The sequence below is a fragment of the Carcharodon carcharias genome, chromosome 32, assembly GCF_017639515.1.
Source record: "Carcharodon carcharias isolate sCarCar2 chromosome 32, sCarCar2.pri, whole genome shotgun sequence".
In the NCBI taxonomy this organism is placed as follows: Eukaryota; Metazoa; Chordata; class Chondrichthyes; order Lamniformes; family Lamnidae; genus Carcharodon; species Carcharodon carcharias.
Genome location: NC_054498.1, coordinates 11,688,000 through 11,760,088, shown reverse-complemented (window position 1 = coordinate 11,760,088; position 72,089 = coordinate 11,688,000). Strand labels below are relative to the sequence as shown.

The 72,089-nt window shown below is 44.0% G+C and overlaps 1 protein-coding gene across 2 annotated transcripts; it reads right to left on the bottom strand.

The window, feature by feature from the left end:
* Window positions 1–24,687: 24,687 nt before the first annotated feature.
* Window positions 24,688–63,725, bottom strand: fam219b (family with sequence similarity 219 member B). 2 transcript variants are annotated; one of them, XM_041178462.1, is made up of 6 exons: window positions 63,636–63,725; window positions 48,076–48,178; window positions 39,056–39,146; window positions 32,864–32,941; window positions 31,122–31,176; window positions 24,688–30,461 (listed from the first exon to the last, which is right to left on the bottom strand). In XM_041178462.1, exons 1-6 carry the CDS (start codon window positions 63,684–63,686, stop codon window positions 30,303–30,305), a joined length of 537 nt encoding a protein of 178 aa, XP_041034396.1. In that variant the 5' UTR covers window positions 63,687–63,725; the 3' UTR covers window positions 24,688–30,302. The 2 variants fall into 2 exon arrangements, with proteins under 2 accessions (XP_041034396.1, XP_041034397.1); XM_041178463.1 differs by having other exon boundaries at window positions 24,688–30,458.
* Window positions 63,726–72,089: the final 8,364 nt, after the last annotated feature.

The following is a 72,089-nucleotide window of genomic DNA, read 5'->3' as shown; positions in this document are numbered from 1 at the left end:
GAAGAGCAGGGTGAGTCCTCCCCCCACACACTCCCCCTGTGCCCTGGGCCGATATTTATCCTTCGGCCTACAGCCTTAACAGGTTATCTGGTCATTCTCACATTGCTGTTTACCAGGATCTTGCTGTGCCCATATTGAATGCTGTGTTCCTCTGTTCAGCTGAAAGCTTCAATAAACCTGAGGCTACTCAGAGTGATCTGAACAGCCAACACTTTCAGTCCCAGGTAACTGGGGCACCCCAGTTAACAATGGGTGACTTTTTCACACATAGAGGCCCTGCCTCAGTGCTGTTTTCACTAATTCCTGTTGAAATCTCAGAATTTCAAGCAAAGTATCAGAATTGAATTCAAGGAAAAGTGACTCCTGGAAGCTGGTTATTAATAACATACAAACTACATTTTCAAAGCTGAGGTGCATTATCTAAAAAAAATGACGCACACAAAAAAGATTGGACAATGCGAGAGTTTAGGTCAGGTGAGGGAACAAGAACTTGCATTTATGTAACACCTTTAACATATTGAAACATCCCAAGGTACTTCTGAGGGGCATTATAAAATTAAAATTTGAACACCGAGCCACATAAAGATATTAGGGCAGATAACCTTGGTAATAAGGGAAGGATTTTAAGCAGTGTCTTAATGGAAGACAGGGAGATGTGGAGAGTCAGAGAGATTTAGGGAGAAAATTCCAGAGCTCAAGTGAAAACATGGCCGGCAAAAGTGGTGCAATAAAATTCAGAGACGCTCGAAGGGCTAGAATTAGCGGAGGGCAGAGATCTCAGAGGGTTGTGAGGCTGGAGGAGATTGCAGAGTTAGGGAGGGGCGAGTCCATGGAGGGACTTGAAAACAAGAATGAGGATTTCAAAGTCAGATCATTTTGTAACAATTCTGAGTGCACTATGGAAAGATTCTGCCCTGATTTTCAGAGTCATTAACTGTAGCAAAGGGCCTTTGCCATCACCAGATCCATACTTGATGAAAGTCGCAGTACCGCCATCACTTTCCAATACACACTTATGACAGGTAAAGGCTCTGTAAACTAATCCCGTTATTCTACCTGTGCTAGCAACTCATTTCTGATAGATAAGATATCACACAGTTGATTAGGTTTTCTGTTGTAAAGTCTGATCCACTCTCATGCACAACCATCGGAAACCCGCCCAAAACATAAACAGATACTACACACTCTTACACAATATACACTTACACATATACACACACACACACACACACACAAACACACATATACATTTACAAACTTACACACACAAACATACACTTACACACACATGTACACACACATGCACAAACATATACACGCACATACTTACAGACATACATAAACATGATGCACACACATGTACATACATACACCCACACACACACATACACACCCCACATATCACAGCTGTCCATGGAAATTAAAATGGGAAGGGATGGAAAAAAGGCGGACAATTCACTGTCACCTGTTTTACATCAAACAAGCTCAAAACTTTGAAGATTCTTGGTGTCAACAGAATGACGTTGCAGGAGGAGGGGGTAAAGAGTGTGAGCTGCAGAGGTCAGTGCCTTTAGGAGGTTTAAGGGGGGATGGCTGCAAGGCACAATGACCATTCTTGTGGGGTGTTGGTTGCACCGTGGTAGGTTTTAACAAAGTCATCACTGTCTGAAGTAAGTTAACCGTAAATTTTTATTAACTACTAAAACTATTTACAAACATACAGTAAAGGGTACATGGGGGGAGCTGTCTCCATGCTTGGGTCTGCATGTGGCTCTGTCCAGCACCACACTAACCCTGAGTGCAGGCCATGTGCGGTCTTACATCACTGTGTAGGCGGTACTGTCTCATATTAATCCTGTATGTGCCAGACCCTTACACTACAACCATTGGCAAATAAAGACCAACAAAGAAGGGAAGAGCAATTGAAGTACTTTTGATGTGATTTCCGCAAACATAAACACAACAAGCTAAAAAACAGTTAGAAGATTTCACAGCACTTTGTTCACACGAAGTAACTTTCCTTTGTTTTATATCTCAAACCTGCCATTACTGTAGTAGATGCAGTTCCCAGGGTCAGAAGATTGAATACCCTATCAACAAAAACTTATCTCCTTTTGTATCATGAGACCTCTACTCACGCAATTAAGATTTACAGTTTCTCTGCAGGGTTTTGGAGGCTTTGTTGACGAATGGGCCCAGTTAAATCTTATGGTGCTGGATATTTGTTCTCTCTGTCTGGTTCCTATTTGTCTGCCCTGTGAGCTGCACAATAGGAAACCTGTGAGGAGCCAGTACCAGGGAGGCGTTGTCAGTGGACTCAGGTTCCAATTACAATAGAGATTTTAAAGGGGAGCTAGGTCAGTGCACGAGGGAGAAGGGAATGGAAGATTACACTGATAGGGTTAGCTGACTACTCCGTAGGAATTCTCCCGAGTCTCCACCTTCAGCTGGTGATTAGTGGAAAGCCACAGTGGTAACGCTATCCTGCCGGCCAACCTTTGCAGGATTTCTAGGTGACAATTCTTGATGAATCATACAGGACATGCAGCAGTTCATAAGAAGGTCCTGAGAGGGAAGATCCATTGCTAATAAACAATGGTTGAAAATCTTTGCAGTGAACACAGCTTCATCTACACTTGAAACTTTTGAGCTTGCTGTCAAGTCCTCAATTGTGTCTGGAATTAAATTCCCTTGTCTACTTTATTCTCCTTCACAATGATGGCATTTTATAACATAGGTCTTCACTTCCAAGCAACATTATATTGAATATTGCTGAAAAGGGGGACATGTTGCCAAAGTCTTTCACCATACAACCATCAGAGCAATTTGTACTACTGGGAAAAGGGTGCTGATTGTTTGGCAAGTCAACTCTGATTGGCCAAGGTGTTGCCATGGAAAAATCAACAGGGTACTATAGGCTCCTCCAGCTAATGGGTAGTTCGAAAAAGGTGCAAGGCTTGAACATATTCCTTTTGTTTGCTGAAAATGGGCCCCTGTGTATGAACGTAAGTCACTTCTAGCAAACATAAATGAGCCATGTTCCAAGCTTGACTGATCATCTTAGAATTGGTTGTTGATGCTCTCAGGATTATTTAGCAAGTGCTGTCCAGTCACAGAATCACATCTAACAGTGGACGTTTTGCTTTGCGTTTTGCAAGGAAGGGCTAGCTGAGCATGATCTGTACTCTGCATGTTACAAACAACTGAAGGAACATGCTGTTTGATTCAATTGACCATTCTTTGGGACATGATGCCTACATACCTGGTATTGCACCAGCAACTGAACATTATCACAACATCAACAGGTATCTATTTTTAAAAAAGGGCTGCAGATAGGGACAGCAAATTGAGATGTTTGGGTAATCCATCCTTCAATCATGCTAGGAGCCCAAATTGCTTGAAGTGATGGGGAATTAATTTTGTGCAGAAAATTTATAGATAGCTATACTTTCCAGTCACATAATTCTGCCATAGTTTCACTCAGGAGTTTTGTTTGCTCTCGATCAAATAGACTGTGTAAAAATAGACTCTGCTGCAAAGTAGCTGTTTTCCACATGTCATGCTCCGCCAGGAATTCATTGGCCGACGCAGTGGTGCCAATATTCACTCCGTTTAAAATAACGGGTTACCATTGACAAGAAATTAAGATTGATCAGAAAATCTGTAACCGCCTTTCCAGATTGCTCAGTTGGTGTTGGCAGTGTGTGACTGGGATGGCCTGTCCAGGAGACCACAGGTTCGTCCCCCAGTTCCGGCTGAGATAGCTGGTCTTAGCTGGGGCACCAGTCGAGTAGCACCGTCAGCCTCAATGTCTCAGGGCTAAGAATGGGAAAAGCATCAGCCAGACAGCATTCTTGCCCCACCAGAAAGTACATATGTTCACCCGTTGTCGAAGGCAACAACAGGCCTTGACCCTGATGACAAATGCCTAAGAAGGATGCTGTAATTCCAGAATCACATATAATTGAACTAAATATTGGGCAGTGATGCTGTTCTCTGGATCATAGGGGGACACAAGGTCTGCTAATGGGAGTAATTTGCAAGTCATATCCCCATTGAATTTGATATTGGTCAGTCCCCAGATCACAGGGGACATGAGGCCTATTAACAGCAGTGACCTGTTATGCCGAACCAGAGAAAATATTAAGTGCAAAGCCCACCAAATCGATAATAGCCTTCCAACATTCAACTTTGGTCTCACACAAGTGGAATGCCCACAGTGCCAGCAGGCAGCCAGTAATATCAGGTAAGACAGGAGAAGCCATGACAAAAACCTAACACCAAAAACCAAAAAAATACACTCCAATATGCTCAGCTACTATAATGTTCCCAGTTGCCAATGAGAGAGCTGAAGGGACTTAACGCATTGTGCAGGCCCAAGGAAAACTTTGTCAAATCTACCTCAATATCAATCTATCAACAATTACATTCTTTGCCATTTAAGTTAGCAATTGATTAGAATTGGCACGATACTACATGACATTGCAGAGCGGCAAAGGTGGAGGAGACTGTTAGCTTCTTTGCTGAGTTCCTTGCTGAATGAGATCCTGTCAGGCTGGTTGGGACAGGAATACAAATGGGAGCGGTGTAGGAAAATGTGCATTAATTACATTTTCTTTTAATCTTTAATGGGGAATAATATTTGCTAATAGGATTATTCACATGGTTGGACCTTCAGTAAGCTACAGGTAGGACACCTCACTCCTTCACCATGTCAAGAAATACCTTTCTATTTGTCCTGTCCGTCTAATTCAAAATTCACCCATTAGATGTCAGTAAGAAATAAAAGAACAAAATATTGCCAGTGTTGGTAACCTGAAATAACAACATTATTATTATAACTTCTAATTCAATGTTATTTCACTTTTGAGCATAAAATTATTAAAGCTGCTTATTATGCTTTGCAGTCTATCATTTTCAACTTTGCTTGGCTCCTGATAACTTTGTGACCCATGTTATACCCACCTTATTAGAACAGGCCAATGATAAAGCGATTAGCAGTGCTACCTTCATACAGACACAAAACATTTCATTATTTTATGGCTACAAGTCGAGTATTCTTTATTGCTGCATCCAAAAGCCGAACACCACCAAAGACCAAACTTCTTTTTGCGCAAGAAGTCTGTGAACTGAGCCAACACGAATCTCACCAACTTGACCTAACCTTTAGACTATAGCCTGTAATTCAACCTGTACACTATAGCTAGCCTAGGCTTAAGCTATTATAATGTAACTAGGCCTAGGCCCCAAGGGTTTTGGATTAAGGAAACTCAACCTGTAGAATCTCCTGTTGTCTTTATCAGTAACTCAGGGCAGGACTTTCCCAGTGAGATTTGGGACCCCCGAGTCCAAAGCCCATACTGTGTGGGGAGCTGTCGCTGATCTGTGAGATTCCCCGAATTGGCTAATTAGTGGTCAGAGCGAGGGCTTTCCATCCAATTAAGGATGTCAGGTGGGCCCTCGAAGTTGTAGGGCCCATAGTGTAGTACATTTTATGTGTTTTAATTTGCCTCAGAGCAATGTAGAGATAACACTAGTTCAAAGAATGCAGAAACTTAATTTATAGAATTTTATTTACAATGCTTTAAAATGTCTACTCCCATGCTTCTAGCTGAGCTTCTAGCAGCTTTTGTCTCTTTACTTTTCTCTGAGGCAACACCCAGGCTTAACCAATCAAGCATAATGAGCATGGATCAGTACCAGACTCACAGAATCAAACACAGAACAGTTGAACACTACAAAGAGGAGGCTTGCCAGCACTGAAGAGGCAGAAGTTTGCCTTTCTGATTAATAGAGAGAGGGCACCTCAAGATGGAGTCACTCCCTCCAACATTTTTAACTTATAAATTGAAAAATCTCGTCAGCAGCCGGCCAACCTCCAGGTAGTTGGCCTGTTCTCCGATGCCTCAAGGGAACCCAGAAAATTCCAGCCGGCTTCTGACAATAGGCCTTAATCGGCTTTCCATTATCATTGAGTGGGTAGCCACTGCTTGCTGAATGGTAGCCCTACCCTATCTGAGTCCAGCTTCGGCAAAATAGCCCGGGGTGGGATGGACCCAGCAAACTGGCATGCTGGCCGGCAGCGCAATATCCCACATATGCCTGCACGCCCCAGCTAGGCCTAAAAATCCTGCCCTTAGTATTTATATAGCAACCACAGGGATCCACGTGCACAACAGCATAAAACACCAACTCTAGTAGGATGGACAGGAAGAAACTGTTTCCCCTGGTGGGGGAACCAAGAGAGCAGGGACATAATCTTAAAATTAGATGCAGGTCATTTAGAAAGTAAATCAAGATGAACTTTGAGACCACACCCAAGTATTGTGTGCAGTTTTTGTCATTGGCAGCAGTTCAGAGAAGATTCACTCAGCTAAATCTTGGGTTGTCTTAAGAGGAAAGGTTGAGCAGGTTGGCCTATACTCACAGGGGTTTAGATGAATGAGAGGTGATTCTGTGTGGCTGGGGGTTGGGTTGACAGGACAGAAGCTGAGAGGACGTTTCCCCTCATGGGGGAGACTAGAACTCGGGGGCACAGTTTCAAAATAAGGGGTCTCCCATTTAAGATGGAGAGGAGGAGGAATTTCTTCTCTCAGATGGTCATTAGAGTTAGGAATTCTCTTCCCCAGTGAGCAGTGGAGGCTGGGTCATTCAATATATTCAGAGCTGAGTTAGGCAAATTTTTGATCGACAAAGGAGCCAAGGGTTATGGGGGACAGGCAGGAAAGTGGAGTTAAGGTCACAACAGATCAGCCACGATCTTACTAAATGGTGGAGCAGGCTCGAGGAGCTGAATGGCCTCCTCCAGCTCCTATTTCTTATGTTCTTATGCACACAAAAGTTGATATCTAAAATTGTCAATTAAAAATCAATGGACACTGGGGTGGGTGGACAAGTCAAGCTTTGTCTATGGAGATCTATATATTTTGTTGGGTAAGGATACTAATGAGTATGGTGCTAAGGTGTGTCAATGGAGTTACGGTGCATATCGGTCATGCTCTTAATGAATGAGAATGGCAGAGCAAGCCTATTGCTATAACCCTCAGTCTGTGCTGGGTTGATAGTTAGCTGTGCTAGCCGGGAGAAAATAACAGCCTGAGATCCCACGTGTGAATGCCCATACATGGAAGGGTACTTTTAATTCACTCTTTCATGCGGTGTGGGCATCACTAGCAAGGGCATTTTGAAGAAGAAGGGCAGCATTTGTTGCCTATCCATAATTGTCCATAAACTGAGGGGCTTGCTGGGCCCATTTCAGAGGGCAGTTAAAAGTCAACCATGTTGCTGTGGGTCTGGAGTCACATGTAGGCCAGACTGGGTAAGGACAGCAGATTTCCTTCCCTAAAGGGCCAATTATGAACCAGGGGGGTATTTCATGACACTTGATGATGGTTTTATGGTCACCATTGCTGAGACTATCCTTCAGATCCAGATTTGTTAACTGAACTTAAATTCCCCCCAGCTGCCAATGGTGGGATTTGAACCTATATCCTCTGAGTGTTTACCCTGACCACTGGATTAATAGCCCAGTGACATTACCACTACACCACAGTCTCCCCCAATTATGTGAACATTAAGGCAAGGACAAAGACCAGGGCTCATTCTTTGGCTCCTGCCACACCAGGAAAGCAAAATTGATGAGGTGACAAGGTAAGAGGTTGATTTATATATGTCCATACTGAAATCGCTTGACATTGTTAAAAAAAAACACAAAGTATGCTGTTGTTTTACTTTTGTTAAGCTCTGATCTACCTCCTGTCTCGCTGATGACTCCAGCACAGTTGCATGTTGTCACCTCATAAGGCTGATGTGGCAGGTGGGAAATGCGAAGATGTGCAAACAAACCTCTTGACTAATGAGATGTCTTTATTGGAATGAACGGTGATTTGTATCTGAATGATTCATTCAAATGGCATCCTTAAACACACACTGCGTTTTGAAGCTAATAATGTGCGCTCATCTGTGTGGATCTGCTCCCTAATTCATTTTTGCATTAGAGGCAGCATTTGTGTTATGACAATAGCATCAGTCTTACTCATTATAGTAAAAACGTTACATATATTATACAATCTTACATAAATGATATGCATAATGCACTGCAAATGATTGGTTTTGAAAAATGTATTCTCCAGCAGGCAATTCCTGTCTCTGCCGAAATGCTCAATTATACAAAGGGGCTCGAACCTGGAGAGAGGCTGGGCCTTCTTCGGGATCTTTTTAACTCCAAAGTTCTTGAAGTGCAGCCAAGAGCTGTGAAGGGATAGGAATGATTCAGCTGGCCTTCAAATTCAGTGGCCCACCAATATGGCATTTCTCTTGCTCCACAGTAAGAGGGCAGGATGATAGATCATACTGTGCACCGTGCTAGGCAGAACATTCTATGAATCTAAAGGGCCTTTAGATTTCACAGGCCGAGTGAATTCCCTTGGCATTTCTTCCCCTTCACGGCTGTAACTTTGGTTAAAATCCCAATTCGGCAGAAGTTACAACAGCAGGAGCTTCGAGGAAATTCACAGCAAGCAATTAGGAAGGCATGTTTGCCCTTTATTGCAAGGGGATTGAAGTACAGAGTAAGGAAGTCTTGCTGAATTTGTACAGGAGTTTGGTGAGACCACACCTGAAGCACTAGCCGCAGTTTTGGCCTCCATATTTAAGGAAGGGTCTCCTTGCGTTGGAGGCAGGACAGTGAAGGCTCAGGATTTGTTTCTGGGATGAGAGGGCTGTCCAATGATGAGAGACTGAATAAATCGGGCCCACATTCTTTGGGGATTAGAAGAACGGAAAATGATCTTATTGAAACATATAAGATTGTGAAGAGGTTTGACAGGGTGGACAGGGAGAGATTGTTTCCCCTGGTCAGGAAAATCTAGGACACGGGGGTACAATCTCAGGATAAGGGGCCAATCATTTAAGACCATGACGAGGAGAAATTTCTTCACTCAAAGGGTTGTGAATCTTTGGAATGTTGTGGATGTGCCATCACTGAATATGTTTAAGGCTGGAATAGACAGAGTTTTGATCACTCACAGAATCAGTATGGTAGTGGCATAGTGGTAACATCAATGGGCTAGTAGTAATCTAGTAAACCCATGCTTTGAGGAGACGGGTTCAAATCCCACCATGGCAGCTGGTGGAATTTAAATTCAACTGATAAAATCAAAAGCTAACCTCAGTAATGGTTCTATGAAGCTATTATTGGTTGTGGCAAAAACCTCATCTGAAATCTCTTGGCTTGGCCTGGTCTAGCTTACATGTGACTCTAGTTCCACAGCAGTATGGTTGACTTTTCATTGCTCTATGAAATGGCCTAGCAAGCCACTCAGTTGTACCAAGCTATTACAGATATCAGGTGGATTACAGTGGCTCAAGAAGGAGGCTCACCACCATCTTCACAAGGGCAATTAGGGATGGGCAACAAATACTTGCCCTGACAGCATCGGCGAAGAAGAAAAGAGTTGATGTTCCTGTTCTGTTGAAGGGTCATGAGGACTCGAAACGTCAACTCTTTTCTTCTCCACCGATGCTGCCAGACCTGCTGAGTTTTTCCAGGTAATTCTGTTTTTGTTTTGGATTTCCAGCATCCGGAGTTTTTTTGTTTTTATAAATACTGGCCCTTGTCAGCGATGCCCACATCCTGTGAATGAATTTTCAAAACTGTTCAGTTCGTTCTTTCATGATTCCGTGATGGGGGGAGGGCAGTGGTATTGTTATTGTTACTATACTGGTATTCCAGAGACCCAGGGTAATGCACTGGGGACCCGGGTTCAAATCCCACCGTGGTGGAATTTGAATTCAGTAAAAATCTGGAGTTAAAAGTCTGATGAGGAAACCATTGTTTGAGTGTCGTAAAAACCCATCGGGTCCTTTAGGGAAGGAAATCTACCTGGCCTGGCCTACATGTGACTTCAGACCCACAGCAAAGTGGTTGACTCTTAAATGCCCTCCGAACAATTAGGAATGGGCAATAAATGCTGACCTAGCCACTGATGCCCACATCCCTTGAACAAATTTTTCAAAAAAATTCCAATCACACCACAGATTAAACATTATCCGGCCCTTTCCTGTTCAAGAGGTCTCACGATGAGTCATATTATTTTTCATTTGTTCTCAGGTTGTGGGTGCCAAGCCACACTTACTCCCCATCCCTAGTTGTCCTGGGAAGCTGGGCTGTCTGGCAATTACATTAAATAACCAAAAGGATTACTGGGTCACTAGAGGGTCAACTACAAAGCTGCGGACTATGCGTGCTGACGGGAGTAGCTCTCTTCTGCTGAAGGTCATCTGTGGCCCAGCTTAACTTTCACAAACAGCCCAGTGGCTTTTCAAAATTACCAGATTTAACAAGCGGATTTTTTTTTTCAAACTTGCCTTAAGGGCATGGTGAATTCACGTTCTCCAGAGTTGCTAGTTCAGTTCCGTAACCAAGACCTTACCAAATATTTCATGGGCAGTCCAGAACTTGAATCTTGCTGAATCTGAAAAGAGAGACATGTTGCCAAAGCTTTTCATCTTGCACTCATCAGGACAAACACAAGAATTCCAAATTGCAAACAATCACAACAATTTATGGTACAGGAGGAAAGGGTGCTGATTGGTTGGCAAGTCGGCCCTGATTGGCTGAGGCATTGTGATGGAGCAAGGGATGGGGAACCAAAGGCTCCCTAGGCTCCCGGGTAATTCAAACAAGGCACGAGTCTTGAACATATTCCTTTTGTTTGAGAGAAAGTATGAATGAATCAATCCTGAGTGCACTAATAACTATACTAAGCACCAATTTAAGATAGTCAGTCAAGCTCATAATGTGGCTCACTTACACTTACTAGAAGTGATATACATTCATATACAGGGACCACATGGCTTTCCACTTGATAGAGAATAGAGGTGCAATTAATGTTGTATCAGCAGAATATCAGTCACATTATTTACTCATTTCCACAGCTGTGTTTTTTTGTAAATTGAAATGAAAACTTATTTTAGTCTTGCTGAAGATTTGAAATTCCTTCACGTGGTGACTTTGATCAAAAACCTAAAAGGACAGTTTATGAGCCTCAAGTGACTACAATGTTAATATTTGGTCATCTGTCCTAATATCTCTTTACATTGTTTAATGTTAGATTTTGTGTGATAATGCTTCTGTGAAAATTCTTGGATATCTTACAACATAAAAATTGATAAATGAATGCATTATTGTTGTTACCTCAGCAATAAAAGACTTAACACCTTCAGTAGCCATGTGAAGGTATGGAAAGGGAGGGTGGGGTGAGTTACATTAGTTCAACTGGTGATAACTTATGGACAACTACAACCACCTGAGGCTTGAGTATCAGCTTTGGTTCAGGTGGTAGCACGCTCATCTCTAAGTTCTAAGGTTTTTTGGGTTCAAGTCTCACCCTAGCACTTGAGCACAAAAATCTAGGTGGACAGTCCAATGCAGTACTGAGGAAGTGTGGTACTGTTAGAGGTGCTGATTTTACAATGTGACTTTAAACTAAGGCCTATCTGCCTGGTCGGATGGATGCAGAAGTTCCCTTGGCACTATTTTGAAAAAAGTAGGGGAGTTAATCCCAGTGCCCTGGCCAACATTTATCCCTCAATCAACATCACCAAAACAGATTATCTGGTCATCATCACATTGTTATGTGTGGGAGTTCCCTGTATGCAAACTGTCTGCTGCATTTCCTATATTACAACAGTGGCTATGCTGCAAAAAATACTCAATTGGCTATAAATCACTTTGAGACATCTGGTGGTCACGAAAAGTGCTATATAAATGCAAGTTTTTTTTTCTTGCTTCATTACCTTAATCTACAAAAAAAATACTTTCCAGAATTCTTCCCGAAATTAGCCATTGTTCTTTTACCTCTTGCAGGAGTTATCGCCATTAGAATTTGGGTGGGCAGTACATGAAGATACATTGACCAGTAACTGGGATGAGCGTTGATCAGGCCAAAGATGTTCTTTCTCACATGTGTCCTTGCTTGTATGTTTATGTATGGAACAAGTTCCACATAAATTTCCTTCCCTCCCTGTAGGAAATAGCAAGGCTTTCGATTGCTACCTTCCTCCTCCTTTTACCTTTCTTGTTCAGAAAGAAGTCAGAAGCTGTATTCCCAAACACAAACTTTTTAAAATTGAAAGCTTTTGTTTGCTGGGTCGCTGCATCCAAATTCTGAGTGACTAGATAAAAGCCAGAAAGAAAAGAGTTGCCATTCATAAATCTCCTTTCACAACCTCTGGATGTCGCAAAGCACATTACGGCCAATTATGTACCGTGTCAGCACTTCTAAATTGGGTCCATAAATATAAGATAGTCATCAATAAGCCCAATAAAAATTTCAGGGGAAACGTCTTTACCCAGAGAATGTGAAACTCACTAACTCATTGGAGAAGTTGAGGCAAATAGTGTAGATGAATTTGAGGGGAAGCTATAAGTACATGAGAGACAATGGAATAGAAGGATGTGCAAAAGGGTTAGATGAAGAAGAGTGGGAAGAAGCACATACGGAGCAGTAACAATGGCAAAGACTGGCTGGGCTATTAGGCCTCTTCCCATGTTTAAAACTCTCTGTAATTTGATATTGATGGGAGCGATGCTGAAGCAAGCAAAATTCCAATGTCCAACATTCCAACCTTAAAAAAAAGAACGAATTCTAACAGCTCCATGGGCCGGCAGACAAATAGATCCCAGAACTTGGAAACAGAAAATCAATATTAACCATGTGGAGAGCACATTTTGTTCAGTTAAATTAGCAGCTGGATAATTTAATTGTTTCTAAAGGACCGGGTCATGAAGGTCAGAGATGTACTTCATTCTGTAATTGCTTTGCTTACGCATGTGGTTGCGATATCACAGGCCCTTCAAAATATGTCTCCGCCTACCTAATTGGGTATCAGTCTGTTCATAATTTGTGAAAAGTAAGTTCATTTTAATTGCTGATAACTTGTCTAGATAGTTCTGCCTTTAATAGAGATCTGTGACCTTTGTTATTTAGAGATATCAATAAGGGTTAGACTTTGTGTTATTTCTATGAGAAAGTATTGATGAGCAGTGTTCTGCATTGATATTTATTTATTATTGCCCTTGTGGGATTACAACATTTGCCCTTGTTTGTTAACAAATGGCAGTTCAAAATTTCCTTAAGTATCATACAGAACCGACCTTAACAAGATTGCAAATAACTTGTTAACCTTATTTGCTCCACCGCGGCTTAGTTTGTCCTGGGTTTTGTCAATACTGTTACAGAACTAGTTACAGTTCTTTTCTCTTGAGGGCAGCAGAGACCATCAGGCTATAGGAAGTGGAAAACATAGCTTAAGTACTGAAGTTCTGACTTTAGATACACTATTATTTTATTAATGTAGTGTGAACAAATGTTGTGGCTGTTGTTTGGACTGCCCATATCGCATCTGAGTGTGGCCAATTCTGCATCTGGTGAGTACTTGCTTACAACCGGAAGCAAGAGGGAGATTGTCGAGATTTATACCCTCAATCAAGATCACAAAAAGAGACGATGTGACCATGTTGCTGGCTTGTGGGATCTTGCTGCGGGCAAGTTGGCTTCAGTGTTTCCCCGCACTACAAGAGTGACTACACTTCAAAACGCGCTCGACGGGCAGTCAAGCGACTTGGGGAACGCCCTGCGGTCAACTTACAACTTTCTTGGGTGGGCTTGAATTGAGGTGACCAGCACTCCCCCTCCTGAAACAGGCAGAGACCTAACTAAGCTTTCCGAATGGGAGTGCGATAAAACCGTGACAACCTCAGTTCCAGCTTCATGTCAATTGCTGCTGGCAATTGATGGCACCTTCCCCAGCCCGCTCTCTAATCATGGAAGGAGCAAGTCGACAGGCAGCCATTTCCCGATGACACTTAAAGGGATACTCGCCTGCTCTTATTTAAAATACTGCATTGGTTTTGCCAGTTGTTTATGGCGGCTTTTACCAAGTACGTCCAGCAGTTGCACATCTGCAGAAACCTTGTTTGCTTTTTTAAAGGCCGTCTCCAGATTGCATCTCTCTCCTCTTCATCAGAGCTAGAACTCCTGTGGCACTCATTTCATTTACACCAACACCCACGCTTGTGCTCAACTCTCTAACTTGTTATTTATACCACATGGGTGCCAATCTCTGAGCTTGTACAAGGAAAGGTACAAGCGAGTTTTTTTTTTAAACTCATTCAGGGGATGTGTCACCGACTAGCCCAGCATTTATTGCCCATCACTAATTGCCCTTGTTCAGAGGGCATTTAAGAGTTAACCACATTGCTGTGGGGCAGCCACATGTAGGACAGACTGGGATAAGGAAGGACGGCAGATTTACTTCCCTAAAGGACATTAGTTTTACGGCAATGGTTTACCCGAATGATTCCTGGGATGGCGGGACTGACATATGAGGAGAGATTGAGTCGGTTAGGATTATATTCGCTGGAGTTCAGAAGAATGAGGGGGGGAAATCATAGAAACCTATAAAATTCTAACAGGACTAGACAGGGTGGATGCAGGAAGGATGTTCCCGATGGTGGGGGGAGTCCAGAACCAGGGGTCACAGTCTGAGGGTATGGGGTAGACCATTTAGGACTGAGATGAGGAGAAATTTCTTCACCCAGAGAGTGGTGAGCCTGTGGGATTCGCTACCACAGAAAATAGTTGAGACCAAAACATTGTGTGTTTTCAAGAAGGAGTTAGGTATAGCTCTTGGGGCGAAAGCAGGAGATTAAGTTGGATGATCAGCCATGATCACAATGAATGGCAGAGCAGGTATGAAGGGCCTACTCTGAGTTTCTATGATTTTATGGTCCTCACCAGACTTTAAATTCCAGACTTTTATTGGATTCAAATTTCACCATTGGCCATGGTGGGATTCAAACCCAGAGCATTACGCTGGGTCTCTGGATTACCAGCACAGTGACAATACCACTATGCCACCACCTCCCCTCATCAGTTCTCACTGTCCACATACCGAGTCATCCAAAGGACCTAGAAGAGCAGAGAGACCATAGTGAGCCCATAAAAGCTGAACAATAGCAGGTGAATGGCAGTGCACTGCAGCCTCAAGTTGCTATGCTGTGCACGGATGTGAGCTCCTCCTTCCAATGTCAACCCTCGATTTAGCAACATGGCTGGATCTCCTCCACTTCCTGCAGCCTCCCTCCAATTGTGAACCAAGTTCTCCTACAAGAAGAGTGGGCCTGGGGTTAGTGTTTGCTCTGTGAAGATGCGTGAGGCAGCTTAGCCTAGGCTTCATGCTGAGAGGAAGGAGTAGGTGTGAGCAGCGTGTGGGATGGAGGGTCATTGTGAAGGCAAAAGTAGGCATTGAACACGTAGGTGTGGGTAGACGGGTCCCATTTTAATTTGATGGGAACCAATGGACACAAATTTAAGGTGATTTGGAAAAGCAGCAATGGTGACATGAGGAAAAACCTCTTTATAACACGTGGTTTGTATTTGGAATGCATTGACTGACTCTGTTGGAGGCAGATTCATTCATCGCTTTCAAAAGAGGCTCGAATCAATACCTGAAGAGGAAAAATTTGCAGGACTGTGAAGAAAAGTGGGGGAGTGGCACTAGGTGCCTTGCTCCTTCAGAGACCCTGCACAGACAGGATGGGCCATTGGCCTCCTCCTGTGTTGTAAATATTGTTGTGACTATCTAGTTCATGGTTCATGTTAATATTGTACAGGATATTTTTTAGTTCTGGGTAGATTAAAATGATAAAGATTAAGGTAATTAAAAGTTGGGTGTTAGCAATTGCCAAAATATAAGTTCAAGGTGAGGGGCAGGAGATTTAGGGGGGATGTAGGCAAAAAATTTTTTACCCAGAGGATGGTGACGGTCTGGAATGCGCTGCCTGGGTGGGTGGTGGAGGCGGGTTGCCTCACATCCTTAGTCTGGAGCTTTTGAGCCATCAAAAGAGAAACTAGTGTGTAATGCTAAATACATATATTGGTTGAAGTTTTAGGGTGTGAGGAAAATTTGCATTTTTAGATAAACCAGAGTAGCTTGAATTTCAAAGAAATGATAGGATGTTACACCTAGCCATAAGAAGTTAAGCCAAACAGTGTGTTTATTTTTCCCAAAGGTTACTGATAATTTGAGTACCATGAAAGATTTATTTTATGCAAAAAGTAAAGTTACAAAGTTATATTTGGGGCAATGGGATTTACATTAAAAATGGAAAAACCTATATAAAGGAGATGATGTTATGCGTAAGGAGAAGGAATTCTAAGATCTAACAAGTGTGAAAAGCCTCCAGCTTCAATGCATCAAGCTGCTGTTTATAGGAACTGAAGCTAAGAAAACTCATTGTGAATATCCCTGTCCAGAGTATTGTGTGCTTTGCCTGAGTCTGTTGAAATCTATCTTGTTTTATTATTGCCTTAACGGAGGTATAACTGGGAGTCAGATTAATTAGGAAATTTAGGAGTTATTATAGTAGTAATTATAGACCTATGTATTTGCTTAAAATCCTTTATTCTATTAATAATGTTGAATCTAGTTCTGTTAAAAAAAAACACTAAGTCTCGGTGGACTCATTACTACTGAATTCAAGGTACGCATCTCAAAATAAAATACAAATTGCAAAAACAGTTGTGACAACTGGTTCAAGTTTCCCTCTGGGATTTGAGTGGTTCAGCATTTACTATCCGCTGTGCCATAACAGGAGCTTAGAGAAGCTCTCTGGTTTCAATTTATTTCAGTGCTTGCTGAGAGGGTTTTTTAAGTTACAAAGTGGACCTTGTGTAGTTTGCAGCTCACTGAGAGAAAGTAGCCACAGTAAATGACAGTTAGATAGACCTGCACTGTTAGCAGAGTAAAACACCAACATCATCACTGGCTGTATGAAATGCAGATGAGACTTAATCTCAGTCTGAATCTTTTGAGGAAACGGTAACTGGAAGACGAGGAGGAGAATCTACAGTGGGCTCATTTTGGCTTATTGTAAAAGGGAATAAGCAGCTTAATTAGCTTGGAAGTATTGAAAAGTAACCAGAACAAGGGACAGATGCATCTACAGTCAGGGGGGGGGGGGGGGGGGGGGGGGGTGTGGGGGTAGTGGTGATGTCACTGGACTAGTAATCCAGAGGTCCAGGCTAATTCTCTGGGAGCATGGGTTCAAATCTTAACATGCCAACTGGCAGAATTTAAATTCAATTAATAATTTTAAAAAGCTGGTCTCAGTAACAGTAACCATGAAACCATTGTTGATAGTCATAAAAACTCATCTGGTTCATTAATGTCCTTTACAGAAGGAAATCTGCCGTCCTTATCTGGTCTGGCCTACATGTGACACCAGATCCATAGCAATGTAGTTGACTTTTAACTGTCCTCTGAAATGACCTAGGAAAAGCCACTCAGTTGTATCAAACTACTAGAAAGTCTAAAAGGAATGAAACGGGATGAACCACCTGGCATTGACCTAGGCACCAGAAATGACAACAGTGCACGAAGCCCTGCCAACCTTACTAACAACTGGGGGGCTTGTGCCAAAATTGGGAGAGCTGCCCCACAGTCTAGTCAGCCTGACATAGTCATACTCAGAGAATCATACCTTAAAGGCATTGTCCCAGGCATCATCATCCTGGGTATGTCCTGTCCCACCGACAGAGGTAGCGGCACAGTGGTATACGTACAGAACGGAGTTGCCCTGAGAGTCCTCAATATCGACTCTGGACTCCATGAAGTCTCATGGCATGAGGTCAAACATGGACAAGGAAACTCCTACCGTGCACACATTCCCCCTCCTCCCCTCAGCTGATGAACCTGTGTTCCATTTTGAACACCACTTAGAAGAAGCACTGGGGTGGAAAGGGCACAGAATGTACTCTAGGTGGGGGGGCATGAATGTCCATCACCAAGAGTGGCTCGATAGCACCGCTACTGACCAAGCTCGTCAAGTCCTAAGGCCGTAGCTGCTAGACTGGTCTGCAGCAGGTGGTGAGGGAACCAATAAGAGGGAAAAACCTACTTTACTTCATCCTCACGAATCTCTCTATCCTGGGTGCAACTGTCCATGACAGCGTCAGTAGGAGTGACCACCCCACACTCCTTGTGGAGACGAAGTCCCATCCTCACTTTCAGAATACCCTCCATTGTGTTGTGTGGAACTACCACGGTGCTAAATGGGATAGATTTCGAGCAGATCTAACAACTCAAAACTGGGCATCCATGAGGCACTGTGGGCCATCAGTAACAGCAGAATTGTACTCAACCACAATCTACAGGCTCATGGCCCGACATATCCCCCACTCTACCATTACCATCAAGCCATGGAATCAACCCTGGCTCAATGAAGAGTGCAGGAGGGCATGCCAGGAATGCCTAAAAATGAAGTGTCGGCCTGGTGAAGATATAACACAGGACTACTTGCTTGCCAAATAGCACAAGCAGCACGCAATAGACAGAGCTAAGCAATCCCTCAACTAACGGATGAGATCAAAGCTCTGCAGGCCTGCCACATCCAACTGTGAATGGTGGTGGACAATTAAACAACTGACTGGAGGAGGTGGCTCCAGGAATATTCCCATTTTGAATGATGGAGGAGCCCAGCACCTCAGTGCAAAACACAAAGCTGAGGCATTTGCAAGCCTTCAGTCAGAGGTGCCAAGTGGATGATCCATCTCAGCCTCCTCCTGTGGTCCCCAACATCACAGGTGCCAGTTTTCAGCCTATTTGATTCACTCCATGACTGAGGACACTGGATACTGCAAAGGCTATGTGCTCCGACAATATTCTGGAACTAGCATTGAAGATTATGCTCCTGAACTAGCCATGCCACTAGCCAAGCTGTCCTAGTACAGCTACAACACTCGCATATACCCAGCAATGTGAAATATTGCCCAGGAATGGCCTGTCCACAAAAAGCAGGACAAATCCAACCTGGCCAATTACCGCTCCATCAGTCTACTCACGATCATCAAAGTGATGGAAGGTGTCATCAACAGTCCTTTGAAGCGGAACTTACTCAGCAATAACCTATTCTGGTTGGATTCCGCCAGGGCCACTCAGTTCCTGACGTCATTACAGCCTTGGTCCAAACATGGATAAAAGAGCTAAATTCAAGAGGTGAGGTGAGAGTGACTGCCCTTGACATCAAGACTTCACTTGGCAGCAAGGAGCCCTAGCAAAGCTGAAGCCAATGAGGTTCAGGGGGAAAACTCTCTGCTGTTTGGAGTCATACCCAAAACAAAGGAAGATGGGTGTGGTTGTTAATCTCAAGGACATCACTGCAGGAGTTCCTCAGGGTAGTGTCCGAGGCCCAACCATCTTCAGCCGCTTCATCAATGATCTTCCCTCCATCATAAAGGTCAGAAGTGCGGATGTTCGCTGATGATTGCACAATGTTCAGCACCATTTGCAACTCCTCAGATACTGAAGCAGTCCTTGCCTAAATGCAGCAAACCTGGATAACATTCAGGCTTGGGCTGCCAAGTGCCAGGCAATGACCATCTCCAACAAGAGAGAATCCAACCATCTCCCTTTGACATTCAATGGCATTACTATTACTGAATCCCTCACTATCAATGCCCTGGGGGTCACCATTGACCAGAGGCTGAAATGGACCAGCCATATAAACCCTGTAGCTACAAGAGCTGGTCAAAGGCTGGAAATTCTGCATCAAGTAACTCACCTCCTGACTCCCCAAAACCTGTCCACCATCTACAAGGCACAAGTCAGGAGTGTGTTAGAATACTCTCCACTCGCCTGGATGAGTGCAGCTCCAACAACACTTAAGAAGCTCGACAACATCCAGGACAAAGCAGCCCACTTGATTGGCACCCTATCCACCACTTTCAATATTCAATTCCTCCAACACTGATGCATAGTGGCAGCAATGTGCACTATCTACAAGATGCACTGCAGCAACTCACCAAGCTCCTTAGGCAGCATCTTCCAAACCCACAATTGCTACCATTTAGAAGGACAAGGGCAGCAGATAGATGGGAACACAACCACCTGGAAGTTCCTCTCCAAGCCAAGCACCATCCTGACTTGGAAATATATCATCGCTCCTTCACTGTCACTGGGTCAAAATCCTGGAACTCCCTCCCTAACAGCACTGTGGGTGTACCTACACCACATGGACTGCAGCGGTTCAAGAAGGCAGCTCACCACCACCTTCTCAAGGGCAATTAGAGATGGGCAATAATGCTGGTCCAGCCAACAATGCCCACATCTCGTGAAAAAAAAATTTAAAATGTAAGTGTTACCTCTGAGAATAACTGGAGCTGAGGAGAATTCTCCAGAAGTCTGTGGTATACTGATGATTGGTTCCTTCAGAAGTAAATAACTTTTAAGATTGATGTGTCTTATTAGAGAATTCTTGGGAAGTAGGATGCAAACTGGAGTGCATAACACGGTTATAAACCGTATTGTTACGTTAATAGTGCTCATATTTTAAGTCTTTTATATACATTTGGTTTGTTTAAAAAAGTGAAATCTTGCAGCATGGTTCTATTGGGTAACACAAGGCATTCGGATTTCTTTTTAAATGTTAATGGATCCTAACCGGATCGTAACAAAATTGGGGGGAGGGGGCTAGTCCAGGATCGATATATAAAGTGGAGAAAGGAAGGATTGCCGGTGCTACGTATTAAATGATTAAAAGCTGTTACATCTCCATTTTTTTCCAGTTTGGACAAAGGGTCACCAACCCAAAACCTTAACTCCGTTCCTCTCACCACAGATGTTGCCAGGCGAGCTGAGTGTTGCTGCATTTCCTGTTTGAATTTTGAATAATCCTAAGTGGTCTGTATTCACACTGTGATATTAGTAATGAATACATTCATGTAGTTTTATGAAATTCCTTTGACTGCTAACCCCTGCATTGAAAAGGCAATCAAAGATTGACAATGCCTTCATTACTAGTGTTAACCAATGTGAATTAAATCAGAAGGTATCATAATCCTGGATATCTTAGAGAGCAGAAAAGCTCAATCTATTTGAAACACTAGAGGGCAAGAGTGTTGCATTTTTCAGATACAGGCAAAAAGAACAATTCTTCAAGACGGGATTTTATATGACACAGTCTTGTAAGTTATTGTTCTCCATCCTAAAGGTGCACTATCAAATAAAGTCTTGTAGACAATTCACTTTTCTCAGTTGCACTCTTCAAATGTTCATGTCATTGAATTCAAAAACATTATGCTCAAGTAGATAAAGTCTAAGTGCATTCTACGATGGCAATTACATTGGCATAACAGAAAAGCACAAAAATGCAAAGTGGCTCGAGGTCAGGTTGAATAAAGGATTACGGACTGAGATAGCTTCTTTGCGCACTTCAACTGTCTGAATGTTCCCTATTCAAGAGCAAAAATAGACATCACTATTAGGGGTACATAGGAAATAAGAGGCGGCTATTCAGCTCGTCAAGTCTACTCCACCAAACAGATCATGGCTGATCATCAACCTCTACTCCATTTATCCCCGCTATCCACAGATCCCCTGATGTCATTAGTATCCAGAAATCTATCAATTTCTGTTTTGAACATGCTCAATAATTGAGCTTCCATAGTCCGTTGGGGAAGAGAATTCCAAAGATTCGCCACCCTCAGTGAAGAAATTCCTCCTCATCTCAATCTTAAATGGCCTACCCCTTATACTGAAAAGGGTAAGGCGGGGATATTCTTCATTATAACCAAACTGCTGAACGTGGACACACAAAGATTAAGTAGCATGCAAGGGGAGAATTTCTGATTGGCGAAATTTACGACTAAATGCTAATCTACTTGAACTGCATTCCTGGGTGCTATTTTTATTTAAGGACAAGTTAACTCCCATGTAAAAATAGCATAGAGGAATGTACCACAAGTGTGTTAAGCATTGTGATGCTCAGAATTTCTATCCCATCAAAAATAGATTGTTCAGTTGGTAAATCCATGATCCAATGTTCCATCAGGTCTCTTGACTCTTCCTGGTTGGGTTATTTTTGGGTCAGAGAAGGGAAACAGGCACACGTCCACTCCTGATTACAATCTAGTGATCTCTATTGAAAAGGGCACGTTGGGCTTTTATTAGTGTCCTAAAGGAAAACTGGCTGAGTGTGCACCATCTACGAGACTCACTGCACCAACTTGCCAAGGGTCCTTTGACAGCACCTTCCAAACCTGCAAGTTCTACCACTTCAAACAGTTGCATGGGTACACCATCACCTTTCAAATCATGCACCACCTTGACTCGGTCATACATTACTCTCCCTTCATTGTCATGGATCAAAATTGTGGGGCTCCCAACTCAACAGCACCTTGGAAGCACCTCCACCACTTGGACTAAGCGGTTCAAGGTGGTGGCTCAAATGTGCCTCCTCAAGGGGAAACCAGGGATGAGCAATGAAGATTAGGTAAAAGCAGCGAGAGAGAATAGGACATTGGTAACACAACTGCTTACTGAATGGATGCCTTCGCCATCAGAGCCATCTGGCCGAGGTGAACAGATCTTTTAATCTGCAACCAGTGTGAAGTCAGCCCAGTAATTTCTCCACTTCCAGTTCACAAAATGTACACAGTTGGGGGAGGCCATTCAGCTCACCCATTTGAAAAGTGCCAATATTTTCCCATTATCCAGTTGTTTTTTAAAATAATTTTTGCCTCTATCTGCAAGTCTATTTGGATATCTGTAATAATGGTATTAGAGTTCTTTACATCACATAACAGTCTCTGGACCCCCAAATTACACAGCAGATCCCCAAAGAGTTCCACGGACTAAAATTTCATGGAAATCACTTTTGTTTTTCTTATATATTGAAAAGAGATATTAGTTATCATAATTATGATGTGCATTACAGCTTATGCTTCCCAGGGCAGAGAACTAAATGTAATATTACAGGCTTCAATTCTGCTCATTAGGGGGAGACAAGGGGATGCATTTAAAATAATTGAAGAAGCTGAATGCTTTCATTAAAAATCTCTGCACCCGTTTGTCACATAGCATTAACTGTCTGAATAATCACTCCATTATTCATAATAGATAAGGTCTAATACTCAACATTAAACTCAGGAGTTTAAAATGTACTAGTGCCCTCTTTCTATATTTTCACAAGTATTGAGGGGAAAGGCATTGGGACCGCAGAGAGGACCACTTCCAGCTTTCGTTGCAGCTCCAGCAAGTAACTGCTTAAGAGCACTTGAAAATGTTTCAATATTGGGCCCCAAGAAGTAACCCACCCACAGCAACTGTCTGGCTTTTCCAATTTCAAGCATAATGTGACCCTTCTGAAGATGGGAAATCTAGTGCCCAACTGGGAGCTGGGTTCTGCCGTGAGCTTACGCCGACCACTTAATTGAAGTTGCCTTAAGTTTGCTTGCTTCCATCAGCTGAGAGAGGAGTTTGCACCTACCAATCTAGGGTGGTATGTAATCCAATGTCTCACAGTTGAAAGGCCAGTTTAATCATCTGCACCACATATTTCCCCCAATACAAACAGCACCCCCACTCCCATCAGCCCCCACAAACTCATGGCCAAACCTCCAGCATTCATGCTGAAGGAACGCTGCACTGCCATCTTTTGATCAGGCATTAAACAGAGGCCTAACTGTTCAAATGGAAGTTAGAGATTCCACAGCACTATTTGAAGAATAGGAAATTCTCCCGAGGGTCTATGCTAACCAACATTCCTCTCTCAACCAGTACCTTAATAAACAAGGTTACCTGGACTATTGTCACACTATAATCGCTGACATTTGGTCATACCTGATGTGGGCTCAGTATGTGGCAGGATCAGTAGTTTTCAGAGAAGCCAGTACAGTAGCTACATTGCAATGGAAGGCTTCACATACTTTTGCCAGGCAATCCAAACTGATATTCTAAATTTCCCTGCCTGGACTTAGTTCAATAAAAGTTTACTTGAGGAGGAGGAAATTAGAAATACGAGTTTTAAAACCATTTTCCAAAATATATAAAACGTGTATATGTTAATTTACAGCACAAAGAGCCGCCATTTGGCCCATTCAACCATGGAGGGAAGCAACACCAGCTTGATTCTATCCATTTTAGCTCCACTTGAGCGCACATTCATGCAAACAACGTGGACCCCAACTGACTTGGTCCTCTCTCTTGCCTAGACACACTCTGGATAACATACATCATTTCAACTGTTTAGCCAGCTGATATCATTTACTCAACACAGGATAAGTGTTAGCTGTGGCTGTGGGTACCACTCTCACCTGAATCAAAAGGTTGTGGGTTCAAGTTCCAAATACTGGACAAGATCTAGGCTAACACTCCAGCGCTGTATCAAGGGAGTGCTGCACTGTTGCAAGTGTTGCCTTTCAAAAGAAGTCGTTAAACTGAGGCCCCCCACCCCACCCCTCCATTCCCTTTCAAGTGGACAAAAAAGATCCTACACCACTATTTCAAAGGAGAGCAGGAGTTCTCCCCACCATCCTGGCCAATATTATCTCTCAACCAATATCACTAAACACAGTTTATCTGGTCAGTGTTATCTGTGGAAGCTTGCTGTGCATAAAATGACTGCTGTGCTTTGCACATTAGTGACTACACTTCAAATGGAATTAAATGGCTGCTAACTGCTTCGTGTTAACCCAACATAAGTTGTCGGATCGCAAATTACACACACTTCAGCATGAAAACCTTGGACTTCCTGATCCACATGGCTAGCTATGCAGTAAGCCACTGGGAGCCAGAATAATTTTGTATTTGCATCAGCTCTGACCAGCACAGAACAGACTCCAGTCTTTTAAAGCATTCTTTATTTTAATCTGCCATACCAATAACATACAAAAAATAAATGCAATTTAATAAAATGTAGTTAAGTCTATGTATTGCACAGAAGGAATATTTAGTTTTTATACTCTGCATACACTGTGTAAATTGAAAACTTAAGAGACGGTTTCAGAACCCGAATGAGCATGTGGCGCAGTGCATTTTCACAATCCATTATAGCTTCCAGAAAACATAACACATGGCATCACGTTCAGTTTTCTTAAAAATATCCTCAATGTCCATATTCACAGAAATTTTATGGTTGAGTTAGTCTATAGAATATTAAACTTCTTTCCACATTCTTTTAAGCTTCCCTTTTCTGTTTTCTTTGAACATGACTTTTAACTCAAAGTGTAAGGATACGACAATATGATTTTTAGGGTAGCTGATGACTTAAAACTGTGTCTTAGCAATTAACAGCATGGCAGAATATAATTTGCATCTTTCCCCAGAAATAATTCCTATTTTGGTCCAAAAGAACATGTTCTTCCATCCTCTTGCTGTATAATTCTAAGCTCACGAGTTGCAATTCCCCCAGTTGAAATATGGGTGAAACCCTCAAAACAGCTATGCATGTAAGATACCATCAAGTGTTAAAGAATAAACTTCCCCTACTATATTTGCAGAATTTCTCTATGCAAAACAATTAAAACCCAAAACGTATCCACAGATGCTTGCACAACATCATTAATGATTGACTGAGGTGATCACAGGCAAGACTGCTCCACCCAGAGATTCCTATTCTTCCACAAGGTGCCCCTTATAGCAGCCTAAGTGCAAACTGCTGATATTAACGCCTCCGTCTCAGCACCACCCTCTCTGGAAGTTAGGCTCAAGGGCGCCACTAATGCCTATGTTTCGTGCACCACAAAATACATACTGGAAATGCATTAACTGCTCTGCACTGTTCTTAAAAAAGGGTATGCAATACTCCCCAAAAACCAATACAAATTTAAAGGACCAAGCGGCGATGAATTTGCCGCTAGATGCAATAGTAGTAATTGGTGCACAAACATGCAGTTCATCATTGAACTCTGGGAAAGGCAATCACCTCAAAGCTTTGAAAATACATCTCCAGAGTCACAATACGCTTTTAATAGCATAGTGAACGTGAAGTTTTAGAGACTTCAGCATTTCAACAGGTTCTCCATAGAGATATTGAGTGCAGCATTACATAGATCAGTTCAAGTGGATGAATTCATTGACAAAATACTAACCCTCACCTGGGATTTCTAAACAACTGTAAATTGGATTCAATTTTTAAAAAAATATTGATCAAACCTCCTTGGCTAACATATCACAGCCTCCCCATGCCTGGTTCAAATATTTCTTTATCGTGACCTCAACTATTAGACAAACTAAATAATAGCATGATAGCATGTAGCAGTTACCATAATAAATAGCAGAGTTAGAATTTAACAGAATCTAAAGAAATGGATAAAGCGCCTCTGGATAAAGTAATTAAAATAGAATTAATGGATATTAAAATAATTTTTCCAGCAACATTATTCTACATACAAATGTTGCTCAGCACCAACTCTTAAAGGCATCTACAGGGCAGGTCAATAGGGGCCAGGACTGGGCACTTCTTGAGGTTAGAGGCCAGCGTTCTCAAAAGATTCCAGTTGACTTCCAAATGCCGGTAAGGGGATTATTCATGTGGTGGGTGATTTGACGGATGCACTATCAGAACCCTACAATTGGATGTCATAAAGCTATTGGCCAGGATTGGCTGTTTATTAGACCACTCTAGCATTTTATACACAAACACCAAACCAGAAAATCCAATAAATACCTCTGACCTGATTCGCTACAGAAAGTGTTGCCTGTTACCAGTCAGATTCATTTCAAAGTAACTGTGGTAGCTTGACTAAAACTAAACCTGGGAGACAGCAAAATCAAACAAAGATAAACTACGCACACATCTTCAAATGGCAGGAAAGTTCTGTAGTCTTCAGAGTTTCTTACTCCAACTTCCTTAGGATTCTCTACCCCAACTTCCCAGCTCCTCAATCTCCCTTCAATTTTCATGGAGCCACAAGGAGGTCCACAGGAGGAGTTGGGACAACCTGCTCTTTTGTTTAACATTCAACAGCTCCCTTAACATAGCAGCATTCAATCACCATCCTTCTGAATTTGCCAGCAGGGGTTGCAATTGATGTAACGGTTAAACCAAAGTGACTTTTCAGTTTGAAACTGGGTGAATCAATAGTCCATTAAGTAGCTGCTTCACTGAAATCTAAACACTATAAACACTGCTATTTTCCTCTAAACTGCAGATAATTTAAAGCCTGTGTTTTAATTTCAAAAATTCCAAACTTAGTCAATACAGAAGAACATATTCATGGCTTTGGGGGAGTTCTCCAATTAAGAAATATTTAAGACATGATTGCCCCTTCTAAATAAGTGACCTTTCAGCATAATATCTTCAGTCTATGGCTCAAGAAAGATAAAGTTTTGCCTTGCATATGCTCTTTACTATATAGAGCCATACATTGAAAATGTGCAGCATTAGTCTTAAGCAATTCTTTGATGGGCTATTTTATGGAGATGTTAACTTGCTCATCATAAATGGCTCACATTAAAATAGGCCACAGATGATTACACACAAACGCATTCATTGTTTATATGCTAATATTTACAGCGTAACCTCAAGGCCAGAGACACAAGATGCTGACTACCTAATTATCAAGGCTATGAGATGTTGTTTCATTTCTTTTCCCCTTAAGTTTAAACATAAAACAACTTTCAGTTTACCATCTGCTCCTTAAATAGTGAAAATGTAAGGGCAGCTAAAAGTCACGATCTAAGATGCTCAAACACAGGAATACCATGTTTATATTCTGCGCAAAGATAAAAGGTAACTTTGGTGACTTATAGGCAAACTTCTAAAACAAAAAGGAAATTAGTGTGTTGATGGAGCTGGAACAAGGAATAAATAAAGTCCAGACTTTGCATCGTTGCATGCATTACTTAATTAAATCAAGCAACTTAACTGAATGGGAGAACATTAAATATACAATAAAACTCCACATTCCTAAAACACAAAGGGCAGAGCATGCAAATTATACATCTCTATTAAGGCTAATAATAAATGTTCCATTATGTCTCAGGAGCAAATAGGGAACTGATAGGTAGTAAAAGTGCAAGGGACTGAACTATTATTTTAAACAAGCTCCTGGTCCCCTTATCCTTGCATGAAATAGGCTGAAACATCACAAAGATATTAAAAATATACAATCGAAATTATAACCCAAAGCATAGTTTAAAAGCGATTTGGAGAAGAACAGAAGATAGCCTAATAGACAGGTAATATCCTGCCAGAGGATACCAGCATGTACAGATTGTTAGAGTAGAAAGTGCATCTTACTGAAAAACAGACCAATTTCAATTGGTTCGAGCTCAACATTTAAGCAAAAGCACATGTAAACATGTTGAGATAAAGAATTGGTATTGTGGAAAGACAAGAATCAAAGTGCATCAGACATTGCTGCCTTCAAACTGAACATACCAGGTATCCATTACACAAACGCTCCTAGTACCTCAGATAAGCCCTTTTCGCAATTAATTGGTTGCAGTATGGTGGAATTGTAAAAGCTGATCTCCTTGAAATCATGGCTATTTTACACTTAGTGGCAGATTCTATGTAGTATCTAACTGCATAAACACATTTATAGAAAGCAATTGTTCTGAAACCATTAAATATGCATTTGGATTGTGACAGAGTGAAATAAAACAGGCTGGATATCCAGCTCATTATTGTTCCAATGCCACTTTCACGTTACTGCCATGGGAAATTAATGTTATATTCATGATATTAATTGGGAGCACCCATAAAACCCCAATCAATTAAGATTGCAATCAGAAGATTGATTTCTGCCCCTCTCCTCACCTTTTAATTTGGCAAGTTACTATTCAGGGCAAGTGATTTGTTGTTGCTGAACAAGCACTCAGACTGCATCCACTGCATCTTTTAACCGGAAAGTTTCAGCACTTGGGTAGCAAAGCACGCTTCTTATGGTAACCATAACGAGCAATGCTGTGCTGTGCCAAAATTCACGCCTCGGTTACTTTCTGTCTGGCTGTCTCTTCCGCACTGCATGAGGTTACCAAGACTGGTTAATAAGCTGCTTCCCACTTCCCTGGCAAAAGCACTCCAATTGGTGCATAACAGATGGGCATCCTCTAACTTTCTCACAAGCCCATCTTGTCCACCTCCATCCCATCTTCCTCTGCAGAAACATCTCACCATGGTGCGGCCCCTTTTTTTGGGGTAACGTGACTAAAAATCTGGAACTTATTGAAAGGGGTTTCAGTGAGGGAACAACCCCTAAGTTACTATTCTACAGTGAAATATTTATACATTATGGAACACAGCCACTGGGTCTCCAAAATGAATGTCAAAGTTCAAATTTACTTTTACTTAATTTGGATAATAAAAGAATAATGTCAATAAATAACCTTTGTTTACATCAAGATGAGAACAATTTCTGGTTAGGTTTATGTGATGTCAACCCTATGCAAATTGAACATTTTCCTGGTAATGTATTGTGCAAGCTACAGCTGACATCTTATGCATTTGATCGACATACAAAGGCTAAAACTCAATATAGATTTTAGCTATTCACCATATAGGTTCACTTCAGCACCCCTATTGCTGTCCGTTGACAGAAAATAAATCTGAAAGCTAGAATCCACTACTTTTCCTCAGATTGTGTGTTTTCCTGCACCCCTCCCCTACATCCCCCGCATTGATTTCCTAACAACCTAAGCCAGTCACAGAGCTATCATTTTCACAATCTATCATTCCTAGCCTGCCCGCTAACCGTAGTTCTCGTCTACAGGATGAAATAGCGCCGCCCATTGACATGCAAACACTGAACACATTCGTGCAAAATCCCTTTATCCAGCATCAGGTGCTAGCCTGCTTAATTTGAGCTACCACCTTTTAAAATTGCATAGAAATGCCCCACTCTAATAAGAGACTACACAATTTCACTACCCCCCCCCACCGCACCCCGGCCCAACGGTTTTAATTTCGTGCACAGCTCTGGTCTATTCTAGTTTTCAGGCTTCTTTTCCTGTTTTGAAAGGCTTCTCTGCTTTTGGATCCGTGGATAAATAAGGGGAAAGGTGGATTAAATGAGTATGGGAATTTCAGGTTAGCGCTACACCATTACCATTCAATTATGCAACTGGCAAAATAAGTTGCATATTGCGGAGAAATTTAGCACTAGCTTTTAGTCTTACAGTTACCACCTGGAAACTCGGACAGAATTTCAGATGCGAATGGCATATGAAATAAGGGGCATAGACAAAATTTAATCTAAGAGATCAGCAATTGCAACGGCCACATACAACACTTTTAAATAGGATCCTGTAGTATATTAATGTTGTTTCCCAGTTTATAAATTTTTTAAATAAGTTCAGCCAAAATATATATATAATATATATATAAATATATTATATATATATAATATATATAAATATATAACACACATATACTGTCCTTTTATGCAATGCTTAAAAAATTCAATTGCTGAAAATGAAATTATCTTTTGACATGATACGGGAAGTGGCAGTGGTTACTGGACAGTACAAGAACTTTCTGCCTGGCAACAAGCACAGGCTGACGAGGTAACAGGCTTAGGAGGAATGAGGTCAAGGTCTTCATCGTCTGGTATTTCATCTAAGTGATAGCCGTCTTTCAGGAGCTGACGGTTCAGGTCCTGGTTAACTTGCTGCTGAAAGAGAAAGTTTTCAAAGGCAAGTAAATAGGTGCTCAAGCATAAACTCGCATTTGCAGAACAAGCCCCTCGAATAAAACTTAAATAGTAACGCTGGAAATCAAAGCGGCCAAGGAGCTTTCTGCTTCGGACCCTAATCGCATGACCAGTCATACATGGATATGAAAAAGCTATTCTAAAACTTTTAGAAGCTTTATCGTTACATAGTTCCACCTCTTAGACAGGCAGCTCAGGGTGTGATAAGGATGCAAGCACCACCAGATGCTAAATACGCAAGTACAGCCAGAGTAACTGATCCTTACCATTTTTCCTCTAGTGGGAACAATACTTGCATCTTCCTGAACTGGTCTGTCCAGACAATTGCTTTCTCCAACATCTTAAATTTTCGTTCCAGATTTGTTTTGATTTATTTTCCTAACATTGTTTTGCCTTTCAATGCAAATTTAACATGGTGACTTCCTAAATATAAAAATGTTTTGTGCAGGAAGGATTAGCTTTATCTGCATCCCATAGCACAGTGGATGCAATATCCTTAAAACCATTTTGCAATGTCACTAATGGCAAGTTATCTAGTAAGATCCATCTAACCAAAAGCTCCCTGCAATATCTCACAATCACTCAGCAATTGATGTAAAACAAATGAGTCAGTCAACTTACCTCTGCAGAGGAATAGCCTGATGAGGAATAATACTTGGACTCAAACTCACCATCACTGGAAAAGAACACAAAGAAGCCAGTTTACAGTGTATGAGATTTATCAAAAATGACTTGCATTTATATAGTGGTTTTCACAACCACGAATTACAGCTAACAGTGCTTTTTGTTTTAAAGTCGCTGTTCTAATGTAGGAAATGCAGCAGCCAATTTGCACACAGCAAACTCAAAAGGAAATGTAATAATGTCCAGATAATTTGTTTTTTTTTTGAGAAGTCGAAGGAGGGATAGTATTGGACAGGAAACTAATGATAACTCCCCTACTGCTCTTCAAAATAGTGCCATGGGATCTTTTAAGCCCAACTGAGAGGGCAGATGGGCCTCAATTTAACATCTCACCCTAAAGACTCTTACTACTGCACTAGAGTGCCAGGTTTGGTTTTTTGTGCTGAAGTCCTGGAACGGGGTTTGGACCCACGCTCAGAGGCGTGTCAGCTGACTCATTGTCAACTGAGTCACGTGCAGCACCGCTTAAATGACACTATTAAATGAATGCTTTTGGCTTAAACTGTTATCAAAAATAATTCAATCACTGTACGCACTTTGCTACAAAATTGGTGATTTTGAACTGTAAAAGTAAAACTGCTGTGCAACTTGTAAGCTTCAACGGCACTTGCTTTGCATCAGTGGAATTATGGTTGCCAAGGCAGCAAGAAATATTCCGAAGGAAATTGGCATCAGTGGTCTCAGCATCCAGAAGCCTGAAACTGTTCCACACAGCAGAGACTAGACCAGCAGAACAAATAACAGCTCTCTGCCAACATGGCCCTGCGTCACGCTTTGATCACTTTAATAAAGCTTTTAAAATTAAATCTTCAACGATTTCAGGGAATTTCTTGGAGCCAAGCGATACAGTGCTAAAGTCAGAAGCTTTTATGCGTTATGCAAAGTTTTGTGAGACATTACAAACTACATTAGGGATTTTTATCCTGGGTATCCCAAGACGGTCCAGTCCACAGTGATGCTTATATCAAACATGTATGTGCAATGCAGCCCACATTTCCCACATCGATATAGCATTAGCTGATCTCAGCCAAGATGCTTGATAAGTTACAACCCACCCGCGGATTCCTGGAGTTACAGGAACGGGTGGAGAATGTCAAGGGTGCCAGCTGGAGACTGCAATCCTGCTAGAAATGCATGTAGGTGAGGGTGAGGGCAAGGCACAGGTTTTTTTTTTAATTCTTTAATGGGATGTGAGCATTGCTGGCAAGGCCAGCATTTGTTGCCCATCCCCAATTGCCCTTGAAGTGGTGGTGGTTGAATAGGCTACCGACATTCATTCTAACAGCTCCCAGAAGCAAGGTAAGGAGGGGACTCCGACACTTATGGCTCTGCAACTTTGTAATGAAACCTATGCCTTCAGGACAAAGCAATAAAGGGGAAAAAGTCAAAGCGGAGAGAGGCAAAATGGTAGTTCATAGGCCGATTTTTCCTGAAACATTTTGCCACTGGTTCCGATTCAGCATCTAGCGGTTTGTAAATTGAGCAGTGAACTCCCCAGAGTATTTCCTTCCCCTAATGTAGATTTCAAAATTACCACTTAAATCACTTCTCAACTTATCTAATCTTCTCTCTTTTCAACCCAGGTGATGTGCTCTTAACATGGACCTGCTAGCCTTTCATTTAGGTTTCTCAATGTGAAAAGAAAAAGACAAATCGATGGGTTAGGATCGAATCCTTACCTGTCAGACTCTAAAGAGACTAAAGATTCATCCGGATTTTGTTTCAGGGCAGAGTAACCTTTATTGAATTTTACTAACCTATATTGAAAGAAAGGGCAAACAGAATTAAGCTCAAATTATAAGTAATTATTGAATGCAACTAGTATCTCTCCCATTACTCTGTTTACAGATAGCGGGTATGGTGCTCAACTGTTCAAGCAGGCTTAGGGAGGAAAAGTGCCAACTCTGGGCGAAGGACAGCAGTCCCTTTCTGCAATATCGCCTTGAGGGGTGCAACAGCACCTCTGCAGCAAACAAGAAAAATAATTGTCACTGTTACACCAGTAACCACGGATTTCCAAGGGCTCGGAGTGTGACGGAATACCACCTCAAGGACTTGGCTAATTTAAAAAGTAAACTTTGGATTTTTCCAACTGGAAGTTGGAGTAGGAACGTTGCTGCATTTTGACAGTCAAAATTAAGAGGGACCAATTACATTTATAAAAAAGTAAAACTTAAGACGCCTTTTTAAATCTTACTGAGTTCCCAGATTTATTTTTAACTTTAAGTTTTGATGGTATATTAGAGAGACAGACAGACAGAAATGCTATTCAAACCAGTCACTATCTTTATATGAAGGCAAGGCACAATCGAATCTTGAGAATCCAAATTCAACAGATTTTGGGAGATTGCAAGTTGCCAAGTCTGTGAAAAACCAGAAGTTTAAAATCTAGTTGATTAAAGTTTGTGCGCGCATTTGAAGTTCGTTGACAAAAGCTAATTAGAATAATGAAAATAACATGCTTCATTTGAGATCAATTTCAATTTGCAGAATACCATTGATCCCAATCAAAATGTAATTGTAGTGAAAAAGGTTGAAATTATCACATAAATATCAGAAGCAGTGGTTTACCACTTACACTGAATGCATCTAAAATCATTTCATGATCAATGAATGGGCAGCATTTGAAGCTTTTCTAAAAATTACTACATGCACGGCTTTTTAAAATCATTTGTTTAACATTACAGGAGGATACTCGAGTGAACTGTCCTGTTGTCCATCTGCTAGGTAACTGCCCAATCTATCTGGAGCCAAGAACTGCAGATATGCAGGTTTATAAACCTGCCGCTGGGTTAAAGCTGCCAATCCCTGTGAAGGGAGCCGTTCCTCTGTGTTTACACTCAACTGAAGTTCTGTATTACATAAGAGAAGCCCAATGCAATCATAGGAGTATAAGAAATAGGAACAGGAGTAGACGATTCGGCCCCTCGAGCCTGCTCCACCATTCAATAAGATCATGGCTGATGATCTTGTGTATTGATTTAAACATTCCCATCTAACCCCGACAACATTTGATTCCCTTGCCTAACAGGAATCTATCTGGCTCTGCCTTAAAAATATTCAATGACCCTGCCTCCACCACCTTCTGAGGCAGAGTTCCAAAGTCTCACATCCCTCAGAGAAAAAAATTTCTCCTCATCTCTGTCCTAAATGGGCGAGCCCTAATTTTAAAACAATGCCCCCTAGTTTTAGACTCACCCACAAGAGGAAACATCCTTTCAACATCCACCTTGTCAAGGCCGTTCAGGATCTTGTATAATTCAATCAAATCACCCCTCAGTCTTCTAAACTCCAGTGGAAACAAGACCTGTCTATCCAACCTTTCCTCATAAGACAACCCACTCATTCCAGGTAACCAGCACCTGGCTGGTAAGTAAAGCAATACCCGGGGGGTTGCTCTCCCCAGACAGTAACCTTTAATAGGCAGCGTGAAAGTGCTTTTAGCCCCTGCACACGAGGTCTTATCAATCTTCAGTCCACTTGCAAACTGCCAAGATGTGCTTGCTGCAACCTATTGGGGTGTGGGGGGTTGGGGCGTTGGGGGTTGGGGTGCAGGAGGAAGGAAGAGAGGGGACAGAGAGGAGAAAACCTTTAAATAAAAAGGCAGTTTTATTTGCACAGCCTTAAGCTATTTCCGTCCTCCAGCGGCATCAGTGCACCATGGTGGAATAGAAAAGTTTGACATCCAATCCAAATAGTGACAGCTTCCAAACATCAGTAACTATCTTAGCAATCTCATAACAACTTCAGGTTCAACTTTACATCCTTAGAGACAGCTCTTAGAAATGTTTGTGTTAATAAGTCAGAAGCTCCTCTGATTCAGGGAAGGAGTAATGTCTAACTTGCCCCTTCAAGCTCATTCCATCTAGTGCCTTAGAGCCACAGAAGGAAATTAACTGCCCACATTCTCGCCTACGTGGCAGAAGCTGAAACACTCCCTCGACAAGTAACTCTTACTCAACTTAACGCAACAGGATTTGGCTGCAAGTTCCCTTTGAAAGCAACTGTTAATGCTGCATGGATCACACTTGTACAGTTCTGAGCTCTTCATTAATTTCCATTTTACACTATGGACAGAGCTCACGTGGAAAAACTTACTGGTTCCCACTTTATTACCCTTTTTCCTTCACCTCTTCACTCCTGAAGGCTTATGCTGTGGGACAATTCCACAGATATTTCCCACCCTGTGCCACCGCTGGCTCCCTCAGCACAATTACCCCTGAATCATTTTTCAAGCTGATTTTGCATCTTCACTCTCCACAATGGGATGAATCATAGCTCTTTCAATGTTACCTTCCCATTCATAATTTAACGTCAATGCTCCTTTTTAACACATCGATAACCTTTTCAGAGGTACAACAATCAAACCTAGAGCAAATGAAGATGATTTAGAAAAAGGTGGCACTGGGTACACATTTACTTACATGTTAAAAATCCTACATATTGCATTCATTTCTAAAAGCATCGCTTTTCTGATAAGCCATCCTACAGCCGGAAAACTGTGCATGGAAGATCTGCTAGTTCTAAAGTGCAATTTGTTCCCTTTTCTGCGGGCAGTCTCCATTAAGATCTTCTTTGATTTAAATAATACTCTGGGGCCAAACTCCTCCTCTTTCCTCCTATATCAAGCAGGTGGGCTGTGGATATATATATTTTTTATTCACTCATGGGATGTGGGCTTCGCTGGCTAGGCCAGCATTTATTGCCCATCCCTAGTTGCCCTTGTAAGGTGGAAAAAAATCCAGGGATGGTAGTGGTGGGGTCTGGAACATTACCTGTAAGGTATGATTCCGTGAGGATGACTTTGTCTGAGACAGCTTTCCCAATTTTGGCACTAGCCCCCAGATGTTAGTAAGGAGAAGGGTCAACAGGTCTGAGTTTCCCGTTGTTGTTTCCAGTACCTAGGCCAATGCCAGGTGGTCTGTCCAGTTCCATTCCTTTTAGACTTTTTAGTGGTTTTGATAGCTGGGCCATTTCAGAGGGCAGTTAAGAGTCAGCCACTTTGCTGTGGGTCTGGAGTCACATGTAGGCCAGACGGGGTAAGGACAGCAGATTTCCTTCCCTAAAGGAAATCAGTGAACCAGATGGGTTTTTACAACAATCACCAATGGTTTCATGGTCCATGGTTTACATTTGCCGTGGTGGGTTTCGAACCCAGGTCCCCAGAGGATTACCTTGGGTCTCCGGATTACTAGTCCAGCAACAATACCACTATGCCACTGCCTTCCCCTATCAAGCAGTGAAAGGGAGGGAGGAACTTAAAACAGCCAGGGAAAAGGTACTGGGAAAACTATTAGCCCTAAAGGCAGACAAGTCCCCAGGACCTGATAGCCTGTATCCTAGCATCTAAAAAGAAGTGGAGTGGCTACAGAGATGGTAGAGGCAATGGTTATAGTCTTTCAAAATTCCTTAGATTCTGGAAGGATCCCAGCAAATTGGAAAATATCAAACTAACACCTTTATTCAAGAAAGGAGGGGGGCAGAAAACTATAGGCCAGTTAGCTTAACATTTGTCATAGGGAAATTGCTAGAATCCCTTATTAAGGATGATATAGCAGGGTACTTAGAAAATCATAATGGTAAGGTAAACAAGGTTTTGTGAAAGGGAAATCATGTTGAATTAACATATTAGCATGGCTAGAGGATTGATTACCTAACAGGGGATAAATAGGTCATTTCTGGTTTGGCAAGCTGGAACTGGTGGAGTGCCACAGGGATCAGTATTAGGACCTCAACTGTTTACCTGTATCAATGATTTGGATGAGAGGACTGAATGTATGCCATGTTTGCCAATGACACCAAGATAGGTAGGAAAGTAAGCTGTCAAGAGGATGGTAAAGAGTCTACAAAGGGATATAGGTAGTTTAAGTGAGTGGGGGAAAAAATTGGCAGATGGAGTGTAATGGGGAGATTGCAGAACTCGTTGGCACAAGGGATCTGGGTGTCCTGGTACATAAATCTGAAAACGTTAGTAAGTATAGGTACAGCAAATGATTAGGAAGGCAAATGGAATGTTGTAGTTTATTGCAAGGGTAATGGAATGTAAAAGTAGGGAAGTTTTGCTGCAGCTGCACAGGGCCTTGGTGAGACCACACTTAATATACTGTATACATTTTGTGTCTCCTTATTTGAAAAAGGGGCACAACTGAATTTGCAGAAGTTCAGAGAAGCTGAACTCGACGGATTCCTGGGATGAAGGGCTTTTTCTATAAAGATAGGTTGAACAGGTAGGGCCTATACCCATTGGAGTTTAAAATAATGAGGGGTGATCTTACTGAAACATGACAGATTTTGAGGGGACTTGATAGGGTGGATACCAGGAGGATGTTTCCTCTAGTGGGGGAGACTAGGACTAGGGGACACAGTTTAAAAAGAGGTCTACCTTTTAAGACAGAGGTGAGGAGATTTTTTTTGCCCTTAGAGGGATGTCAGAATGTGGAATTCTATTCACCAGAAAGCAGTGAAGGCTGGGTCATTGTATTTATTTTGAAAATATTTTGGATAGACAAGGGAGGTCAAGGAGGGACAGACAGGAAAGTGGAGTTGAGACCACAACGAGAGCATGATCTTATCAAATGGCAGAGCAGGCTCAAAGGGCCAAATGTCCTACTCCTAAGTTACATAGTCACTAATAAATCCAATACGGAATGCAGGAAAAACCTTGTTACTTGGTGAGCTGTGAGAACACGGAACTCTATCACAAGTAGTAGTTAAGGCAAATTGCATAGATGCATTGAAGGGAAGCTGAATAAACAGGTGAAGGTGAAAAGAATAGGCAGATATGCTGATTGGGTTGAATGAGAAGGAGCTGGAGAAGGCGTGTGGAACATAAAATAGTTGGGGAGCCCGGGACTAAAGGCATAGTCTAAAATTAGAGCCAGGCTTTCGGGAGTGAAATTAGGAAACACCTTCACATGCTGAGGGTGATAGAAGGCGAAACTCTCTTCCACAAACAAAAGTTGGTACTGGATCAATTATTCATTTTAAATGTGATATTGATTGATTTTTGTTATCCAAAGCCACTACGGGATATGGGGCAAAGGAGGGAACGTGGAGTTAGATTTCAGATCAGCCAAGATCTTGATGAATGGCAGAGCAGGCTGGAGGGGCTAAATGATCTCCTCCTGTTAGGAACATAGGAACACGAGTAGGCCATTCAGCCCATCGAACCTGCTCCACCATTCAATTAGATCATGGCTGTTCATTTACCTCAATGCCACTTACCTGGTCTATCGCCATATCCCTTGATATCATTAGTCTCCAGAAAACTATCGATTTCTGTCTTGAACATGCTCAATGATTGAGCTTCCACAGCCCTCTGGAGTAGATAATTCCAAAGATTCACCACCCTCTGAGTGAAGAAATTCCTCCTCATCTCAGTCTTAAATGGCCTATCCCTTATCCTGAGATTATGTCCCCTGGTTTTAGACTCACCAGCCAGGGGAAACATCTCATCCATATCCACCCTGTCATACCCCGCAAGAATTTTGTAAGTTTCAATGAGGTCACCGTTCATTCTTCAAAACTCTACAGAATACAGACCCAGTCTCATCAATGTCTCATTGCGTTATGTATCTATGGGCCAAATGGTCTGTTTCTGTGACTTACATTCTGCGGAATACTCATTTATGTAGACTTTCACAACCAACAAAATGAGATGACTCATATAGCCTTGGCTATATTTGATTCCAGGTCCAACAATTAATAAAACAAGTGCTGGATACTGAGCCAACCTGTGATATTGTTAGATTGTTTTTTTTTTTCAGAAAGGAGAGTGTTTTTAACAGGAGTTTCGTTCAACTGCCAGAATACAAGCTCCTGTGACACAAGGGGGGATAAAGTCCATGACGATGCAGAGTAGCATTACTAACCTTTTTGTGCCTGATTTAGGCTGATGCAAGATTGGACCTCCACCCATTCCTTTCTTCTTCAGGGCCTTCTTGGCTAATTCCCGATGTTTCTCTGCAAGAATCAACATATAACAGAATTTAATTTGAAGGTACAGCATTCGATCAAAAAAAATGGCCTAAAGTTACAAAAACTTAGGAATCGAGTAGAATTCAATACAGGGAAAGTCAAATTCTAAATGGGAAGGAACAAAAGATTGAGTAATCTTATCGTTAACCACATCCATTTCAGCAACTCAAGACTGGATTAGGTGAACCCAAAACAAATACTATTTGATCATTCACACCAGGTCTTGCATGACTAATGTCATGTGTACAATAACTAAACATTGAACAGTATTTTAGAAGCTTTTGCCATGAATGAGTTCAATTGATGATCTTTGACCTCTCGCAGCAAAAGAGTAATTCCCTTTATGGTGTGTGAACAGATTCCCAATCTTTTTAAATTTGTTTTCCTTACCTAGCTTGGTTTCTTTTATCGAGCAGTTTATTAGCCTCGCCCTCTCCATGCTCAGATTAATCACCCTAAAGGGAATGGTGCTGATTTTTTTAAAAATGAATTCCTTTGAATAACCATCAGTAATAATGATTTATCACTGTGAAACATCCCATTATGATCCCAGAATTCTGCCCATAGTGCAAGTTTTTTTTCAAATTGTCTTTTGTCTTGGGTACTTTTCCCTACAGAATGTAGTCGGAGAAATTGTTAAATTGTCCCTTTTCCAACTTGATCTTGGGTATCAGCTGTGCCTGTTCCTAGCATCTAAGAAGTTACTAATGCGCTGACTTGAATATGCCCATTTTTGGACCAAATCCCCAATGGTATGTTCACTCAGTGGATGCCCACATTCCATGCATTGCAGAATTGTGCTTGGAGACCCGGAGCTTCACACTGCACCTCCAACTCCACTATAATTAAATCTTCAAGTTTCTGCACTGCATTCGCAAGTTTTTAAAAAAAGGAACTTTATGACTAATTCACACAACTAAATCCAGCGCAGTTATCTCAAAGCTGGTGAGACAGGTCTGTGACTCAGTGATGCTACAAGGACACGGCCAATGACTCCTTTCATCAGTCAAATATTTAAAAAAATACAAAACCGATTGATTATGGGACCAAGGCTGGCAACACTTTTTTTTTAAACAAATCAAATAAACGAAATGAACAAAGTATGGGTCAAATTAAAAAGGCAGCCCTTCAAAGGGAAACTGCAAAAAGAAAAACAAATCACAAAGGAAACTTACAACATCAGATTAAAATGTGATTAAATGGGTCATTAAAGCACCCCAGTCCCCACGGTGCCCACCGAGCATGGAAGGCCTCGACGGTATCAGTAGACACCACGTGCTCCCTCTCCAGAGACATCTGGCTGGGAACTTGGCTGCGGAAGAGGGGCAGATAGTCAGGCCAGATGACTCTCTCAATCGTCTCAATCGCTGCTTAGACCTGTTGATGGCCAACTTGGCCAGGCCCAGGAGCAGGTTCACGAGGTGGTCCTCCTCCCCACCACGTCCCCCTCTGCACCGGGTGCCCAAAGGTCAAGAGTGTGGGACTGAAGTGCAACTAAAAATGTAGTAACAAATATTTTAGGCGCAGCTAAGACAAACATCAGCCATGACTTGACTGAATGGCTGAACAGGCTCAAGAAGCTGAATGGCCACCTCTAGTTTCTACATTCCTGCCACTTTTATTGCCAATTAGCCATAACTGGTACATGACAAGCTCCAAGCTCCTGGTGCTTTCCTGACCCTGCTGGTTGCTGACACCATTTTAAATAAAAACTTCTCTCCTTCTACACGCTTCGCTTATAAGGAAAGGACCAGCATTTCATAAATTCAGGATCTCCCAAACTGTTTTATAGCTGATTATGGAATTCTGAAGTGTGGTCACTGATTTTGGGAAGTGTCACAGGCAACTTCATAGTCAGCTGTCCCTCGATTCGAGGATGACATCTACTTAGGGTCAAGTTTCTGCCGTGGGTATTCATGTGACCGAACAGGCCAATACTTGACATTCAGATTTTTGGACACATGGGGCAGGGCATCCAATGAGGTGGTGGGATCCGGAATGCAGGATTTGCTTCCTTTTCTTTCCTTCTCTGCTTCATCATTAAGATGTTGCGACTCAAAGTGTGATGCAGTTTGATGGACAGGTTGCTGCTATTTTTAATGATTGATAGCAAGCTCCTCCCAGTCGTTAATGTCAATGCTGCTGTGCTTCACAGAGAACTTCAGAGTGTCTCTGAAGCATTTTCTTTTACCTCCCCTGGAACATTGGTCAGTTGAGAAAATAGGACTTGACAGGGGAGATGTTTTTCAGCCATCAGGACACAATGTCCAGTCCAGTGAAGAGGATTTTGCAGGAGTTTAGTCTGAATGAGCTGGCCTGAAGAAGAATAAACACTAGTGTCTGACGGTCCTCCTATTGAATCTGGAGGCTGTCGCAGAGGCATGGCTTATGGACATTTTCTAGTGCTTTCATGTGTCGCTGATACACAGTCCAGGAATGTGGTGACAATAACTGCTCTGTACATTAAGACTGCTGTTGAATTGCAGAGGATTTTGTTGTCAAACACTCACTGCCATAGTTTGTAGAAGGCTGAGCTAACACAGCTGATTTAGAGGAGTGGCTGCCAAGGTACGGGAAATGTTCAACACATTCCAGAGTCTCTCGTTCAACTTATGTGGCAGGTGGGATATTTGGCTGACTAGGTGTGGGATGATATACGAGTTTTGTTTTGGCAACATTCAAGGACAGGCCGAGTTTCTTGTACACAGAATTGAAGAGATCGAGAGTGGCTTGCAAATCGGGCGCAGGGTGAGCAACAATGCTGCAGTCATCAGCAAACCGTAGATCAGTTTCGTTTTGACAGGGAGGTAACTGAGGATAAAGAATTTTCCATCTAGACCATGTTTAATACAGACACTGGAGGAGAGGACAGTTGATCTTTGATGAGGCAAATAGCCACTGTCAGGTAAACTGTAAATATTATGGGGGCTGCTCTGAAAAAAGGGTGGCCAAATTGTACACAGTTAGGTCCCCCAAACAGCAATGAACCAGTCACCAGAGAAGCTGCTTTCATGTTATTCAATCTGTCGGTTAAGGGATAAATATTGGTCAGCACGCCTTTGAAAGGTGCCATGGGATCTTTTACATCCACCTCAGAGGGCAGAGGGGGCCTCTGTTTCATGTCTCATTCAAAAGACAACATTTCCTACAGTACATCACTCCCTCAATACTCCACTGAATTGTCAGCATGGATTATGGGCTCAGAGTTGGGTTTGATCCCACAGCTTTCTGACAGAGGCGAAAGCACTACCCACTGAGCCATGATGAAACTCAAGAAACTTGAGAGCTCCCATTCTTAAAGCTAGGTTAATTTTCCTTCAAGTTGGAGTTTGCTGCTGTCTTGTCAGTTTGCCACACTACCATCAGCATTAAGATAAAATACTGCGAATGCTGGAAACCATAAATAAAGACAAAAGACGCTGGAAAAACTCAGCAGGTCTGTCAGCATCTGTGGAGAAAGAAACAGAGTTAACGTTGAGTCCATGTGATTCTTCCCTGACTCAGTTCTGAAGAAGAGTCATACAGGCTCTAAGCATTAACTCTGTTTCTCTCTCTACAGATGCTGCCAGACCTGAGTTCTTCCAACGTTTTTTGCCTTTATTATACCACTTCAGCATTATTACTTGTGCAGATTCTTTTTTTCTGCTGCTTGCCACTAAATTTTTGCAATATAGGACACTTTCTTTTTGTTGGAAAAATTGCCAGGCTCAGCACCATCCACCCCCCCCGACCCCCCCCTTCAACAGGCGAGCAACAGCCCCCACCCCAATCCTACAGTCTCGTCGGCATCCCCCTCCCACACTGTTCCAGAAAAGTGACCCTTATTTCTTCCCCCAGAGTTGGTAACCCTGCCGTTTGCAAGTAACCAAGAATCTGAATTGCTGCATCTGTGAAACTGTTGGACGCCAGTAAATTGCCAGCCAGGTTTTATCCAAATGCTCCTATAGCATTGCAATGACTTCCTCATTTCTGGCAATGGATTTATAAATGACAGTGGCGCCTGCCTGCTCCCTGATCTGTTCCATTGTTTAGCCTGTGTCAAACTAGACTGAGCAACAGAAGTTAAGATTTTTAAAAATGTTTTAAATAGTATTTGTTTTCCCAATGGCACCAACCTTATTGGTTTCTTATTTTGCAAAGCAGGATGACTGGGCTAGAAGCAGCATGATTGTGAATGCAGCAGCCTGGGTGATAAAACCGAAGCACAAGTGGGGAAACAGCAATCTGGTGAGAGAAGCAGTAGCGAGATGGAGACAGCAGTCGCCTAGAGAGGGAGAGAGAGAGAGAGAGAAAAAGGGAAAGAGGGAGAACGAACAGAGAGGAAGATACAGCTTGAGCGTTGTTGAAGCAATACTAGTGATGAGAATAGTACTGGAAGGGATGTAACAAACAAGCTTTTGAAAAGAGAAATAATAGATAGAAAATGTAGTCAGTTCATCACAGCTTTGTCATGATCCAAAAAGGTTCATATTCTGAGTTTTTGATTTTTTATCAAAAGAGGCCCAAGAGCCAGATCATTAATCTATGCTTTTCTTTTCTCAGATGTTGATGGGCGACTGAGTGTTTCCAACATCATCTGATTTTCCTTACATTTCTAGCATTCTCAGTTTTTCTTGCCATCTCTTCTGGTAAACTGAGGGCCGCGTACCAGAGAAGCAACTTTTCTAGAAGGGAAATATGAATCCGGGGAGTTGCAAAGAGAGAAGCAAAGCAGGGTGAATAACACTGAGACCTGCTGGGGTGGCAAGAGGCAACAGAGGAGGCCAACCACAAAGGCACAAGTTCACTGGCAGCTAGTTGTTCAATTTGCACTTCACCAAATAACTAGTTAAGGCAAAGAGTTTAAGCATTAACTATATTTCTTCTCTTTTGATTAGCACAATAAGCAGATATTGGGGGTCATTAACCCAAATAAAAACAACCTAACAAAACTGCTCCCTTTCTAGAGAGGCACAAAGAATAACCAAATCATAAAAACCCAAACGAAATGCTTCAAATTGAAGAACACTGGGCCAGAATTCCCTCTGAGCTGTGGAGCTGTGGCATTCACTGCTGACTGCCCAAATAAAACCCATACTTAACCAGTTTTGGGATGCAGCGAAAACTCTCTCTTCATCCCGCAGCAGGGCCTCACGTTGAGACAAATAGCAGGGGCTTCCAGCCTTGAGGCAATGCTGACGAAGTCATGACCACTTTTGACCCCAAGGCAGCCCTGCCATCTCTCCCCTTCCCCAACTCCTCCCGCTCTGCCTCTTCCTGGCTCCTCATCCTCCTCCGGTTTTGATCTGCCTCTTCCCGGCTCTTCTGTTCTATTGATGTTGCAAACAGCACTTGATGGAGGGGAAATATTTTCCCCAAGGTATTTGGGGGGGGGGGGGGGGGGTGGAGTTGGTGGTGGGCAGAGATTTGTGAATATTTTTATTGATAATTATATCAGTGTACAGCCACAAAGCCTTCAGCTATCCTGCCTGTTTGCTGACCTACACGTATGAGCCCAAAGCCCTGCTGCTTTAAGAATATGGATCGCGGGATCATTAGAGTTGGCTCTGCCGGAACCTATTCACGTTTTTTTTCATTTATTCTTCTCATGGGATGTGGGAGTCGCTGGCAAGGCCAGCGTATGTTGCCCATCCCTAATTGCCACACCATTTCAGAGGGCAGTTAAGAGTCAACCAAATTGCTGTGGGTCTGGAGTCACATGTAGGCCAGACCAGGTAAGGATGGCAGATTTCCTCACCTAAAAAGGTATAAGTGAACTAGATGGATTTTTACAATGATTGATGATGGCTTTATGGTCACCATTCTGAGACAAGCTTGATATTCCAGATTTTATTAATTGAATTTAAATTCTTCGAGCTGCCATGGTGGGATTTGAACCCATGTCCCCAGGGATTAGCCTGGGCCTCTGGCTTACTAGTCCAGTGACATTTGCACTAAGCCATCACCTCCTCATATCTCCCTGTACTGCAACATCCAGATTTCGGTGCTGTTGTGCCATGCAATTGCATTAAACTGCTTAGCATTTACTGTTATTGAGGAAGGAAAATACCACCCATTATTTCACTAATGACCATCAGTGCAGAAAGCCTTGAGGATATTGGCAAACACAGGGTGCTCCCTCTCCAGGGCCACCTCAGCGCAGATATATACGCGAAAGAGAGATAGACAGCTGGAGCACACCCCACACTGGTCACATCTCACCAGGACCTTGGAAATGCCACCTTGACCAGGCCTGGGACAGACCCACAAGGGGATTCTCTAACTTGCCCTCTCCGGGGACCCCCTACCCTCACCTGTCCCCGTTGGCACTGAGTCACTGAGTGGCCAAAGATCAGGGCCGAGATTTTACAGGGCAGCGTCGACTCCAGCCACCAGCCAGAAAGTTGGGGGTATGCTCAACGGCCCTGAAAGCGGGACCCTACTTTGTGTTAAGCAGGCATTTAACTGCCTGCAGCCATGGCTTCTGCCCCTCTGAGGCAGGATGTCATGTTTTCCAAAGCCTCTGGCCAGTTCAAGGGCTGACAGCTCTTCAGTCTCAAAAGTGCCACCTGGAGTTGGGACTGCAGCCTGTCCCAGGTAATACGGGTAATTGGGGTTGGGATCAATTAAGTAGGTCCCAGTGAGGCAGCTGTGGGGGTCGATCACAAGGGCTGTGGCGGTCTTCCAGTGGGAGCACCACTCGCTGCTGGGCTACCTTCTGTTGGGGGACACCCCCCGATCAGGAGTGCAGCAGGTCATTTCTGTTTTCTTTTTATACAAAGCAATAAAAATTTACTCCCAGGACAAACACACTAAACCCTAAGCTCTTTTTAGATGCTTGCTGCATTGGACGCATTCTGAACATTTAAAGTACCCTTTTCCTTATGCAAGAAAGTCTCAACTTAAATGTTTTTATTAATTTTTTGACATCACCTCCTACTACCACTATAAAGGACAAGAGGAGCATGATTATGGTTTGAGGTCCTTTGAACACATTTCTCCCCCCCATGGAAATAACTTGGACGGAACCTCTGATAAAGTGTACTTTTAAAATAAACACTTGGTAGATAAGACAGAAGGTATTTAAAATGTGCGAAGTGAAGTTCTCTCAGGAGACCAAAATAATAGGCAATTTATTAGGCACCTTTGGCTATTCAAGACAGTTCACACTTTGGAAACATTTTCAGATCTCTGTAGGGGCTGGAGAGAGGCTTTTAAAAGGCAGGGTACAGATAAAGAGAGTCAGTCAAGTGGCTGAAGGCTGCAAAAGAAGTTAACCATTGCCCTTGTTAAAAGGACAGGGTACAAAGAGATTGCGTTTTTAAATTAAGACAATCACTGGCTAGTGTTGGCACGTCCTGTATTTCTGTAAAATACACCAGGCATAAGGAGTCTGCCATCATAATCAGTGCACTGTCTCCTGTTGAATAAGAAATCAAACAGAGATTGTCCCCACCTAGTGTTAACTACTCCACCTTCAGGAAGACTGAAGGAGTACACACCCAGAATGCAAAGGGGTTTCATCATTAGACTCCTAGGTACCAACACTGAACTAGGAGATGCACAGCAGTGGGAGTAAAACTTCCGTAAGAAGCAAGCAACCAGACTACTGACACACCACAGGGCCAAAGTATTTACTTGCAGCAGACTTGGAGTTAATGATGTTGCCTTGTGCCATAAATTCAAGTTTCCTTCCCCATCACACACGACTTACTTTGGGACATATAACCGCGTGTCTTTGTGGGCACTAGGACAAAATCCTGGAATTTCCAAGCCAACACAATTGCGATGACACCAGCACCACATCAGCTCACACCCATATTCTCACATTCTCAGGGCAGGACAATAAATGCAACTTTGTCAGACTCCCTCATGCATTCAGAAAATTAATAGGGCCACCAATTCTGTTTCCTTTTGTATCAAACTAATTGTCAATAGGGCCAAAGTGGTTTAAAAATATCCTTAGGGATGTTAAAGGAGAGGGGCACCATAATCATTCTCTCTTTTGCTGTATCATATTAAGTTTCACATTTTAGAAACACTATTATATAACTGAATAGCAGATGGGCTCTTTTGCAGAACCTTGCAGACTGATATTTCATTCAGAACACAATCTATTAGACTCTGCTAGCTTTGGGTAGGGATTCTTGGGATTTCTCTCACTGTCAGCAAAGAATAACACTAATTTATCAGATTCATTGTGAAGCCTTTGTAGAGACACAGCTTGCAGTGCATTCAAATTTTCACAGCTCTGTGGTGGGCTAAGAGTGGAGATTGGCATTATATTGTACTAGGTGGCAACTGTGTCATACTGTATTGTGTAATCATAATTAATTGTTTCAAAAGCTGTCAAGATTTCTGCTGGGTATTCATTTTTTAAAATAATAAAAGTGCACTAAACCATTGGGGGATGAAATTAAGCTATTGCAGCACAGCAAATGTGGGAGTATTTTGCACAGTCATACACTGTCTAAATTAGGATGCAACATTTATTGCCTTGGGTATCACACATGGTGGCAGAAGTTCATTCATAAGGGCTCCCATTCCTGATCATTCGTGCTCTGTTCTGGGCAATGCCTGTGGGAAAACTGGCTGACAACAGGTCCAAGCACTCCATGGTGGAATAGTATGCTGGCTGCATCAAGGCTCCTGTGTGGCAAATGGTCACTTGTATGCAATACAAGAGGGCCGCAAGGACGTGTGAAACTGCCCAACACAGTCGAATAGCAAGGTTCATGCATGAAGAATGACCATGCAGCACGATACTGGGGGACTGTCAAGACTGAAATCATATATCTCAGCACCAGGCCAAGGGGAAAGAAAATTACCGTGTGCTATTATAGAGAAAAATCGGCAACCCGTAACACTACACAGATCGCCCACTAGCCAGGGTGACCCATGAAAGTAACAACTGATCAGCTAGCTTGTGACTCACGTAATTTGAGATGTATTGATGGAGCTCTGGTGGTGGTTGTAGGCAATTTCCTCTTCTCCGGTATCTTGAACACACTCTCATTTTTCCAGCTTTTGCTGTGACCCTTTAATAGGAACAAAAAGAGGAAGATTAGCAGGCTCCTTTTTAAAAAAAAATGCAGCAATATAAAAATATAACATAAGAAATAGAAATGTAGGCCATTCTATCCCTCAAGCTGGCCCGTCATTCAAAAAGATCATGACTGATCGGATTGTGGCTGTAAGTCCACTTTCCTGCCCCACCCCCAAATCCCTGGACTCCCCTGCAGATCAAAAATCTGTCTAACTCAGCCTTGAACATATTCAAAGTCTCAACTGCTCACTGGGTAGCGAATTCCAAAGATGATCAGAGAAGAAATTCATTCTGTTCTCAATCTCAAACGGGAGACCCCTCATTCTGAAACTATGCCCCCTAGTTCTAGATTCCCGAGTGTAAGCATTCTTTCAGCATCGAACCTGTCAAAGCCCTGTCAGAATCTTATATGTTTCAATAAGATCATCTCTCATTCTTCTAAACTCCAGTGAGCATAGGCCCACTCTGCTCCACCTTCCTCATAAGGTGAGGAGCTGGAATGCGTTGCCTGGAAGGGTGGTGGAAGCAGATTCAATTGTAACTTTCAAAAGGGAATTGGACCTCTACCAAAAAAAGGAAAAAATTGCAGGGCTATGGGGAAAGAGGAGAGTGGGACTAACTGGATAACTCTAAAGAAACCTGCCACAGGCATGATGGACCAAATGGCCTCTTTCTGTGCTGTACAATTCTCTATTCTCTAGCAAAGCTTGATGAAAAGATTAAAGTGAGCTTAATCACTTCCACAGTTGGCATCTGTTGGGCAGATGCATGTGTGTGTGTGTGTGTGTTTGAGTGTGTCACATTGAGACAGTGAATGCATTAAAGAACGAGGGCACATGTTCAATTCTAAAAACAAATCAGTATCAAGGTCAAATGCTCCACTCTGCACAGATACGTGCTTTAAATCCGAAATAGCAAATGTTCCTCAGTGATCCAGCATGCCACGTTGGATGCACAGAGAAATTCAGACTAAGGCAAATTAAACTGCCTAAAATTCACAAATTAAAACATACAAACACAAATAAAAATGCAGTCAGACCGGCAGCAAAGAGAAGAGACCGGGGTGTGGGAGGGAGGAGCAGTCAGGAAATGTGATGCATTCAGATAAATCTCGTACCAGAGAGAGGGGCAAGTCATCAATGATGACAAATAGCTCGTTTTAAAAATACGAGACAATAATTCAGTCAGCTACTGCATCCAGTTAACTTAGAAAGTAGGAATGGCAGCTTTCCATTCCTACTTGTTTGACTTTTAATCTATCCATCCATATTCAACGCCTCCAGTCTCCAACACTTTATTTGTGGTTGCTACATTCTTGTCACATTTTTGTGTCAACATTTTCCAGTTACAAATTCCTATTGTCCACATGGTATTTATCCATATCAACTCGTTATGGCTTAATCCCACCAGTGGTGGTGCAGTGGTAGCTCAGTTTTACATCTCCCAACACCTCAGGCTACAGTGCAGAGAAACTCCTATGCTCCAAACATAGAAGTCTAAACTCCAGGGAAGAATTATGTGAAAATAAGGGCAGGATGTAGGCTTTTAAAATTTTGCAACTGAACATTTGAAAAGCTTTGAAACAAAATAATGGCCATTTCATTTTATGGGAAGAAATAGAAAATAACCGCGACTCTGGGCAGTTTCATATCATACCTCATCAGCTGTTAAAGGTTTAAACATCAGCTCTACCACAAGCGTTTATGAACTGCTCAATCAGTACTTTACCAGGGAGAACTGAAGTTCAAGTTCTGTCGAAGGGTCATGAGGACTCGAAACGTCAACTCTTTTCTTCTCCGCCGATGCTGCCAGACCTGCTGAGTTTTTCCAGGTAATTCTGTTTTTGTTTTGGATTTCCAGCATCCGCAGTTTTTTTGTTTTTAGAACTGAAGTTTGCTAATTACAGCTTTCAGAATCCTGTGCACAGCAGGTTCATCAACTGCAATTCAGCACCTTCAGCCAAAGTGGCTGGAGATTTGCCATGCAAGGGGTGGGAGTGCAAGCAGACAGTGACCAGTGCTTAAGAGAGGTCACGTCACAGGATGCAGCTAGCTAGGTAGAGCATGGAGAAATTACATAGCAATGTTTTGGGTCATACACATAGCCAAAATGTAGCCAGCCCAAGCACACAATTCTCTTGCCAGCAACTCATGAATAATGGTGCCACTGTTAAACAACTTACAGAGAACTGGGACCAAAGTGACATCTTCAGTGAGATTTCAGAATAGTCTCGGGGTGAGTGAAGGGGGGGGTGGGGGCGGGGGGGGGTGTTGGTGGGGTGGTTGGTAGGGAGATGAATATAGTGAATTATTGACTGGCATTTTATCACTGGATTTACATTCAATCTAGCCCAGGGTGATGGGACAATTGCTTCTTTTGCCTGCTGGGTGCAAAGGTGCTATGTTCAATGAATCCGCACAGGCTCAGTCCATTTGCTAGTGAGCAAGGGCCCAATGCACAAAATGAATCATTGCTGATGGTTTTAATTTTATCCCTGCGCTACTTTAAAATAAAAAAGATTAATAATTACATCCAAATAGGACAGTCAAGAGATTAACACAAAGGTGTGGGGGCGTGTTAAAATGATGCATGGTGGAAAATTAGACATAAACTAGCAATCTCATTCAGATTCCAGAATGGCTGGAACGAGAAACCTGGTAAAACAAGTATCTGTGCAGCAGGGGGAAGCTCTAAATCGTGGCTGAGGTACATTTCTTTAAGACACAGTAGAGCAGTGCTGTCCAATGCACCTGCTAAAGCTGGACAACTGGGAATCCAGGTGCATTTCTGATAAGTAACATTAAAATAAACAAACACCACATTAGACATGGTGTGGTGTGCGCACATGAACTTTAGCATTTTTGTGGGGTTCCTAAAATGGGAGGGTGAAAACCAGAGTATTTTTTAATGATCAAGTGCTTTACTTGTTCAGTTGCTGAATGATGGTATGTTTTTGTTAAATATACACACATGATGTACATTTTCCTGTAATGTGAGAGCAATTCACAGAATCACAGTGCAGAAGAGGCCCTTCGGCCCATCGAGTCTGCACTGACACGTGAGAAACACCTGACCTATCTACCTAATCCCATTTACCAGCACTTGGCCCATAGCCTTGAATGTTGTGATGTGCCAAGTGCTCATCCAGGTACTTTTTAAAGGATGTGAGGCAACCCGCCTCCACCACCCTCCCAGGCAGTGCATTCCAGACCGTCACCACCCGCTGGGTAAAATATTTCTTCCTCACATCCCCCCCAAACCTCCTGCCCCTCACCATGAACTTATATCCCCTCGTGACTGACCCTTCAACTAAGGGGAACAGCTGCTCCCTATCCACCCTGTCCATTCTCCTCATAATCTTGTACACCTCGATCAGGTCACCCCTCAGTCTTCTCTGCTCCAACGAAAACAACCCAAGTCTATCCAACCTCTCTTCATAACTTAGATTTTTCATCCCAGGTAACATCCTGGTGAATCTCCTCTGCACCCCCTCCAGTGAAATCACATCCTTCCTATAATGTGGCGACCAGAACTGCACACAGTACTCCAGCTGTGGCCTCACCAAGGTTCTACACAACTCTAACATGATCTCCCTACTTTTGTAATCTATGCCTCGATTGATAAAGGCAAGTGTCCCACATGCTTTTTTCACCACCCCACTAACATGCCCCTCCGCCTCCAGAGATCCAAGGACACACACACCAAGGTCCCTTTGTTCCTCAGAACTACCTAGTATCATGTCATTCATTGAATACTTCCTTGTCAAATTACTCCTTCCAAAGTGTATCACCTCACACTTTTCAGGGTTAAATTCCATCTGCCACTTATCTACTCATTTAACCATCCTGTCTATATCTTCCTGTAGCCCAAAATACTCAACCTCACAGTTAACCACCCGGCCAATCTTTGCGTCATCCGCAAACTTACTAATCCTACCCCCCCACATAGTCATCTGTCGTTTATATAAATGACGAATAATAGGGGACCCAGCACAGATCCCTGTGGTACGCCACTGGACACTGGCTTCCAGTCATGAAAGCATCCTTCTGTCATCACCCTCTGTCTCCAACAACTAAGCCAATTTTGAATCCACCTTATCAAATCACCATGTATCCCATGTGCATTTGCCTTCTTTAAGTCTCCCATGTGGGACCTTGTCAAAACCTTTGCTGAAATCCATATAAACTACATCAACTGCACTACCCTCATCAAAAAATTCAATCAAATTTATTAGGCATGACCTCCCTCTGACAAAGCCATGCTGACTATCCCTGATCAAAACTTGTAAGGTGTTTTCTACTAAATTTAGTACACTTGGTTATATCAGTGTCGACAAGACTTGTAGTTAGTTGGCACTTTCTATTGGACAGCACTGGATTAGAGGGAGCTTTACTTTGCAAATTCCTGCGCTCTACTTGAAATGGAAAGGTCAAAGTAGAAGTATTCCACACCCCAGCACTAACATGTTTTACAAGTGGAATTAATTCTCTGGTAAGGCTTATAAATAAGAAGTCACTGGTAAGGCTATAAATTCAGAATTTATAAAATTCTATTGACCGTAAATGATACTCTCCATCTTTTCTTTTCGCCTAAAACTGTTCTCAACATGGAAGTATTATTCAGGAATGTAAAACTTCAGCCAGATGCAGAGCATGTTTCACGCTCGACAACACCACAGTCCTTGCTGCATTTTCAATCTGAAGACAACAGGTGCAAGGTGGACATAATTTTCGCTTTCCCATTAACAACCTAAAAGTTTGTCCCTGTGAGCGTTCATCCTGTCTAACTGCCTCTTAGTCCTTACAGGGAAATAGGTTTGGTAATAAAAAGGTAAATTTAGCAAGTAGCATAGGTGCAATTCAAACCTGTACACACCCTCTTCACCAGCCCAAATTTTATTCCAAGTTTAAACTGAATCTAGCTTGCATCATGACCTGTCAGACCTGTGCTCGCTGCCTCAATTTCACAATCCTCATTTTTCAATTTCATCATGGCCTTGCCACGCCTATCTCCAATCTCCTCCAACTTCTACAACCTTCCGAGATCTCTGCGATTCTCCAAATTTGGCTTCTTGGGCATCCCCAATGTCAATTGGCAGAGAAGATTTACAAGGGTGATATCAGAAATGTGTGGGTATGTATATCAGGTAGGATTAACTGGCTGGATCCTCTTCTCTCTTGAAAAGAGAAGGTTGAGGGGTGTCCTAATCGAGGTCTTTAAAATAATGAAAGGCTCTGATAGACTGGATACAGAGGGAATGTTTCGTCTTGTGGGGAAGAACAGAATTAGAGGCCATCAAACAAGATAGTCACCAAGAAATCCCATAGGGAATGCAAAAGAAACTTCTTTGCCCACACAGTAAGAGTGTGGAACTCACTACCACAGGGAGTGCTTGAAGCAAATAGTATAGGTGCATTTAAGGGGAAACTAGACAAGCGAACGAGGTAGATGAGAACAGAGGGTTATGATGATAGATTTAGAAAAGATGGAAGGATGCTAACAAGTGGAGCACAAAAACCGACATAGACTGGTTGGGCCAAATGGCTTGATTCTGTGCTGTATATCCTATGTAACTGGTGTTCAGGCCTTCAGGTACCCCTCTCTCCTTTAAAATGCTCTTAAAACCTACATCTTTGAGAATCTAGTATTTCCTTATGAGGCTCTGTGTCAAATTTTGTTTGATAACACCTCTGTACCTTGGGATGTTTCACTACAATAAAAAGGTGCTATATAAATGCAAGTTATTAATGTTGATGTGAGGTAGGTTTCCTTGGACAAAGATGAATTGAGTGGAGCCACCAGATTGATTGTACTTTTTATCATAGCAAGTGATATGAGACAACCAGGGATGAGAGGTGTTCCAATTTCACAGTAGCTGCAGTGGCTACAGAAGTGATGATTAAACGATTTTCAGCAGTTTATTTTAAGCTTTTAATCCTTTTCATGTTAGCATACCAGCCAGTTAATACACATTGGAAAGAAAAATGAAGATTTAAGCAGCATCTTGGTGCTGATCAGCAGAACATGGCATGAAAACAAGAACACCAAGTACTGGGAATTTGAAGCAAAAGCACTAAATGCTGCAAATGCAGAGAGCAGTATCTGAAAAGAGAATATTGTGTAAATAAACATTTAATCAGAAGTGAAGAATCTGCAAGTTGCTTCTATAATGGCACCTTTAGGAAAGCAAAAAAAAAAGCATCCCTTGGGATCTTCAGAGTAGTGAAAGGGAGCCCTGAGCAATGGTTGGCAAGGGAATGACTAAAATGAATATGGGAATGACCAAAGGTATAGTCAAAGAGGTAGGTGATGAGGTGGTGCTCGCAGGAGGAGAAAGTGGAGGAAACAAGGGTTTAAGGAGAGCATTCCAGAATTTGACACCAAGGCTGCTTAAGGCCGTATCGTCAAAAGTACTACTGAGAGAAGATGCAAAGAAGTCAGATGAGCAGACGGAGCACACTGTTAGATCCAACTTGCACTATGTATCCGTCTCATCATACTCGAAATACTCCCAGAAGTACCTAGAACTTTAAATTCACCAAACTCATATCAGAACTTGGCATATTAAATACAAGGCAGTGAACATGCATTCAGGCAAAACTCCTGAAAAATCAACTTTGATGGACTGGCCACCATGTCCAGATGATCGAAAACCATCCCCCCCACCAGGTCCTGTTCTCTCAACTCTCAAATAGCCGATGTCCCAGGGGAGGTCAAAGAAAATGCTTCAAAAACATTCTGAGGTTCCCTTGAAGCACAGCAGCATTGGCATTAGTGACTGGGAGGAACTCACTATCAGTTGCTCAGAATGGTGACAACTTGTCCAGCAAGCTGTGTTACATTTTGAAAACCAATCCCTTAATGATGTGGCAGGGCCACGGCAGGGAAGAAAAGGAAGGATCCTGCGCTCCGGATCCCACTTCCTCCTGGGATGTCTTTCCCCACGTGCCCAAAGATCTGTGCATCGCGAATTGGCCTGTTTAGTCACAAAGACCCATGGCAGAAATTAGTGACCCTGAGCAGACATCCTTGAATCGCAGGACAGCCGACAGTGATGACATCGTTCCCTTCTCCATGCAGTGGCACATTTCAGACTTCCTTCTGATTTAATATCTGTAACTATAAATTTGGTGACATCGGACCTGAAGCAATATTAAAACTTACCATGTTGTTTTAAGTAAGTTACGCAACAAGGAATTGTGTGAAAAAATACACTACCATTTATATATAGGACGTAATGGGTGTCAAAGTTAATGGCATTGCAAGATATTATCAGCCATTAGTCAGTGAATATTCATCTCAAGTCATACTTTATCCAAACATTTATTCTTTAATACGGATGCATTGCACTTAATTTATTGAGAAGACTGAAGCAATTGTTTTCAGTCCTGCTCCAAATTCTGATTCCAAGCTAACAATTCCGTCCCTCTCCCTGCAACAGTTTGAGGCTAAACTAATCTGTTCACAATATTGGTGCCATATTTGACCCAGACGTGAGCTTCCAACCACATTTTCTTGCCATCACCATGAAAACGACTCAAAAACACTCTGAAGCTCCCTTAAAGCACAGCAGCATTGACATTAATAACTGGGAGGAGCTCACTATCAATTGCTCAGAATGATGACAACTATTTCTACCTCTGTAACACAGGTGCACAGGTGGACAGTCTCAGCTCATCTGCTGCTGAAACCCTTTGTTACCTCTAGACTCGGCTATTCAAATGCACTCCTGGCTGCTCTCCCACATTCTACACTCCATAAACTTGAGGTCATCCAAAACAATGCTGTCCGTGCCTTAACTTGCACCAAGTCCCATTCCCCTATCACCCCTGTGCTCACTGACCTACATTGGCTCCCAGTTAAGCAATGCCTTGATTTTAAAATTCTCATCCTTGTTTATAAATCCCTCCTTGTCTCTAATCTCCTCCAGCCTCACACTCCTCTGAGATATCTGCACTCCTCTAATTCTGGCCTCTTGGACATCCCCGAGTTTAATCGTTCCACAATTGATGGCTGGGCCTTCAGTTGCCTAGGCCTTAACCTTTCTACTTCGTTTTCCTCCTTTAAGACACTCTTTAAAAAACTTACCTCTTTAATCAAGCCTTTGGTCAGCTGACTTAATATCTCCTTATGTGACTCGGTGTCATGCTCTGTTCTTTCATGTTCCTGTGAACTGCCTTCAGATGTTTTATTACATTAGAAGTGCAAAATAAATATAAGTTGTTGTTAAGTCTAAATATGGAGCCAAAACACAAAGGTGCTAAACTTTGTAATCCATTTTCTGAAGGTGAGGTTTTTCCCTTTCCAATTTCTTGCCTCCTGACTAGGAGTCATTTATTCGTACTGGCTGCAGTTCTACAAGCACCAGATATTTACCTTTTGCCATTCAAGTCAAAGAGAAGGTTGTTCAGCCCATCATGCCTGTGCCAGCTCTTTGAAAGAGTTATCCAATTAGGCTACTCCCTTGCAAAAGTCTCCCCTTCAAGTATTTACCTATTTGGTGCAATTCTATAAAACTGTTCCAACCATGAAGAAAGGGGCATTTCAGCAAAATCAGATTATGTTTTCACCTAAATGCAAGCCTTTGGGGTCAGACAGATTCTCGGACATAAGCACATGCACTTTGCAGCACTGGTTAGCAATCAGGATAAAGAACCTGCCTGAGTTCTTCCCCATTAACTGCAATGCCCTTGCTGCCACTCCATCTTAGATCAATTCGCTCAATGATTAGCATTCATACAGCACTAACTACATTTTAGAACTGGCTAATGTCCTTAAAAGGTGAGAACTAAAGAAAGTGGCTCGAGGAAATGACTGAGACGTGAGTGCTGACCTCAAAACTCAACAGAGATCAATGATCAAACCAGGGACCTCCTGGTCTGCATGCAAAGTCAAATCTCAAAATGAGAAAGATACTACTGATATCTTTTTTCAATAAATGGGAGCATTATGTACGGAATCAAATAGTTAATGCTAAATCTACGCAGCAAGTTGAGATATGTATCCAGTGTCAATGCCATAGCGATGGTGCAGAAGATATTCACTGAAAGGATACTAAGGATGACAGATTTTAGAATGAGGATATACTGGAGATATTCCAGTTCTTTTCATTAGACCAAAGATTAAAATATCCCTCAGACATGTTCAAAATTAGCAGTTCTGCTAAGGTAAATGAGAAAAACACTATTTCCACTGGTTCAATGGCAGTAACTGGAGGTACACTGCAAAACAAAATCCATAATTGCAGACACCAATAACTTCCATTTATATAGTGCTTTTAACAGAGTAAACTGTCCCAAGGTGCTTAACCATAATGTTATTAAACAAAATTTGACACCAAGTCACGTCAAGAAATATTAGGCCAGGTGACCAAAAGCTTGGTAGATTCCAAGAGCAGTCTTAAAGGTGGAGGAAGGGGTAGAGAGGCCAAGGGTTTTGAGGGGGAAATTACAGAGCTTAAAGCCAAGGCAGCTGAGACACGGCCTTCAGTCGAGTGATGAAAATCAGGGATACGCAAGGCAGCAGAACTGGAGATGCATAGAGACCTTAGATATTGCATTTATCATAGCCAATAACTTTGTATGGGACCTACGAGGATCCATGCTATGTGCCCAAATCTCCCACAAAAGCAAAAGCTTTTTACACTTGATATACAGAGGAAACCAACATTACATATCATCTACTTCCACAAGTACAAAGATTAGTTGCCAGAAAAGCACTAACACTTGAAGCATAAATGTTAACGTAGGCCAGCTGGCTCAAATGGTCTGGTTCTATGCTGCAGGTTCAATACGAGTCGATGCACTACAATGTCACTAATACGCCTCCGTATTATACAGGGACACAAAGCCAATTTGTAACAACTTAGAATCACACAGAAAGGGAGGCCATTCAGCTCACTGTGGCTGTGCTGGTTCATCGAATTTCCACCATAATATTCAACTGCTGCTGAAAGAAACATTAATATCCCAGTGTGCCCTTGCAAAAAAAAATGGACATTTAGGAACCTTTAATCTGAATTGCCCTTTTGAATTGTACATTACCAAAATTATGATTTCGCAATTTGCGGTTAGGAACAGAAGGAAGCCATTTGGCCCCTCAAGTCTGTTCTACCTTTCAACGAGATCATGCCTGATTCATGAACTAAATCCTTACCTTTGCTCCATATCCCTTATACCTTTAGCCAACAAAAATCTATCAATCTCAGATTTAAAGTATACAATTGATCTAGTATCAATTGCCATTTGTAGCAGAGTTCGATTTGTAGCAGAGTTCGAAACTTCTATCACCCTTTGTGTGTAGAAGTCTTTCCTAATGTCGCTCCTGAAAGGTCTCGTTCTAATTTTTTAGCCCCTAGTGCTAGACTATAATAGGAGATGCAGTGACGTAGTGGTATTGTCACTGGACTAGTAATCCAGAGATCCAGGATAATGCTTTGGGGACCCAGGAGTGAATCCCACCACGGTAAATGGTGGAATTTGAATTCAAATCAATAAAAATCTGGAATTTAAAAGCCCAATGATAACCATGAAACCACTGTCCTAAAAACCTATCTGGTTCACTAATGTCCTTTAGGGAAGGAAACCTGCTATCCTTACCTGGGCTGGCCTACATGTAACTCCAGGTCCACAGCAACGTGGTTGACTCTTAACTGCCCTCTGGAATGGCCCAGGAAGGCCCTTTGTTGTATTAAACTGCTAGAAAATCTATAAGGACGGACCATCCAGCATCAACTTAGGTACTAGAAAGGACAATAGCACACCCAGCCCCGTTGATCCTGCAAAGTCCTCCTTACTAGCATCCGGGGCCTTGTGCCAAAATTGGGAGAGCTGTCCCACAGTCATGTCAAGCAACATGTTATCGTACCTTACAGACAATGTCCCAGACACCACCATCACCATCCCGGGTATGTCCTGTTCCACCAGCAGGACAGACCCAGCAGAGGTGGCAGCACAGTGGTATAGAGCCAGAAGTGAGTTGCCCTGGGACTCCTCAACATCAACTCCAGACCCCATGAAGCTTCATGGCATCAAAGATGGGCAAGGAAACCTCCTGCTGATTCCCCTCTACCGCCACCACCACAGCCCCTGCTCCACCTCAGCTGATGAATCAGTACTGCTCCATCTTGAACACCAGCTGGAGGAAGCACTGAGGGTGGCACCTCAATGTCCATCACCCAGAGTGGCTCGGTAGCGCCAGTACAGACTGAGCTAGCCAAGTCCTAAAAGGCATAGCTGCTAAGCTGGGTCTGTGGCAGATGGTGAGAGTATCAACAAGAGGGAAAACATACTTGACCACATCCACCTGCCTGACGCAGTTGCATCTGCCCATGACAATATAGATAGGAGTGACCATCACACAGTCCTTGTGGAGAAGAAGTCTCGTCTTCACATTGAGGATACCCTCAGTCATGTTGTGACATGGCCACTGTGCTAATTGGAATAGTTTCAAACAGATGCAGCAACTCAAGACTGGGCATCCATGAGGCACTGTGGGCCATCAGCAGCAGCATTGTACTTAACCACAATCTGTAACCTCATGGCCCAGCATATCCCTCACTCTATCATTACCACCAAGCCAAGGGGTCAACCCTAGTTCAATGAAGAGTGCAGGAAGGCATGCCAGGAGCAGCACCAGGCATACTTAAAAATGGGGTGTTAACCTGGTGAAGGAAATCTGCCATCCTTACCTACAACTCAGGGCTACTTGCGTACCAGTCAGTGTAAGCAGCAGGCGATAGACTGAGCTAAGCGATTCCACAACCAACAGATCAGATCTAAACTCTGCAGTCCTGCTACATCCAGTCACAAATGGTGGTGGACACTTGAACAACTCACTGGAGCAAGAGGTTCCACAAATACCCCCATCTTCAAGGATGGGGCAGCCCAGCACATCAGTGCAAAAGATATGGCTGAAGCATGAGCAACAATCTTCAGCCAAAAGTGCCGAGTGGATGATGCATCATGGCCTCCTCTGGAGATCGTCAGCATCACACAAGCCAGTCTTCAGCCAGTTCGATTCACTCCATTTGATAGAGAAATGGCTGAAGGCACTGGATACTGCAAAGGCAATGGGTCTTTTCAATATTCCGGCAATTGTACTGAAGACTTGTGCCCCTAGCCAAGCTGTTCCAGTACAGCTACAACACTGGCATCTACCTGGCTATGTGGAAAATTGCCCAGGTATGTCCTGTTCACAAACGGCAAGACAAATCCAACCTGGCCAATTACTGCTTCATCAGTCTACTCTCAGTCATCAGTAAAGTGATGAAGTGGGTCATCAAAAGTGCTATCAAGCATCACTTGCTTAGCAATACTGCTCAGTGACACTCAGTCAGGCAGCATTTGACCGAGTGTGGCATCAAGGAGCCCTAGCAAAACTGGGGTCAATGGAAATCAGGGGGAAAACTCTCTACTGGTTGGAGTCATACCTAGCACAAAGGAAGATGGTTGTGGTTGTTGGAGGTCAATCATCTGAGTTTCAGGGCATAACTGAAGGAGTTCCTCAGCATATAGTGCCCCAGGATCAACAATCTTCAAAACAAAAACAGAATTACCTGGAAAAACTCAGCAGGTCTGGCAGCATCGGCGGAGAAGAAAAGAGTTGACGTTTCGAGTCCTCATGACCCTTCGACAGAACTCTGTCGAAGGGTCATGAGGACTCGAAACGTCAACTCTTTTCTTCTCCGCCGATGCTGCCAGACCTGCTGAGTTTTTCCAGGTAATTCTGTTTTTGTTTTGGATTTCCAGCATCCGCAGTTTTTTTGTTTTTATCTCAACAATCTTCAGCTGCTTCATCAATGACCTTCCCTCCATCATAAGGTTAGAAGTGGGGATGTTCACTGATGATTGCACAATGTTCAGCACCATTCATGACACCTCAGATACTGAAGCAGCCCATGTCCAAATGCAGCAAGACATGGACAATATCCAGGCTTGGGTTGACAAGTGGCAAGTAACATTTGCACCACACAAGTGCCAAGCAATGACCATCTCCGACAAGAGAGAATCTAACCATTGTCCCTTGACATTCAGTGACATTACCATCGCTGAATCTCTCACTGTCAACATCCTGGGGGTTACCAGTGACCAGAAACTGAACTGGGCTAGCCATATAAGTACTGTAGCTACAAGAGCATATAAGAGGCTAGGAATCCTGCGGTGAGTAACTCACCTCTTGACTCCCGAGCCTGACGACGTATTTGTCCATCTACAATGCACAGGTCAGAAGCATGATAGAATACTCTCCACTTGCCTGGATGAGTGCAGCTCCAACACCACCCAGGGAAAAGCAGCCCACTTGATTGGCACCCCATCCACAATAATTCACTCCCTCCTCCACCACCGATGCATAGCAGCAGCAGTGTGTACCATCTACAAGATGCACTGCAGGAGGTCACCAAGGCTCCTTAGGCAGCATCTTCCACCACCTGATGGAAAGACAAGGGCAGCAGATGCAAAGGAGCACCATCACCTGCAAGTTCCCCTCCAAGACACCCACCATCCCAACTTGGAAATATATCGCCATTCCTTCATTGTCATTGGGTCAAAACCCTGGAACACCCTCCGTAACAGCACTGTGGGTGTACCTACACCACATGGACTGCAGAAGTTCAAGGCGGCAACACACCACCACCTTCACAAGGGAAATTAGGGATGGGCAATAAATGCTGGCCCAACCAGCGAAGCCCACAACCGTGAATGAAGTAAAAAAAATATAACTGATACCACCATCACAATCTGCATTTTAAAACCTATATCACTATGGTCATTGATCAGCTTTCTAAAGGAGATTCTCTGCCTCCTTCGATGCAGACTTCTTACAGCTTAATATTAATTGGTTCTTTCAGAAACAATACAGCATTAAATGCTCCTCCTACCTCCCCTCACCAACAGGCTTTCAAATTCTGTGACCACCTCAGGACTTAGCCCCTCAGTTTCTTCCTCTCCCCCACCGTCTCTCCCTCTCTCTCTTCCCCCCGCACGCCCCCCCCCCCCAGTCTCCCCCTCTTCTTCCACCCTCCCCCTTACCGCCAACGTCCCCAGTCTCCCCCTTACCACCCCCCCTCCTCCTCCTCCTAGTCTCCTCCTTACCGCCCCCCCTCCCAATCCACCCCCTCCTCTTAATCCCCCCTCCTCCTCCCAGTCTCCCCCCTACCGCCCCCCCTCCTCCTCCTCCCAGTCTCCCCCTTACCGCTCCCCCTCCCAATCCACCCCCTCCTCTTAATCCCCCCTCCTCCTCCCAGTCTCCCCCCTACCGCCCCCCCTCCTCCTCCTCCCAGTCTCCCACTTACCGCTCCCCCTCCCAATCCACCCCCTCCTCTTAATCCCCCCTCCTCCTCCCAGTCTCCCCCCTACCGCCCCCCCTCCTCCTCCTCCCAGTCTCCCCCTTACCGCTCCCCCTCCCAATCCACCCCCTCCTCTCAATCCCCCCTCCTCCTCCCAGTCTCCCCCTTACCGCCCCCCCAAGTCTCCCCCTTACCGCCCCCCCCCAGTCTCCCCCTTACCGCCCCCCCCCAGTCTCCCCCTTACCGCCCCCCCCCCAGTCTCCCCCTTACCGCCCGCCCCCCAGTCTCCCCCTTACCGCCCCCACCAAGTCTCCCCCTTACCGCCCCCACCAAGTCTCCCCCTTACCGCCCCCCCCCAGTCTCCCCCTTACCGCCCGCCCCCCAGTCTCCCCCTTACCGCCCGCCCCCCAGTCTCCCCCTTACCGCCCCCCCCCAGTCTCCCCCTTACCGCCCCCCCCAGTCTCCCCCTTACCGCCCGCCCCCCAGTCTCCCCCTTACCGCCGCCCCCCCCAAGTCTCCCCCTTACCGCCCCCCCCCAGTCTCCCCCTTACCGCCCGCCCCCCAGTCTCCCCCTTACCGCCGCCCCCCCCAAGTCTCCCCCTTACCGCCGCCCCCCCCAAGTCTCCCCCTTACCGCCCCCCCCAGTCTCCCCCTTACCGCGCCCCCCAGTCTCCCCCTTACCGCCCCCCCCCAGTCTCCCCCTTACCGCCCCCCCCCCCCAGTCTCCCCCTTACCGCCCCCCCCCCCCCAGTCTCCCCCTTACCGCCCGCCCCCCAGTCTCCCCCTTACCGCCCGCCCCCCAGTCTCCCCCTTACCGCCCCACCCAAGTCTCCCCCCCTTACCGCCCCACCCAAGTCTCCCCCTTACCGCCCGCCCCCCAGTCTCCCCCTTACCGCCCCCCAGTCTCCCCCTTACCGCCCGCCCCCCAGTCTCCCCCTTACCGCCCCCCAGTCTCCCCCTTACCGCCCCCCCCAGTCTCCCCCTTACCGCCCCCCCCAGTCTCCCCCTTACCGCCCGCCCCCCAGTCTCCCCCTTACCGCCCCCCAGTCTCCCCCTTACCGCCCGCCCCCCAGTCTCCCCCTTACCGCCCCCCCCCAGTCTCCCCCTTACCGCCCCCCCCCCAGTCTCCCCCTTACCGCCCCCCCCCCAGTCTCCCCCTTACCGACGGCCCTGCCTCCTCCAGTTCTCTGTAATCCTCTCCCCGCGGCTCCATCTCCTCATCCCGGCTTCACCGTGACAACAGCGCCGCCCGCTTCCGCTTCCGGTTCAGAGAGTCAGTGCCTGACCCCTGTGGGCAGGTCAGCAACTTCTCCCCAACTCTTGCACCAAGTTTATTATTTATTAACCTCCTGCTGCAAACTCCTGAATTACTCCACAATTACCCCCTTATAAATCAGTGCAGCCCTGACTAGGACTTTATCTTCATTTGAGAAGAGCAAACCATTGAGTTTATTGCTTATTTTGGCCACAATTTCAGATTTCTAACAAAATTTAATTACATGATTTATAATATAACAAAATACACGACAATTGGCCACCCAAACATTTCAACTGGAGTGTCACCTCTCATGTCCCCAGTGTTTTGTTGACCAAACAGCATTGCTGACCCTCCAGGATTAGTCTGGAGTCTCCAAGACAAGGTTGTGTGTAACCCTGGAGAAAAATCCTCAGGAGAGGGGGAGTGGAGGGAGGGAAAGGAGGGGGGGAGTGAAGGAAGGGAGGGAGGGAAGGGAGGGAGGGGAGGGAGGGGAGGGAAGGGAGGGAAGGGAGGGAAGGAAGGGAGGGGAAGGGAAGGAAGGGAGGGAAGGGAGGGAAGGGAGGGAGGGAAGGGAGGGAGGGAAGGGAGGGAGGGAAGGGAGGGAAGGGAGGGAGGGAAGGGAGGGAAGGGAGGGAAGGGAGGGAGGGAAGGGAGAGAAAGGGAGGGAGGGAAGGGAGGGAGGGAAGGGAGGGAGGGAAGGGAGAGAGGGGAGGGAGGGAAGGAGAGGGAAGGGAGGGACAGAAGGGAGGGAGGGAAGGGAGGGAGGGAGGGGAGCGAGAGAAAGAAGGGAGGGAGGGGAGGGAGGGAAGGGAGGGAGGGAAGGGAGGGAGGGAGGGAAGGGAGGGAGGAAGGGAGGGAAGGGAGGGAGGGAGGGAGGGAGGGAAGGGAGGGAGGGAGGGAGGGAGGAAGGGAGGGAGGGAAGGAAGGGAGGGAGGGGAACGAGGGAGTGGGGGGAGGGAAGGGAGAGGGCGGGGAGAGAGGGGGCAGAGGGAAGGGAGGGAGGGAAGGGAGTGGGGGAGGGAAGAGAGGGGGTGGATGGAGAGAGGAAGGGGGGAAGTGAGGAGGAGGGTGGGGGGAAGTGAGGAGGAGGGTGGGGGAAGTGAGGAGGAGGGTGGGGGAAGTGAGGAGGAGGGTGGGGGAAGTGAGGAGGAGGAGGGTGGGGGAAGTGAGGAGGAGGGTGGGGGAAGTGAGGAGGAGGGTGGGGGAAGTGAGGAGGAGGAGGGTGGGGGAAGTGAGGAGGAGGGTGGGGGAGGAGGGGAAAGGGCGAGGAGGGGAAGGGAGGGGTCGAGGGAGTGGGTGGAGGGAAGGGAGGAGGGCGAAGGGAGGGAGGGGGAAGTGAGGAGGAGGAGGGAGTGGGGGGAGGAGTGGAGGAAGGGAGGGGTGAGGGGAAGCGGAGGAGGGGCACCTTATGGATTTAGGAATATTCTGGATTATAGAATAATGTTGGAACCTTTAACCACAAGTGTGGGAAACAGAAAACAAATACCCTATATATTCATGGAAAACACTCTAAGGTAATTGAATCCTGTGAATTGTCGACATTTCTGAGTTAGGCGTCAGAAATTTTCTTGCCACATAAACTAAAAAGAAAAGGCTTGCATTTCCATAGCGTCTTTCATGTGACTACCGGACATCGCAAAGTGCTTCACAGCCAACGAAGTGTGTTCTGAAATGTAGTCACTGTTATAATGTAGGAAATCAAGACGTGCATAGGAGATTCACCAGGATGTTGCCTGGGATGAAACATCTAAGTTATGAAGAGAGGTTGGATAGACTTGGGTTGTTTTCGTTGGAACTGAGAAGACTGAGGGGCGACCTGATCGAGGTGTACAAGATTATGAGGGGCATGGACAGGGTGGATAGAGAGCAGCTGTTCCCCTTAGTTGAAGGGTCAGTCACAGGGGGGCATAAGTTCAAGGTGAGGGGCAGGAGGTTTAGGGGGGATGTGAGGAAAACCTTTTTTACCCAGAGGGTGGTGATGGTCTGGAATGCGCTGCCTGGGAGAGTGGTGGAGGTGGATTGCCTCACATTCTTTAAAAAGCCCTTGGCACGTCATAACATTCAAAGCTATGGGCCAAGTGCTGGTAAATGGGATTAGGTAGGTAAGTCAGTTGTTTCTCACATGTCAGTGCAGACTTGATGGGCCGAAGGGCCTCTTCTGCACTGTAATTCTGTGATTCTGTGAACATGCACACCACAGACTCCCACAACCAGCAATGTGAAAATGACGAGATAATCTGTCTTTTTGTCCACATTGATAATCTGACTTTTCATCTAGCAGTAGAAAAGAAATCTGGTTAGAGATTTCTAAACCTTTTCTTCAGCACCTAAGCAATGTCAGAACTCAACCACGATTCCAAGCTCTGCTTTGCATCTCGATCCAGCTTCAGATTTGTGGAACAGGTGGTCCAAGTTGTATTGCTGAGCTAAATTGAGCAATTGCCCCACCTCATGAGCGACCTTCATTTCATATAATGGATTTCTCGTGAAGTTGGTCAGCGTATGTCAGAAAACACTTACTGTGAAACATTATACATTGCCATCGAGCACCCACAGTCCCCAAGTGCATCATTACCAACTCCTGTTTACATAGAAAATTCTCATTATACCTGGTCACAGAGGCATTTTCAATCTTGTATCATGAAGTAAAAATGTGACCAGAAGATTGTTATATGTGATTTCCTGGACTGGTTTGAGGGGGTGAGAGAACTTTTTCAGAGTTTTTTTTTCCTCCTTTTTATTGGCCCTGGGCTTTTTCTTTGTTTCTTGCCTCCCCGAGGAGATTTTACCAGGCTCCGGATTGGCAGGAGCAGCAAAGAGTGTTCAGCCAAGGTGGGTTCGGGGATCACGGTGTATGGGCAGGCCTGAGAGGCAAGCTGGTCATTTCCTTCCCGACACCTTCATATGTTTGTGTATTTCATTTTAAATCACAGCATCTTCGACTGTGCAGCATTCCCCCAGTGCTGCCCCAGAAGTGTTAGCCCAGATTTATGTGCTCAAGTCCCTGGAGTAGGGTCTTGAATCCACAACCTTTTGACTTAGAGGTGAGCACGCCACCAGCTGAGCCATGATCATACTAGTTTCCATGTTTACTGTAGAAACGTTCTCGAAGAATGGACTATATGTGTGTTGAAAGGCCCCCACCACCACCTCCCTAGCAGGAGTCAGGGAGGGAAAAAGCTTGTGCCAAAAAATAAACCCTTACAACGTTTGAAGAGACTTACAAAACCCATCGCAAACTGTTGTATAAGTTCATAACTCCTATTGGAGTGATCATGTAAGCTGAATAAATAGCTCTAAATGGGGTGTAAGTATTCAACAGGGGCCATAAATAACATAGCAAAAATCATTATTAGCCATACAAGAAGTAATTACAGAGATTAATCTTTGGGTTGACCTATTAGTTCTTGCGTTATCATGCAGTCTGGAGACTATGAAACAGCTCAGTCCATTCTAACTATTTTCTTCTCATCTCACAAAGCAATGAGATTCTTGTCACACACAGTCCTGCCTCTTCCAGTCGTGAATGGTGGTGGACAATTAAACAACTCACTGGAGGAGGAGGCTCCATAAATACCCCCATCCTCAATGATGGGGGAGCCCAGCACATCAGTGCAAAAGCTAAGGCTGAAGCATTTGCTACAATCTTCAGCCAGGAGTGCCAAGTGGATGATCCATCTCAGCCTCCTCCAGAGGTCACCAGCATCACAGATGCCAGTCTTCAGCCAATTCAATTCACTCCACGTGATATCAAGAAATGGCTGAAGGCTCTGGATAGTGCAAAGGCTATGGGCCCTGACAATATTCTGGCAATAGTATTAAAGACTTGTGCTCCTGAACTTGCTGCACCCCTAGCCAAGCTGTTCCAGTACAGCTGCAACACTGGCATCTACCCGACTATGTGGAAAATTGCCCAGGTATGTCCTGTACACAAAAAGCAGGACAAATCCAACCCGGCCAATAACTAGCCCATCAGTCTACTCTCTATAATCGGTGAAGTACTGGAAGGGGTCATCAGCAGTGCTATCAGGGGGCACTTGCTTAGCAATAACCTGCTCACTGATGCCCAGTTGTGTTCCGCCAGGGCTACTCAGCTCCTGACCTCATTACAGCCTTGGTTCAAACATGGACAAAAGAGCTGAACACCAGAGGTGAGGTGAGAGTGGCTGCCCTTGACACCAAAGCAGCATTTGACTGAGTGTGACATCAAGGAGCCCTAGCAAAACTTGATTGGCACCACATCCACAAACATTCACTCCCTACAGCACCGATGCACAGTAGCTGCAGTGTGTACCATCTGCAAGATGCACTGCAGGAACTCACCAAGGCTCCTTAGAAAGCAAATTCCAAACCCACGAGAACTACCATCTAGAAGGACAAGGGCAGCAGATGGATGGGAACACCACCACCTGCAAGTTCCCCAAGTCACTAACCATCCTGATTTGGCAAATATATCACCGTTCCTTCACTGTTGTTGAGTCAAAATCCTGGAACTCCCTCCCTAACAGCACTTTGGGTGTGCCTACAACACATGGACTGCAGCGGTTCAAGAAGGCAGCTCACCACCACCTTCTCAAAGGGAAATTACGATGGGCAATAAATGCTGGGCCCAGCCAGCGAAGCCCACATCCCGTGAATGAATAAAAAGAAAAGGGATCTGTTTAGGGAGGCATCATACTCCTGGTGGTGGTACAGCAAAGGTTCACTAAATTGGTCCCTGGGATGAGGGGCTTATCCTATGGTGAGAGAATGAGTAAATTGGATTTATATTCTCTGGAGTTTAGAAAAATGAGGCAATCCTCATTGAAACCCAGAAGATTCTGAAGGGGTTTGACAGGGTGGATGCTGAGAGATTGGCCTGAACTTTTGCGCAGACAGAGAGCCTCTCCATCTTTGTGAAAACAGTGGGGAGAGACCAGGATCCAGAAGTCTCGCCGCAAACCCGGCCCCCACCACTTTTGCAGAGGGGGGGGGTGGTGAATGGGGGCAAATTCTAATTCATACAACCATGGTTCACCAAGGCAGCTGCACATGTTGAAATGCAGCTGCTTCAGTCAGAGTTAAGTGCAAACACAACATGTACACTTTAGACCAGGCAGGAGAAAGTCTAATAAAGCTGGCAGAGTTCTTTGGAAGGGCAGGGTACCCTTTTGGAGATGTAGGGTACACTTTTGGATGTGGTCCCAGGACAGCTTTGGTCAGGTGCCCTTTGGCATTGTTAAAAATAGACATGAATGTGTGTAAAAAGTGCATAAATTCATTGGAACTGTCAAGCTCAGTGGAACTGTCAAGAGAACTGTCAAAAGGAGCTGTCAAAAGGGGCTGTAAACAGAGTTCTCAAAAGAGTCTGACAAAGGGAGCAGTCAAGCTTTCTAGCCATTTAAAACTCATGCCCTTTAAATTTTAAAGAATACAGTCTGCAGTGTTAAAATAAAAATCAGTGTTTACTATTTTACTCTGTCCATTGACATAAACCGGAGGGTTATCAGTACAGGATTAATGCTGCATGGTTGATTTCACAACCTTTCAATATCACAGTGGGGTGCCTTTCAGTTCTTCTGCACTGTAACAATTCTGTGACTCTGGGAGGTGTTCAGTGGTTGTGAAAGGCACCATATAAATGTAATTCTTTTTTGGGGGGGGAACCAAAGCTTGGTCAAAGAGGTATGTTTGAAGGACCATCTAAAGGGAGGAGAAAGGGCTGGAGAGTCAGAGAGGCTTATGGGAGGAATTCCAGAGTTTAGGATCTAGATGGCCGAAAGCACAGCCACCAATGGTAGACGAATTAAAATCGGGGAAGTACACAAGGCCAGAATTGGAGAAGCACAAATGGTACATTTGTAAGGAGTGTCCAAAAGAGGAGAGAGAGGTAGAGAGTCAGTAATTCAGTAGCTCAGTGCATTGGGGCAACAACCACAGCGTACAGGCAGGTTTGGTGTCCACACTTGTGAGTTGCAGGTTTGATGAACTAGCCTTTGGATCTTAAGGCAAGTGCTTACAAAAAGGAAAGGAGCATTGGCCAGAATTTTATTTTACCCCTCCCCACCCCCCCCACCAACCCCCCCTCCCCCCCCACCAACAACGCCCCCCACCCCCCACCAACCCCTCCCCCCCCCACCCCCCCCACCAACCCCTCCCCCCCCTCCCCACCACCCCCACCCCCACCACCACAGGGGCATAAAACTGGGCATCATGCTAGCTGGTGCCAAGCTTGTCAGCTTCCCGCCCTTGCGGGGAAGTTGTTGGTAGGCCCACCCGCCCATGGGTCAATGGAGGCTTTTAAGTGATCTTAATCTCACTGGAGGGTCTCCTCTCACCGGGATTGATCTACAGTGGAAGAGGCCCTCACCAGGTCACTAGGACCACCCAGCGAGAACTACCAGCCTGGTGGATAGGCTAGGGGGAGATGGGTTGCTTCCTGGTCGAGCATGCTGTGCACCTCCCTAAGGTGTGAACTCCCCTCCCTGCTGAATTCCCCTTCCCTGACCTGTCACCCCCGCCCGCCCCCCCCCCAACCCCCACTATCTTTGTCCCCTTTGACCTCCTTGTCTGGTTTACTGGGGCCTGTCAGCCTGGTCCCAGCAAGACCCCAGACCCTCACACCTCCATCTCTGAACACCACCCTCAGGGTCAGTTACAGTCCCAGCATTGAGGGCGGTGGGGTTGGTGGTTGGGGGTGGGGGGGCGGAGGTGGTCGCTTCTGAGACATGAGCAAGACAGCCGCTGGCCGTTTGATGGCTCGGGAGCTTTTGGAGGCGGGACATCCTCTCGGGTGGGGGTGGAATTTTCTCCTCAATTAAAGGACCAATGGCTGTTAAATGGTTGTAGACTGAGCAGTTGAGTGCAAGCTGGTTCGGCCCTGACTCTTACGTTGGGTGACTGAGACCCCAAACTCAGCATAAAATTCAGTCCATTGTTTCTGGGCTGCGCTTGCACAAGTTCCATAGAATTGCTAACTGTTGGCTCGAAGTATTCATCTTCTTAAGCACCTGGGTAAGATCAATGTAGGCTCGGCTCCATCAAACACACCAAAGATGCCACCCTCAATGACCCTCCTTGTTGCTTTCTTGGGGAATTCAGTCGGGTTGGTCAGAAGTGACCTTCTTGTGACAGGCCCATGCCAACTGTTCCTGATTAATCCAGGCCTTAATGACGATTTATACCTTCTCTCATGACGTTTTCAAATAAATTGTCCACCACTGAAGTTAGGTACCAGGGCATAGTAAACAGAGTAGAGAAGGTAAGGCTGTTCTCCCAAGACCTGAGAGGTTAATGGGAAATTTAATAGATTCAAAAGCATGAATGTTTTTGGTATAAGCAAATGAGGAGAAATTTGGAAATAAGGAGAGTTTAGGGAGCCTATAATTACCTGATACCTTCTTCATGGCAACATTTCGGCCACTCAGAGTTGAGTTGCCAACCAATCAGCACCTTTTTCTCCTGTAGTACAAATTGTTGTGATTGTTTGGAATTTGGAGGTTTAAGGGGGATGTGAGGAAATACTTTTTTACCCAGAGGGTGGTGATGGTCTGGAATGCGCTGCCTGGGAGGGTGGTGGAGGCGGGTTGCCTCACATCCTTTAAAAAGCACCTGGATGAGCACTTGGCACGTCATAACATTCAAGGCTATGGGCCAAGTGCTGGTCAATGGGATTAGGTAGGTAGGTCAGGTGTTTCTCACGTGTCGGTGCAGAGTCGATGGGCCGAAGGGCCTCTTCTGCACTGTGTGATTCTGTGATTCTGGTATTCTTGCATTTGGCCTGATGAGCGCAAGATGAAAATCTTCAGCAACATGTCTCTCTTTTCAGCCATATTTAAGGGGAAATTGCTTCCATTGTCAAAAGGATCAGTAACAAGAGGACACGGGTTTAAGTTAATTTGTAAAGGGACGAGAGATGAGATGAAGACACTTTTCTTTATGCAGTGAGATGCCCAAAAGAATGGTGGAAGAAAATGCAATAGTAACTTCAAGAAGGGAATTAGATAAGTTTACTTGAAGGGGGAGACTTTTGCACAACTACGGGTAAAGGGAACGGAAGTGTAACTATTTCATTGAGCTGGCACACATACGATGGGCCCAATGGCCTCTATCTCTGCTGCACCATGCTATGGTTCTATGGTCAATGCAGGCCCTTGAGTGAACTTCCGCTGCTGTGGGGATTTTTCCCAAGGCAGGAGAGGCTGATGTCAGATCACTAGGCCACCTAGCTTTCCAAACCATCAAACAGCCTTCATTTTCTAACCTTATTATCAACACATTTTAAATTAATAAACAGAACTGTTTAAAGAAAATGAAATAAAAACACACAAAAAAAATGCTCCCTTTGGTTTTTCTCCTGGATTGTTTGCAGCAGTTCTT

What these genes read in the sequence shown, in the direction of transcription:
- fam219b (XM_041178462.1), bottom strand. Translation starts at nt 63,686, where the DNA reads ATGGAGCCGCGGGGAGAGGATTACAGAGAACTGGAGGAGGCAGGGCCG. An exon ending in ATCAATACATCTCAAATTAC is followed by an intron (nt 39,147 to 48,075) that starts GTGAGTCACAAG and finishes TGATTCTTGCAG; the next exon opens with AGAAACATCGGGAATTAGCC. An exon ending in CAGGCTATTCCTCTGCAGAG is followed by an intron (nt 30,462 to 31,121) that starts GTAAGTTGACTG and finishes TTTCTCTTTCAG; the next exon opens with CAGCAAGTTAACCAGGACCT.